The 70849-nt window shown below is 44.1% G+C and overlaps 3 protein-coding genes across 6 annotated transcripts; 2 read left to right on the top strand and 1 right to left on the bottom strand.

Moving 5' to 3' along the window:
• The first annotated feature begins 23054 nt into the window (after positions 1-23054).
• FAM136A (family with sequence similarity 136 member A) lies at positions 23055-29165 on the top strand. Of its 2 annotated transcripts, none has more exons than XM_021924924.2 (3): positions 23055-23222; positions 24166-24306; positions 26156-26717. In XM_021924924.2, the coding sequence occupies exons 1-3, from the start codon at positions 23136-23138 to the stop codon at positions 26297-26299; spliced, it is 372 nt and encodes a 123-aa protein (XP_021780616.1). In that variant the 5' UTR covers positions 23055-23135; the 3' UTR covers positions 26300-26717. The 2 variants fall into 2 exon arrangements, with proteins under 2 accessions (XP_021780616.1, XP_003908831.1); XM_003908782.3 differs by lacking the exon at positions 26156-26717 and adding an exon at positions 27678-29165 and having other exon boundaries at positions 23062-23222.
• Positions 29166-31087: 1922 nt separating this feature from the next.
• On the top strand, positions 31088-44376 carry SNRPG (small nuclear ribonucleoprotein polypeptide G). Of its 3 annotated transcripts, none has more exons than XM_017947610.3 (4): positions 31088-31235; positions 35128-35150; positions 36302-36426; positions 37128-38004. In XM_017947610.3, the coding sequence occupies exons 1-4, from the start codon at positions 31204-31206 to the stop codon at positions 37236-37238; spliced, it is 291 nt and encodes a 96-aa protein (XP_017803099.1). In that variant the 5' UTR covers positions 31088-31203; the 3' UTR covers positions 37239-38004. The 3 variants fall into 3 exon arrangements, with proteins under 3 accessions (XP_017803099.1, XP_003908832.1, XP_017803098.1); XM_003908783.4 differs by lacking the exon at positions 37128-38004 and adding an exon at positions 43086-44376 and having other exon boundaries at positions 31093-31235; XM_017947609.3 differs by lacking the exons at positions 31088-31235; positions 37128-38004 and adding exons at positions 31623-31686; positions 43086-44376.
• A 1120-nt stretch (positions 44377-45496) lies between these two features.
• PCYOX1 (prenylcysteine oxidase 1) lies at positions 45497-65846 on the bottom strand. The gene is made up of 6 exons (XM_003908779.3): positions 65660-65846; positions 64372-64578; positions 62544-62718; positions 49243-49454; positions 48753-48905; positions 45497-48033 (listed from the first exon to the last, which is right to left on the bottom strand). The coding sequence occupies exons 1-6, from the start codon at positions 65769-65771 to the stop codon at positions 47375-47377; spliced, it is 1518 nt and encodes a 505-aa protein (XP_003908828.1). The 5' UTR covers positions 65772-65846; the 3' UTR covers positions 45497-47374.
• Between the last annotated feature and the right edge of the window lie 5003 nt (positions 65847-70849).

Below are 70849 nucleotides of genomic sequence, written 5' to 3'. Positions count from 1 at the left end.
GATTAAGAAAATGTGCTTTATATATACACCATAGAATACTATGCAGCCATAAAAAGGATATGAGTTGTGTCCTTTGTGGGACATAAGATGCAACTGAAACATATTCTCAGCAAAATATCGCTTGAGAACAGAAAACCAAACACCACATGTTCTCACTCATAGGTGGGAACTGAACAATGAGATCACTTGGACTCAGGAAGGGGAACATCATACACCGGGGCCTATCATGGGGAGGGGGGAGGAGGGAGGGATTGCATTGGGAGTTATACCTGATGTAAATGACGAGTTGATGGGTGCTGACGAGTTGATGGGTGCAGCATGACAACATGGCACAAGTATACATATGTAACAAACCTGCACGTTATCCACATGTACCCCAGAACTTAAAGTATAAAAAAAAAAAAAAATACTAAGAACTTGCTGCTTTGTTACTGCCCCCTGAATCTCCACTGCCCTGGAATCCCACTGGCCTACAAGGGACTCTTGTCAAGAAGCAGGAAGGCATGGTGGTTACAGGTACGGCCTCTGGAGCCAGACAGCCTGGGTGTGAATCCTGGCTTTACTACTTGCAAACATGTGACCTTGTGTAAGGTGCTTAACTTTTCTGTTTCCTCATCTGTAAAATGCAGACAATAATAATAATGCCATAAGATTAGAATGAGGATTTGAAGACATATTTCCAAAGCACCTAGAATAATGCCTGGCACATCGTAAGCCAGGCACTTGTGAATAAATAAATGAGACTCTCTGTACCAACGGAGCTATTTCCCTTATGTCCAGCATTGATCATGGTGTCCCTAGTCTTCTCCATTCATTCTCCTTTTAATTTTTTAATTTGAAATATTTTCAAGCACACAGGAAAGTAAACACAGAGACTAATACAGCCAATGCCTAGTGTGCTTATCAGGCAGATTAATTTTTAAAACATTTGTGTAGCAGAGAGAGAAATATGTGTGTTTGTCTGTATGTGTGTAATATTCTAAGATATAGAGACAGAGTTCTGCCTGAGGAGAAACGAGTTCTTTTACTTAACTTGAATACAAAAGTGAAGCTTCTAGGACTTGGGCTGGACAGGTGAAAAGAAAACACACAAAGAAGCCTGGGAGACTGGATCCAGAAAGGAAGATACGATAAGGGTGGAGGAAAGAAAGGCCAAACCTCATAGTGAGTAGAATGTTCTTCTCCACAGAAGCAGGAATGGCTGAGGCCTTTCTGAACCACACGATCCTATGTTCAAGTTAAAGCTGTTTGCTCTGCCATGATGCTGTATGACTTCTCTTGTTGCCTCAAACTTTCAGTCAACAACCACCACTCACACTCGCTCCATTGTGTTTGCAGTACTGAGAGGGCATGTAGCAATCAGAGAAAAACCTAGTGTAGGATGACAAGGTCCAAAAATGGAATAGCACATATGGGAGATGAGATGCTGCCCTGCAACCAGCAGCAGCCCGCCGGGAAACCATCCACAATAAACAAACTAGGAGACCAGACTGCTATAAATCAGACTTGCAGCAAGCCAGCCTGCTGTCTCTAGTGACAATCCAGGAGGCAGCCTCCCTAATTTTTGTCCCCACATCCAATTTATTTCATTTTTTTTTTTTTTTAGATGGAGTCTCACTCTGTTGCCCAGGCTGAAGTGCAGTGGCACAATCCCGGCTCACTGCAACCACCACCTCCCAGGTTCAAGTGACTCTCCTGCCTCAGCCACCCTAACAGCTGGGATTACAGGTGTCCGTCACCACACCGGGAAAATTTTTGTATTTTTAGTAGAGATGGGCTTTCACCATGTTGTCCAGGCTGGTCTCAAACTCCTGGACTCAAGCGATCCACCCACCTCAGCCTCCCAAAGTGCTGGGATTACAGGCATGAGCCACCACGCCCGGCCCACACATCCAATTAAAACAAACCAGAGAAAGCCAAATATGCCCCTCTTATGAATCACAGAGGATTGAGCACATTCACTTCGCCTTAGGGGCCCCTACAGCTTCCCCATACTAATTGCCTCACACCAGAGCACACCTGATGCCTTCGCTTTCTTCCACTGTGAAGCTTTCCCACTCTGCTTGCCTTTGAGCCTTCACTAAACACAAGTGATGGTGGCTGACTCCCTTGCTATAGCAAGTTCATAATAAATAGGCTTTGCTTTTCTCATTCAGCTGGTCTTTGTGTATTTCCACTGTCCCAAGGGATGACCACTCCACATGATGTCCACCTCTCCAGGTTGCAGAGGCCCAGGGTGCCCTCAGGAGATGGCAGCTCCAGTGGAGTAGTGATGGGGACAACCAGGTATGAAGAATCTGGTGCTAAAATAGACTTGAGGTTCGTGTACATACAACCAGACTGCACTCCAGGCAACTCTCTGGATACCAGCTGTTGAATCCACACCTCCCACCCACAACTCACCCCTTTGCAGTTGTCCAGATACAATATCTTGTTTCCTTCATATCTGCCTGTTGAATACATTTAAGCATTATTATTCCTGTGCACAAATGATGCAGAAACCCAACCTTGGCCACGCCCTGTGCCTCACTCCTCTGAAGGAGGTCTGCCCTGGGTGGCTTGAGGTCTTTCCATGTAGGGGTTCCACTGCACAGGTGGACCAAGGGCATTTACTCCTCCCCTCTGCCCTTCCATTAAGAATGTGCTCAGCTGGCCCTCTGCTAAGTTACTCTCCATGCTTCTAACAGGGAAGAGAGAAAATCCCACTAATGTTCTTTCTGGTCATGGCCAGCATAACCTCAAGTCAGCAGAAGAAATGCGTCCCACCTCCTTTGGTGTCTGGTGGAGCCACCCTGCATGTCCACTAAAAGTTCAGCTGGAACCTGATGGTCTTGCCTCTCTTGGGTTCCTGACCAGAAGCCACAAGCCATGGCTAGAGGTCCCAAGCCCAGTGGTGCTGCTGATACAATGATAGCCCCCCTCTCATTCCCTGAAGCATCTCTCACCCCCTCTCAACACAGACCACCTAAATGGCAACTATCCCTTCTCAGTCCACCATCACCCTCCCTACACCCCACTAAGTTACGTTAACTTAATGACAGAAGTAAGTATACAGATCTTGTCTTTAAAGGTTGAAGGCAAACTGGAGGTGGTGGCTCACGCCTGTAATCCCAGCACTTTGGTGGGGCCAAAGTGGAAGGATTGCTTGAGCTCAGGAGTTTGACATCAGCCTAGGCAACGCAGTAAGACCCCATCTCTACAGAAAATAAAATATTAGCCGGGCATGGTGGAGCACACCTGTAGTCCCAGCTACTCAGGAGGCTGAGGTGAAAGGATCACTTGAGCTGTGATCGTGCCACTGCACTCCAGCCTAAGTAAGGCCCTGCCAAAAAAAAAAGAAGAAAAGTTGACAGCAACCTTTTCATTCCTCCAGGATTAAATGACCCACAGTGGTCCTGGTCCAGATACTTGTCCTGTGAGAACTGAGATGTCTGACTTTATGTGAAGTGCCACTGATGTTCTACCATCACCAAGAGAAGCTATGTCCAGCCATTGTTGAGCTTGGGTATATTTTTAGTATCTGTGTGGCATGATGTTTACGTGGGTAAAGTATTCAGTATTTACAGTAGATGAAATAAGTCTTTGGCAACTCTGGATTCCCTCTTAAAACTTCTCTCCTAATCCCTGGTCCTCTCAGGAGCCCAGTCTCCACATTCAGCCCTCTAACTGTCCACAACTTTGGCAATGTCTCCTCAAATCCCACCAACCCACCCAGTCTTGTCAACGCCTCAGAATGGATCTCTCCTCTCTTCTTACTCTTCACAATTTGGAGCCAGGGATGTTGTCTAATTAGGAAGGGACTCTTGGCCTCTTTGGTAAGGAACCAGAGAGATGGTTTAATCCAGTCGAGCTCATTTTACAGATAAAGAAACTGAATCCCAGAAAAAGGAATGCCTAAGACCAACCCAGATCCAAAGATTTCAACCAAAGTTCCCCGAATGGACCTTTACTGTAAGGAGAAGCAGAGCCCTTTGGGTTGAGTGTGTATGACAGGCCTGAGGTCGCCTCCTCTGGTGGAACAGAGCCCAGCCCCACAAGAGACCTTCCTTAAGGAGTTACTCAGCACTTCTGCTCCCAAGGCCTGGCCCACAACAGGTTCCACAAATTATTATTATCACCATTGTTGTTTTTGCTATAACAACCACAGTAATAAGAGGGGGAGAGAGGGAAATACAGGATTCCCAGGAACAATAATAATTATTTACCTCATACCTCAGAGACACTAACTCATGGCCTGCCACCACACCCCTGAGAGTTAATAGTATTGTCCACAATTTATAAAAGGGAGAAGGAAGGAAGAGAGAAGGGAGTGACTCTATCACTGAGTTAGCTGAAGGACAAATTGGTAGAAGTAGGCTAAGAACACAGAAGAGTTTGATGCTCAGCCCAAGATTGAATCTGTAAACCAATGTTTTCAACAGAAACTAGATCTGCAACCTACACAGTACTTCAACTCAGGACTTTCCAAACTCTTTTGATCATTATCCACAGTAGGAAATATAATTTCACATTTACACCTATGCATATAGCACTTTAAGAGGCAAAGGCAGGCAGATTGCTTGAGCCCAGGAGTTCGAGACCAACCTGGGTAACATAGCAAGACCTTGTCTCTATAAAAAATACGAAACTTAGCTGGGCATGATGGCGCATGCCCGTGGTACCAGTTACTTGGGAGGCTGAGGTGGGAGGTTGCAGTAAGCCATGATTTTGCCACTGCACTCCAGCCTGGGCAACAGAGCAAGACCTTATCTCAAAAAGAAAAAAAAAAAAAGATGTAATAGCTATGAACCAACCTACACATTCTCACACTCTCACCCTACCCTCACCACCCTGGAAAAATGGGACAGTTCAATTCAATAAGTATCTACCAGGTACATCTGACCAGCACTCCACCAGATGCTGTGAGAAATGCTCTGATTGACAATACAATTTTGACTTGCGAGGTCAGCAGGAGCAGGGGAGAGTACGTGAGTTTTGGAGTCCACAGATCTCATTTGAGTCCGTTTTCCACTGTGTGTTAGCAGTATGACCTTAAACAATGTACTTGACCTCTAAAAGCACTTCCTCCTGACAATGTTGAATTTTACCTGAACCCAGTGATTCTGAAAAACAGTGAAGGTTAAGAAATCCCCAACTCTTTGTGTTCTGGAAAACGCTTACTGCAAGGATCCACACTTCTCCGTATGACTTACAGAAAACTCACAGATGCCTCCCTTGTTTACATATGACCAGGCCAGACACAGTTTCCAAATTCCCATTCTTTGCCTTATAAATAATTACCTGAATTGCTTGCTCCCATTGATCAATAGGAGCAAGATGTTGGTTAACCAAACTTTGGATTGAGCTTTTCTCCTCTGTCTAGACCTCTGAGATTTGGCCACCCTCAGCCTGAGCCAGCACAACACTCCCGAGAGAAACCCCCAGAAAATTTGATCGCCTCACGGTAAAACATTCTCTGATCTACTATCTTGTTGATCACATCGTCCTCTTCTCCTGCTTCCCAACACCTGGTTCTTTTCTAGCTTTTTTACTCCTCTAAAAAAACCCTTGGCCAGGCACAGTGGCTCACATTTGTAATCCCAGTACTTTGGGAGGCTGAGGAGGGCAGATCACTTTAGGTCAGGAGGTCACCTGAGGTCTCAACCAGCCTGGCCAACATGGCGAAACCCCATCTCTACTAAAAATAAAAAACGTAGATGGGCGTGGTGGCACATACTTATAATCCCAACTACTCCGGAGGCTGAGATATGAGAATCACTTGAACCTGAGAGGCAGAGGTTGCAGTGAGCAGAGATCACACTGCTGCACTCCAACCTGGGTGACAAAGTAAGACTCTGTCTCACAAAAGAAAAAAAGAAAAAGAAAAAAACTCCTCTTCTTTGTCTAACTCTCAAGATCTTAGCAGACGTTATGGTCACAAGGTGTTCCCTACTGTCGTAGTCCCTTCCCCCATTGCAATAGTCCCCTCCACTATTACAATATTCTCTCTCCCCGATTGCAACAGTCCCCTACCCCAGTGCGATGCTCCCCTCCTCCTACTCAATTGTATCCTCCCGCTAATGCAACAGTCCTTCTCCCTCTATTGCAATAGTCCCCTCCCCTTTTGCAACAATCTTCTTTTTTTAAAGATGGGGTCTGGCTGTGTTGTCCAAGCTGAACTAGAATTCCTGAACTCAAGTGATCCTCCTGCTTCCCAAGTAGCCCTCCAGAGTAGCTGACCATACAGTTGTACACCACCATGTCCGGCTGCAACAATCCTTTTGAATTAAAGTGTCTCCTTACTAAGTCTGAATGCGGTTTTTATTTGACACTTGTCTGTCAAATAAGGGTAACAGTAACATCTGCAAAGCTGTGGAGAGGGTTAGAAGTCCTATCTTTAAGTTAAGTGCCTGGTATATCTGATGCACAGTGGGTGGTCGGTAAACAGAAGCTACGGTTATTATCACTGAAGGTAAAATCCCAGATGAGAAAAGTGAGGCCCCACTCAGCCCCCACTTGCACTCAGCTCCACAGCCTACCTGGCAACAAGGAGTGTTATCATGAAGTGGCTTCAGGAGAATGTGACCCAGAGGATGGGGAGGACAGAGGCTGGGGTATTCAAGCCATGTCATTTCAGAGGTGTATAGAAAACACACTGGCATGACAGTCAGAGATATCCATGTCTATTCTAATTTCTGACACTCACTGTGTGATGACATGAAACCCATGTCTTTCTAGGGCCCAGTTTCATGAGAAGGTTCATTTGGATCAAGAATTATCAAGCTCAGGCCTGGCATGATGGCTCATGCCTATAACCTTGTTAACAGTGGAGTGTGTCCAGGTTTCTGGTGTCTTGAACAAAGAATTGGACAAAGCACACAAACAAAACAAGGAAGGAATGAAGGGATTTATTGAAAATAAAAGTACACTCCACAGTGTAGGAGCAGACCCGAGCATAGGGACTCAAGGGTCCTGTTACAGAGTTTTTGTGAGTTTAAATACCCTCTACTTGGGGTATGCCCAATGTAAATGAAGAGGATGAAGTAAAGTTACAAAGTCATTTACTCAGTGTACGCCCTATGGAGAGAATATTTCTTCTCATGGCTGAATTCTGAATCAGCCTTATGTTCCCAACCTCCGGACCCTAATTTCCTGCCTCAATCTCAGCACTTTGGGAGATCAAGGCAAGAGGATCTCTTGAGGCCAGGAGCCTAAGGCCAACATGGGCAGCATGGGAAGATCTTGTCTCTACTAAAAATAAATACTTTCTTTTTTTTTTTTTTTTCTGAGATGGAGTCTCGTTCTGTCGCCCAGGCTGGAGTGCAGTGGTGCGATCTCGGCTCACTGCAACCTCCACCTCCCGGGTTCAAGCAATTCTCCTGCCTCAGCCTCCCAAGTAGCTAGGATTACAGGCATGTACCACCATGCCTGGTTAATGTTTCTTCTTTTTTCCCCCCCCCGAAACGGAGTCTTGCTCTATCGCCCAGGCTGGAGTGCAGTGGGGAGATCTCAGCTCACTGAAACTTCCACCTCAGGTTTTTTAAGCAATTCTCTTGCCTCAGAGTAGCTAGGACTACAGGTATGTGACACCACACCCAGCTAATTTTTGTATTTTTAGTAGAGATGGTGTTTTACCATGTTGGCCAGGCTGGTCTCGAACTCCTGACCTCCTGATCCGCCCACCTCAGCCTCCCAAAGTGCTGGGATTACAGGTGTAAGCCACTGCGCCTGCTAATTTGTTTGTATTTTTAGTAGAGACGGAGTTTTATCATGTTGGTCAGGCTGGTCTTGAACTCTTGACCTCGCAACCTGCCCTCCTCGGCCTCCCAAAGTGCTGTGATTACAGGCGTGAGCCACCGCACCCCGCAAATTATTTTTTTAAAGAGTTTTCAAGCTGTGCCCCATGTCACTCTGGGGCTCCATAAAGATGCATTCAGGGTTCCACAAGATATCTGAGAATTTTAATTTTTTTAATGTTTTAAAATTCTTTTTTATCTACCCTTCAAAAAACACCTGCTCAAGTATATTATATGCCATGTTTTGGCCTAGGAGACATCACTGGGGAATTTTCTTGTGCTACCAGGTTAACTTACTTTAATCCAGGCTCAGACTGAAGCTTCTTCTGCCACCTCTGCTTCGTAAAAGAGTATCTCAAGACTGAAAGAGGAAGTGGTGAGAAGAGGCCACCATATGTAACTACTTACCTGGTAAAATCAAGGTTGTCTTGATTCTGTGTAAATAAAGCGAAACTGAGATGTACAATGGAAGCTGAGACTGCCCTGGGACTGGTATGTCATTCATAACCCAGTTTCAATTTTTTTGTGTTGATTGAAATGACTTTGTTGTTCTAGAGCTATACTGGCCAACAAAACTTTCTGCAATGATGGAAATACTGTGTATCTACATACAGCAGCCACAAGCCACATATCCTAGTGAGCATTTAAAATGTGGCTAGTGTGACTAAGCTGAATTCTTTAATTTTTTTATATTAAATTTTTTTTTTTTTTTTAATTTGAGATGGATTCTCACTCTGTCGCCCAGGCTGGAGTGTAGTGGCATGATCTCAGCTCACTGCAACCTCCACCTCCTGGATTCAAGCAATTCTTCTGCCTCAGCCTCCCGAGTAGCTAGGACTACAAGCGTGTGCCACCACGCCTGGCCAATTTTTGTATTTTTAGTAGAGACCGAGTTTCACCATATTGGCCAGGCTGGTCTCAAACTCCTGACCTCATAATCTGCCCATCTCGGCCTCCCAAAGTGCTGGGATTACAGGCGTGAGAAATCGTGCCTGGACCCCTTTTTTTTTTTTTTTTTTTTTTTGAGATGGAGTCTTGCTCTGTCACCCAGGCTGGAGTGCAGTGGCACTATCTCAGCTCACTGCAACCTCCGCCTCCTGGGTTCCAGCTATTCACCTGCCTCAGCCTCCTGAATAGCTGGAATTACAGGCAAGCACGACCATGCCTGGCTAATTTTTGTATTTTCAATACAGACAGGGTTTCACCATGTTGGCCAGGCTGGTCTCGAACTCCTGACCTCAAGTGATCTACCCACCCTAGCCTCCCAAAGTGCTGGGATTACAGACATGAGCCATTGCGCCTGGCCAAAAAAATTTTATGTTTAAAATACAGATGGGGTCTCACTGTGTTGCCCAGGCTGGTCTTAAACTCCCGAGCTCAAGGGATCCTCTCACTTCAGTCTCCCAAAGCGCTACGATTACAGTCATGAGCCGCCACATCTGCCTTTATTTACTTTTCATTTAAATTTAAGTAACAACAGGTGGCTAAGTGGCTGCCATCCTGGATGGCACAGTAGATAGTCTATTTACAATAAAACTTTGAAATGTAAACTTTAAAAATTAATCAAGATTGTTAAAATAACATCATCCGTTCTTTATACTGTAGTTGTCCCCCAACCCTGCTGCACACCTAGTTGTTAAATTTGAAAAGTAACTAGCCAAAGAGAAAATTATTCTTTTTTTGTTGTTGTTTTTTGAGACAGAGTCTCACTCTGTCACCCAGGCTGGAGTGCAGTAGCACAATCTCGGCTCACTGCAGCCTCTGCCTTCTCTGATTCCTGTGCCTCAGGATCCAGAGTAGCTGGGATTACAGGTGTACACCACCACGCCCAGCTAATTATTCTGTATTTTTAGTAGAGATAGGTTTCACCATGTTGGCCAGGTTGGTCTCCAACTCCTGACCTCAAGTGATCCACCCACCTCATCCTCCGAAAATGCTAGGATTACAGGTTTGAGCCACCATACCCAGTAGGAATTCTTTTTAAAATGTTATAAGCAAAATGATCCATAAGAGCCTTTTAAATTCTATAATTCTTGTCCAAAGACACACATGATCATTAATCTGGAGAAGAAAAATCTTCCCTGGAAACCTCACTCTTTAAAATATCAAGAAGTCTCTTATTTAAAGAAAGAACTAGATTCATTCTGCATGTCCTGAATGGATCCAGCCATCACCCAGGAGTAAAAGTCACAGACCCCGCTGCCAGGTAGGCATTTTAACTACCAATTTTACAGATACAAATTATTAAATAATTGGTCTAAGTTTACATCACTGTTAACTGGCAAAGCAGAACTCAAATCTAGACCTGCCTCAAGTTCTTGACCATTACTCTGAATTTCTATTGACTTCAGCACTCGTAATTGCAAATACAATAGAGAAAAGGTATCACAGGGGATATTTCAGAAGCCATGTGCATGGAAATCCACGTTATCCCCTTGGAACTGGGCTCCAAGTCTCTCCAGGGAAAACTTGCTCTCCGCCCCACAGGGGTTGTTAGGAGGGGTGAATTAGACAAGAAGCTGCTTTGGGTGAAAATCCCTTCAGTCTTTTGGGGCTTGTCATAAGTGAATCATAAAATTCCCCACATTTCACCTTATTCTCTCTGATGAGCAGTGGCTCATATGCTCAATGATTTGATTCATAACAATAATCCTTGGTATTGAAAAGACATTTTCTTCCAAGAATATAAAAATACTCTGTTCTTCTTACTTCCCTGAAACTGCATACTTTTTTTTTTTTCTATTTTCAGATTAGGAAACTGAGGCCCAGAGAGAAGAAGGGTTTCAGCCAGAAGCATGTAGCCTTCCAGCCTGGTCCCTGTGAAAGGAAATTAAATCTTGGGACCCCAAACTCATTAAACCAAAGGGAAAAGTCAAGCTGGGAACTGGGTCATACAAATCTGCCTCCCCTTTTGGTTCCTAAATAAGATGGCTACAAGATGAAAAGCTACACACCTCCTCCACATTTTGCCCACAAGTAATTTTTCTAGTGAGCTGCAAGATATTTTAAGGTGTTTCTGTTAAAATTTCACCATGGCAATGTAAACTGAGAGCTTATGTTTACAGGTGCAGTCACCCCAGACACAAATGCATATCTGATTGTTCCCCTGCCCCATGTTGTCTATGTGATCTTACGTAAAGTGCAGATTCCCTGCATTTTTCCTCTGCCCCATTTGTCTATGTCATCTTATTTTTAAAAACACAGATATACAGCCAGGCACAGTGGCTCACGCCTGTAATCCCAACACTTTGGGAGGACGAGGTGGGTGGATCACGAAGTCAGGAGTTCGAGACCAGCCTGGCCAACATGGTGAAACCTCCTCTCTACTAAAAACACAAAAATTAGCTGGGCATGGTGGCAGGTGCCTATAATCCCAGCTACTCGGAAGGCTGAGGCAGGAGAATCGTTTGAACCCGAGAGGAGGAGGTTGCAGTGAGCCAAGATCATGCCATTGCACTCCAGCCTGGGAGACAGGGAGAGACTCCATCTAAAAAAAAAACAAATAAAAAATAAATGCAAACTCACTGAGCCAAACAAAGGCAGGAATGACTGTTTTTCCCTATCCCCTCTCACATGAAAACTGTGTACTTCTCAATATCCCTCCCTTTCCCCTTTAAATTTAGAGCCCTCAAAATCACCTTCGGAGAAAGGCATAGACCTGGCTCCCGAGCGCACGTACTTAACTTTGGCAAACAAATTTCCTAAAATGATTGAGACTTGTCTTTCCCCTCTGAGATTCTAGTTAAGGTTATTTCTCCACATGGGGCTTGATTTTGCTCCATTTTTCCAAGAACCCCTCACAAGTTACCCAGGACCATCTCAAGCACATAGAAGAAGCCAGAGGCCATGCCACCCACAGGGCAATCTTGGAAGGGGAGACAATTTACAGAAATGTGAGATATTACCTTCCTAGTCATCAATTTATTCAGCAAATATTTCCTAATGAAGTGTGTATGTTGTAGTAACTGGTGCCAAAGAAGATACAGAGAACAATCTGACATTCTCTGGACACTCATTGTCTTGGAGGGACAACGAAAAAGGAAGAGAGAATTACTTTACTGTAGAGTGTTAAGGGCTAGGTTTCCCACATTATGTCTGGGCCCATGGTGATATGGCTCCAATGAGTGGAGGAACACCAGGTTCTTCATCCCACTTCGAATTAGAAAAAACGACAAGGACATACATGGAGTGGTTTTAAGGAGCGGAGAATTTAATAGGCAAGAAAGAAGGGGAAAGAAGAAAAAGCCCCCTTGTACAGAGACAGAGGGATGGCGGGCTCCAAAGCCAAGAGAGGGACCCCCAAGTGGGGCAGAAACCAGCCAGGTATATATAGAGGCTGGAGTAGGCAGTGTCTGATTTGCATAGGGCTCAGGGGATTGGTTTGAACAGTCATGTCATTCACAGAGTCCTGGAAAAAAACTGGCCCTCCCACTCTAGTGTTTTAATATGCAAATATAGGGCGCCATGATGTTCTACACACGGGGCGGGGTGGGGGGGGGATATGTGGGGACGGCCATGTTGCCAGGAACCTGTGGGGCAAAGGCAAGAAGGCCACCGGAATTGCCATATTTGGGTGGACCCAGTTTATAATGGCCAGCACTTCCATATCAGAGGTTGCCGGCCTGCCTCTAAGAGCTGCTTTAAAAATGAAAACTTCCCCAAGAACCCCTTTTCCTCTCTATCAACCTAAAATAATTTCTTTTTTTCTTTTTTCTTTTTTTTTTTTTGAGACGGAGTCTCACCCTGTCGCCCAGCCTGGAGTGCAATGGCATGATCTAGGCTCACTGCAACCTCCACGTCCCAGGTTCAAGCAATTCTCCTGCCTTAGCCGCCCAAGTAGCTGGGATTACAGGTATGTGCCACCATGCCTGGCTAATTTTTTTGTATTTCTAGTAGGAACGGGGTTTCACCATGTTGGCCAGCCTGGTCTTGAACTCCTGACCTCGAGTGATCCACCCTCCTCGGCCTCCCAAAGTGCTGGGATTACAGGCGTGAGCCACCGCACCTGACCTGAAATAATTTCTTTTTTTTTTTCTTTTTTTTTCTTTTTGTTTTTGAGATGGAATCTCGTTCTGTTGCCCAGGCTGGAGTGCAGTGGTGCGATCTTGGCTCACTGCAACCTCTGCCTCCTGGGTTCACGTGATTCTCCTGCCTCAGCCTCCTGAGTAGCCAGGATTACAGGTGCACACCACCATGCTCGGCTAATTTTTTGTGTATTTTTAGTAGAGACACGGTTTCACTATGTTGGTCAGACTGGTCTTGAACTCCTGATGTCGTGATCTGCCTGCCTCGGCCTCCCAAAGTGCCGGGATTACAGGCATGAGCCACCACCCCGGGCTAAAATAATTTCTTAATAACTCCTACAACAATGGCATTTGAGGAAAGAACTGACAATGTATGGGCTGGGTGTGGTGGGTCACACCTGTAATCCCAGCACTTTGGGAGGCCAAGGTGGGAGGCTCACTTGAGTCCAGGAGTTCAAGACCAGCCTGGGCAATATAGTGAAACTTCATCCGTAGGAATAATTTTAAAAATTAGCTAAGCATGATGGACCACACCCATAGTCCTAGCTACTCGGGAGGCTGAGGTGGGAGGATTGCTTGAGACTGGGAAGCAGAGGCTGCAGTGAGCTGAGATCATACCACTATACTCCAACCCGCACAATACAGCAAGACCCTATCTCAAAACAAAACAAAATTAAGAATGTGTTTTTCAGTCAATCACAGTTCCCATCACTCTGCATGCCTTAGTACTTAACCAAACCAACTTCAACCATTCGTGTTCCCTCCAGGACCCCTGCTGAGGGAGTGCGTCTGAGTCCCCTGCTTTCCAATGGAATAAAAAGGATATTATGATGGAGGATGGCAGAAAACACAAAACACTATGGGGGCACACAGGAGGGAACACCAATTGTGTGGCATCTGATCCAAATCTTAAGGAGGAGCCCACAAGGCACAGAAGAGCAGTGAGGAAGCACATCCCAGACAGAGGGCACAGCATGTGCAGGGACGCAGAGGCATGGAAAGGACTGATGGCACACTCAAGAGACTGTGAGTGGTGGCACAGCCTACACATGGCAAGAAATCAAGAGATGGTGTGGAAAGGTAGGTTACAGGCAGGTTGGGTGCGGTGGCTCATGCCTGTAATCCTAGCACTCTGTAAGGCCTAGGCGGGTGGATCACTTGAGGTCAGGAATTTGAGACCAGTCTGACCAACATGGTGAAACCCTGACTCTACTAAAAATACAAAAATTAGCTGGGCATGGTGGCACACGTATGGAATTCCAACTACTGGGGAGCCTGAGGCAGGAAAATCGCTTGAACCTGGGAGGTAGAGGTTGCAGTGAGCCAAGATGACACCCAGCCTGGGCGACAGAGCGAGACTCCATCTCAAATTAAAAAAGAAAAAAAAAAAAGGCCGGGAGCAGTGGCTCATGCCTGTAATTCCAGCACTTTGGGAGGCCGAGGCTGGCAGATCACCTGAGGTCAGGAGTTCCAGACCAGCCTGGCCAACATGGCATAACCCCATCTCTACTAAAAATACAAAAATTAGCTGGGCATGGTGGCATGTGCCTGTAATCCCAGCAACTCAGAAGGCTGAGACAGGAGAATCACTTGAATCCAGAAGGTAGGTTTCAGGCAGATGCTGATGGGTCTGGCTGTCCATCCTAAGAAGTTAGAACTTTCTTCTGTAGGCTAGTGAGGGACTTTGAGCAGACAACAGATAAAGGAGAACTCTGTAAATAATACCAGATTTACAGTTTAGAAAGCTCACTAAAATTTGGAGGGCAGACTGTACAAGGGAGCACTAAACAAAGGACTAATATTACAATAGTCTTGGAATGATAAAGGTGGAAAACCAAGGCAGTTGTTACTGTCACTCATGTCCCATAGCTGATAGTGGTACTCTGGACAGAGAAATAGAACTCACAATTTCTTGGTCACTGTGGAGACCCATGCAGCTCGTTTTTATTTTTTATTTTTTAACTGATTCTTTATCTAAGGAACACAAATCTCAATCTACAAACTCAAATGTACAAGAAATATAACTTTAAATTTTCCAAGACTAAAGAATTTCTAGTCATGCATGTTGGCTCACACCTGTAATCCCAGCACTTCGGGAGGCCAAGGCGGGAGAATCTCTTGAACCCAGGAGTTTTAAACCAGCCTGGTTAACATAGCAAGACCCCGTCTCTACAAAAGAAAAATTTTAAAGTTAGTCGGGCACTGCCTGTAATCCCAACACTTTGCCAGGTCAATGCAGGTGGATCACTTGAGCTCAGGAGTTCGAGATCACCCTAGGTAACATAGAGACCCCAGCTCAGTAAAAAAAAAAAAAAAAATTAGCCAGGTGTGGTGGTGCAGGTTCCAGCTACTGGAGAGGCTGAGGCAAGAGGATTGCTTGAGCCTGGGAATTTGAGACTGCAGTGAGCCGTGATTACACCACTGTAGTCCAGCCGGGGTGACAAAGCAAGATCCTGTCTCAAAAAAAGAAAGAAAAAAGAAAGGAAAGGAAAGGGGAAAGAATTTCTAATGTGAGCTCCCGTCTGCTGGGTGGCAAGGACATAATCTCAATCAATTTGGGAGTTAATCCCCGAGTTTCATCTGGTGGGAAGGTGGGTAGAATCATCTGTTCACACTGGCATCTATGAGGGAAAAGGTCTCCATTTTGGTTCATACCAGCTGCCTCTTCCCAAGGATGAGATTTCTCCAGGTCCGGTTCTCTCAGATACTTCTGGGCTCTGGGCTCCTCTCAGCTGCCTGGAGATCATTAGGCAATTCCCATTCTGGGCCATGGGAAAGAGATATCGTCAGGCTGTCTGTGGTCCTATCTAGTTTCATGCTACTCTGGGGCCAGCTCCTACTCACACTGAGCCTTGGAGAACCCTGTGGACTGCCTAAGGCCCTGTCTGCCCAGACCCACCATGCAGCCATCACCCCTCGGGAGCCTGGCCAACTCCCTGAGACTCTACAAAGGCAGACATGACCCCTTTGCTTCTAGATTGCTTAGCCTAGCTGGGGGGTTCTAGCAACCGCCATCCCAGGACTTACTCAAATCTTTACATTTGAATTATAATTTCAGCCCTTTTCTGCTTAACATTGATCACTAGGTGTATGCGATGTTTCCTCTTACTTGTATATGACATGGAAACATTTGTAATATAATTGTAAAAGCAAGATACCAAAGTATATATATTTTATTACTACAATTTTTATTTATTTATTTATTGAGATGGAGTCTTGCCCTGTTGCCAGGCTGGAGTGCAGTGGTGCGATCTCGGCTCACTGCAACCTCTGCCTCCCGGGTTCAGACGATTCCCCTGCCTCAACCTCCCCAGTAGCTGGGACCACAGGCGCGTGCCACCACGCCTGGCGAATTTTCTGTATTTTAGTAGAGACGAGGTTTCACCATGTTGGCCAGGATGGTCTCAATCTCCTGACCTCATGATTCACCTGCCTCAGCCTCCCAAAATGCTGGGATTACAGGCGTGAGCCACCACGCCCAGGCTACTACAATGTTTTTTAAAACCCATATAGAAAAAAAAAAGACTGGAAAGAAATAAATCAAGACCATATAGATGAGATTGTGACCCGGGAGATGACAGAACACCTAGAAAAAAGAGACATGGAGCTGCCATATGAGCTCTAGAATGCTTACTTCAGATGATATATGAGAAACAAACATTTATCATGTTTCAGCAAAAGAAAGAAATCAAAAATTTAACAGTGATATTTGAAGTAGTAGTGTAGCCAGGTATGGTGGCGCATGCCGGTAATCCCAGCTGCTAGGGAAGCTGAGGCAGGAGAATCACTTGAACCCAGGAGGTGGAGGTTGCAGTGAGCCAAGATCGCGCCACTGCACTCCAGCCAGGGCAAGAGAGTAAGGCTCCGTCTAAATAAATAAATAAAAATTAATATATAAATAAATAAAGTTACTTGTAGGATAGTATTATGGATTTTTACATTTTTATCTATTTATTGTTGCTTTTCTCTGGTTTCCAAATATTTCTAGCAATCTGATTACCTGTATAATGAAATTAATGAGGGGTTAGTATGTGCCAAACACTAGGCAAAGAATTGGTGAAAAGCAATGAATAAAACAGACATGGTCTCTCTCCTCATAGAGTTTTTAATCTAGCAAAGAAAACAAACATGGGACAAGTAATGAATAACAGTGATGCGCACCATCACAGACAAGTACAGGGTGCCAAGAAAATATAATGACAGAGGGGCATACAGAGTGGGAAGGGGGCAATCAGAAAAGTCTTTTTTAAAAAAACATTATTCCAGCCAGGCATGGTGGCTCACACCTATAATCCAAGCACTTTGGGAGGCAGTGGCTCGTCATGCTAACCAGGTTGGTCTCGAACTCCTGATCTCAGGTGATCCACCCACCTCGGCCTCCCAAAGTGCTGGGATTACAGGCATGAGCCACCACACCAGCCAAATATAATTTTTTAACTTCTCAAGAATTCTTTCAAATCTTGGAGTTAAGAAACTTGTTTTTTGTTTTTTGAGACAGGGTCTCACTTTGTCACCCAGGCTGGAGTGCTGGGGCACAATCATAGCTCACTGGAGCCTCCATCTCCTGAGCTCAAGCAGTCCTCCCACCTCAGGCTCCTGAGTAGCTGAGAAAACAGCTCCACCATGCCCGGCTAATTTTTTTATTTTTTACTGAGGCAGGATCTCCCTATATTGCCCAGGTTGGTCTCAAACTCCTGGCCTCAAGTGATCCTCCCTCCTCGGCCTCCCAAAGTGCTAGGATTGCAGCTATGAGCCCTCTTGACCAGCCAGAAGGATTCTTTTAAAACAAAACACAAAAAGAATTATTAAAAGTCCACAAAGTAGGAGGAAATATTGTAACACCTATAACTGACAAAGAGCCATTACGATACTATGTAAATATATTCGACAGGCCAGGTGCAGTGGCAAAGGCCTGTAATCCCAGCACCTTAGGAGGCCGAGGCGGGTGAATCACAAGGTCAGGAGTTCAAGACCAGCCTGGCCAAGGTGGTGAAACCCAGTCTCTACTAAAAACACAAAAATTAGATGGGCGTGGTGGCACACACCTGTAATCCCAGCTACTCGGGAGGCTGGGGCAGAGAATTGCTTGAACCTGGGAGGTGAAGGTTGCAATGAGCCAAGATCACGCCACTGCACTCCAGACTGGGCAACAGAGCAAGACTCTATCTCAAAAAAATAGAATAAAATAAAAAAATAAAATAAAATAAAATAAAAGTACTCGACAAGCCAACAAGTAAATGACCACTCAATAGAAAGATTTTTTTTTTGAGATGGAATTTTGCTCTGTTGCCCAGGCTGGAGTGCAGTGGAGCAATCTCAGCTCACTGCAACCTCTGCCTCCCAGGTTTAAGCAATTCTCCTGCCTCAGCCTCCTGAGTAACTGGGATTACAGGCCTGTGCCACCGTGCCTGGCTAATTTTTGTATTTTTAGTACAGACTGGGTTACACCATGTTGGCCAGGCCAGTCTCAAAATCCTGGTTTCAAGTGATCCATCCACCTCAGCCTCCCAGACTTCTGGGATTATAGGCGTGAGCCGCCATCCAGCCACAATAGGAAGATTTAAACAGGATCAATTGTAGTAGGCCAGGCAATAATAAGAAGAAGAAGAATAGTGGCTTTAGGGTGATAACAGTAAGCTAGAGAGATGTGAATAGATTCAAGAGATATTTACATAATTGGATATTTATAATCATAAAACATTTGCTTTATTTTATATTTAATAATATACTTATATAAAATAATTATTCAACCAAAGTTTTGAATATATATGTATTTTTTTGGCAGAGAGCTCTGAAGCAATTGTGTGTGTGTGCGTGTGTTCGTGTATATATATATTTTTTTATTTTTTTTTAAATCTGAGACAGGGTCTCTGTCGCACAGGCTGGAGTGCAGTGGCGTGATCTCAGCTCACTGCAATTTCTGCCTCCCGGGTTCAAGTGATTCTTATGTCTCAGTCTCCCGAGTACCTGGTATTACAAGCATTCGCCACCACGCCCAGCTAATTTTTGTATTTTTAGTAGAGACGGGGTTTCACCCGTCTCACAGGCCAGGCTGGTCTCGAACTCCTGGCCTCAAGTGATCCACCTGCCTCGGCCTCCCAAAGTGCTGGGAATACAGGCGTGAGCCATCATGCCCAGCCAACAATTGAATATATTTTTAAAAAGTACTCATGACTTCCAAAATGTTGATTGAATTCTTCATTCTGCAGAAGACAGTTTTCTTTGCTTGTGAGCTTTTTTTCCCCCACCAAGGCATCATAATTGACCAAGGAGTATCATGACTAGAGAGTGATAACACTTCAAGCTCATTCTTATTGGCATTAATTTTTTTAAAAAGTGATAACATGAGAATTGCTTTCTAAATTATCAGTTTGATTTATAAAGGTTCATCGGGAAGTCTTCAACCAAGGTTGGCCATAGCTGGGTTTCTGGCTATCACCCATAGCTAACCTGAGGGTTAGAAAAGGTAGCAGCAATTAGCAAAATTTACTTCCTCCCCTCATCCCGGGCCTCCTGGCCCCCATTTATCTCACCCACATCCTGAACATGAGCAAATAGGAAAGAGCCCTAGTCCCTCTTATGCCACTGTTTGTCTCTGGCAGAGAGGCTGGGAGTGCTTCTGCCACTGCTGGGCCGGCGTTCACAGGATGGCAGGCAGGAGAGGTGGGAAAGGAATCAAGATGACAGAACTGACTACCCAGGATCCTGAAAGAGCTGTGACTTGTTTCCAGTGAATCAGCCCAGGCTTGAGCCAGATAATCCTGAAACCTCATTTTCCCACCCTCAAAGTACCAGGGTAATATATCACAGACAGGTATCTGAGCTTCCTAACATGACATTAAACTCCGCTTCCACCATGACTCCCATCTGATTTCCACAGCCAGCTAACTGCAAGTCAGGAATCATTTTTCTTTTTCTTTTTCTTTTTTTTCTTTCTTTCTTTCTTTTTTTTTTTTTTTTAGGCAGAGTCTCGCTCTGTCACCTAGGCTGTAGTGCAGTGGCACCATCTCAGCTCACTGCAACCTCCACCTCCTGAGTTCAAGTGATTCTCCCACCTCAGCCTCCGAGTAGCTGGGATTGCAGGTGTGTGCCTCTATGCCCAGCTAATGTTTTTAAATTTTAGTAGAGATGGGGGTTTCACCATGTTGGCCAGGCTGGTCTCAAGCTCCCAGCCTCAAGTGATCTGCCTGCCTCGGCCTCCCGATGTGCTGGAATTACAGATGTGAACCACCACCCCAGCCAAGAATCATTTTTCATAAATACTAAAAGTACCATTCAATTTGTGTATACAAACTAACAAGCCTGAATTACTCAAGGACTTTTAAACTCATTTAGCGTGATTAACTTGGTTCCTACAAGTAGGAGCTGTTGGAGAGGTTCTGTCTGGAATTTTAGGAATAAGAGGGAAAGGTGAGTAGTTTCAGACTGTGCTATAAAGAAGAAAGAAAGAACTTTCTGTGGAACATGGGACATAAGTATAAACACTAAGTCAGTCACAATGGAGATTTCCTACTTTTTCTAGTCTGGAGTTAGCCCATCAGGATTGGAATTCTAGCTCCACCAGTTTAAAAATGTGCAATCTCTGGCAAGTGGTTTCACCTCCCTAGGCCTCAATTTTCTGCCCTGAGTGAGAGAAAAGAGGAGAGTAAAGTACCCACCTCATAGGGTGCTTTGTCATGGAAATTAAATGAGATCATCCCGTAGAAGGCACTTAAAACACTGTCTGGCACATTATTTAATAGTTGGCGTCACCCTTTTTCCAGCTGCTAATGGGAGCCGCCTGTAGTCGAGTTTGAAATGAACAGGCTGTCTCGAGACCCTGAACTGTGATTTATGGGGAGACACTCATACTTGTACTCACTAGAGAGGGCCTGGTGCTGGAAGAACACAGCTTGCTTTCTTTTTTTTTTTTTTTTTTTTTCTTCTTTTTTTGAGACGGAGTCTCACTTTGTTTCCCAGGCTGGAGTGCAGTGGCATGATCTCAGCTCACTGCAACCTCTGCCTCCAGGATTCAAGCGATTCTCCTGTCTCAGCCTCCCAAAGCAGACGGGACTGCAAGTCCTTGCCACCATGCCTGGCTAATTTTTGTGTTTTTAGTAGAGACAGGGTTTCACCATGTTAGCCAAGCTGGTCTCAAACTCCTGACCTCAGGTGATCCACCTGCCTCTGCTCCCCAAAGTGCTGGGATTACAGGAACGAGCCACCGCGCCCAGTCAGAGCACAGCTTTCCTCAAAGAAGCTTGGGTTGAGTCAAACTCCCCTCTGCCCTCAAACTAGAGTTCTCCTGCCATCTAGTGCCCAATGGCAGAAAATGGTTCAATTCCAATGACGGCCCCATTCCTTTGTTCCACCCCATCCCCATCTTGCACCCCCATGCCTGACATGGCTTTCTCTTCAGCCCCATATGCCAAGCAAACACCCACTCATCTCAATTCAATTCAAAGCCTCAATTCAAGCCTTATCTCCTCTAAGAAAGCTTTCCTGAGGAACCCGGATGGCTCACTCCCTTCTTGCCAGCCTGGGCCGCCTCCTCCAGCATACCTCTTCCAACACTGCCCCTTCCCCTTCTCCATGGAGCATGCGTTTCCCTTCTCCACTGACGCTACCCTCTGGACCCGCACTCCTAGCTGACGTATTCGATAAATGAATGCACACGACAGTACTGTTATGGGTGGGACAGTGAGGCATTCCGAATAAAACTGCTTCAGGAATTCAGAAACAGTTTCATGTTGCTGGCACATAGTGCTTCATTGATGATCTGCAGCCCCTGCTTTTCTCTGAGGTTCATTTTTTATTAGAAATAAATGCATAAACATACATCTACCCTGTGATCCAACAATCCCATTTCTAAATATTTACCCAAAAGAAAAGAAAACATGTGTCTACAAAAGACTTGGTCAAGGACTGCATGGTGGTGCATGCCCATAATCCATTTGATAGGCAGAGGCAGGAGGATAGCTTGAGGTCAGGAGTTTGAGACCAGCCTGGACAACATAGCAAGATCCCATCTCCAAAAGAAAAAAAAGTGGTCAAGGATGTTCATAGTCACCACTTTATTCATAATAGCTACTAACTGAAAAGATCCAGACACCCATCAGCAGGGGAATGGATCAACAAATGTAGGCTGGGCCCAGTGGCTCATGCCTACAATCCCAGCATTTTGGGAGGCCGAGGTGGGTGGATCCCTTGAGCCCAGGAGTTGGAGACCTGCTTGGCTAATATGGTGAAACCCCGTGTCTACAAAAAAATACGAAAATTAGCCAGGCATTGTGGTGCATGCCTGTAATCCCAGTTACTCGGGAGGCTGAGACATGAGAATCACTTGAACCAGGGAGGTGGAAGCTGCAATGAGCCGAGTCCGCATTACTGCACTCCAGCCTGGGTGACAGAATGAGACCTTGTCTCAAAAAACAACAACAACAAATGTGATATGTCTATTCAATAGAACGCTACTTAGCAGCAAAAAATAACCAACAACACAGTTCAATATCAAAAGCATTATGCTAAGCAATTTTTAGCAATATGCTATAGAAAAAAAGCCAGACAGAAAAGGAGTACTTATTGAATAATAACATACATATGACATTCTAGAAAGAGAAAATATAATCTACAGTGACAGAAGCAGACCAGTGAGAGCAGGGGTGGGGAGATGGGGAAGAAAGGACGGAGATTGGGACAAGACAGAGTTTGGGTTTTTGTTGTTGTTTAGAGACAGAGTCTCACTGTCGCCCAGGCTGGAGTGCAATGGCGTGATTTCGGCTCACTGCAACCTCTCCCTCCCGGATTCAAGCAATTCTTCTGCCTCAACCTCCCAAATAGCTGGGACTACAGGCATGTGCCACCACACCCGGCTAATTTTTGTGTTTTTAGTAGAGACGGGGTTTCGCCATTTTGGCCAGGCTGGTCTCAAACTCCTGTGCTCAGGTGATCCACCTGCCTCAGCCTCCCAAAGTGCTGGGATTACAGTCCAGTCCTAAGCCACCGCGCCCGGCCAACAGGGTTTGTTAAAACTCATCAAGCAGCACGCCTAAGATCTGGGCATTTATCCGTATGTAAATTACATTAAATTATTTTAAAGAATGTAAAGGTAGGGATCAAGGGAGGGGAGGAGGAAAGGCAAGCAGCAACCGCGGGGCAGGTGTTCCGGTGACTGGTTCCCAGGCGGGAGGACGACGGTGGGCTCTCAGACACCAGCATGCAGTGGCTCCGTTCGGCCGCCAGGTGGGGGGCGTGGGCCAGGGAAGGGCGGGCGGCGAAGGGCGGTGAGGGGGCGGGCCCGTACGCCGATTCTATATGGGCGCCGGCGCGGAGCGCCGCGGGGCAGCGCAGGGTAGCCATGGCGGAGCTGCAGCAGCTGCGGGTGCAGGAGGCGGTGGACTCCATGGTGAAGAGTCTGGAAAGAGAGAACATCCGGAAGATGCAGGTAGCGAGGTTGGGGCCGAACCGGGACCCTCTTCTCAGCGGGTGGGTTCCGGGCCCTTCCCTCAGCCACCACGCGACGCCTGGCACAGCAGCCCGCGTCCCCGGAGACCGGGTGTGGGCGGCCCTGGGGTCGCCGCGGCGGCCTCGGACAGGACTTCGGAAGCTTTGGCAGATCGGATGAAATCCGTGTGCCCTCGCCATGCGCGAGGCTGTTTTCCGCCCCGTCCAGCCCGGGGCAGGAGCGTCCCCAGCGGCAGGTGGGAAGCCCCTGGTGGCAGGCGCTCGCCCCACCACCTTCCCCTCTTACGCGGCCCCTTCCACAAGTGAGCGGCCCAAGGCCCAGCAGAGGCGCTGCCAAGGTGAAAGACCAGAAAGGCGAGGGCTTCCGGCCTCCCCGATAGCCAGGTCATACTCTCTTCTCTTGCGCCCAACTCCGCTTCACACAGCGCGGGTTTCTACACTGTTCTCTGAGCCCCGCAATGCCTCTGTGTGTGTCGGTCCTGCTTCTCTCACGGAGTATGCGTTTCCCACATAGTGCCCCTTGAGTCATTGATTAGAGGGTTGGCTGCCCTCTGGTGGAATTTGTATTACTAGGTTGCTGACCTCTGAACCCCGTGGAAGAAGCACTAGTTTTCAGAATTTGGCTTCGTCAGACCACCCTACTCTCACCCACTCGGGCATACCTCTGTTCACCCAACCATCGGTGCAACAGGTGCCGATGAGCTAGCAGCAAGGAGACCATGAAACACTACACTAGACATTGAGGATAATTTTCCCCAGTGGTGGTTTTAAGGTCCTGGTGTCTATTCTCAGGGAAGGTGAAAGCAGAAGGTAGAGAGGGAGGTGCAGATATACACATGGCCTTCTAACTCCTGTAGTGCTCCATACTCATCTGTGTCCCCAGAGGCTTTCCTACCTAATCTCTCTCTGCCCTTTCTCCCCAGGGTCTCATGTTCCGATGCAGCGCCAGCTGTTGTGAGGACAGCCAGGCCTCCATGAAGCAGGTGCACCAGTGCATCGAGCGCTGCCATGTGCCTCTGGCTCAAGCCCAGGCTTTGGTCACCAGTGAGTTGGAGAAGTTCCAGGTGAGAAATATCCCAGACATAGCACTCTAGTCTTTGATACAGACTTTTACAGGAGATGACAAGCATTTGTTCAAAACTCTTGGCTTTAGTGTCTTGGTTCTGTTAAGAGTTGTGATAGTCATGGCCAACCAGTTTTCACAGGATTTGAAATTTTGCAAAAAGTCTTGGCAGTCGAGTGCCTTAAGTTGAACATCATTTCCTATAGAAATGATGTAGGCCAAGTGCGGTGGCTCATGCCTGTAATTCCAGCACTTTGGAAGGCTGAGGCCGGTGGATCATGAGAGCAAGAGATCAAGACCATCCTGGCCAACATGGTGAAACCTCATCTCTACTAAAATACAAAAAATTAGCCGGGCGTGGTGGCACGCACCTGTAGTCCCAGATACTAGGGAGGCTGAGGCAGGGGAATCTCTTGAACCCGGGAGGCAGCATTGCAGTGATCCAAGATCACACCACTGCACTCTAGCCTGGCAACAGAGCGAGACTGTCTCAAAAAAAAAAAAAAAAAATGATGTAATGGGGAGTTTCCAGGGGAGTTCATGACCCAGAGCCCTTATACAGTTTGTTGGGGAGAAAGCGTTTGTTTGTTCCTTTTGCCATAACCACCAAATATAATATGTATACTGTATAATATAAAGTTTCCTGACTGGGCGCATAGCTCACGCCTGTAATCCCAACACTTTGGGAGGCCAAGGTGGGTGGATCTCGAGGTCAGGAGTTCGAGACCATCCTGGCCAACATGGTGAAACCCCATCTCTACTAAAACTACAGAAATTATCCAGGCGTGGTGGTGGGTGCCTGTAATCCCAGCTGCTCGGGAGGCTGAGGCAGGAGAATCGCTTGAAACCAGAAGGCGCAGGTTGCAGTGAGCCAAGATCATGTTCCATTGCACTCTAGCCTGGACAACAAGAGTGAAACTCTGTCTCAAAAAATAATAATAATGGCCGGGCACGGTGGCTCACACCTGTAGTCCCAGCACTTTGGGAGGCTGAGGAGGGCGGATCACGAGGTCAGGAGATACAGACCATCCTGGCTAATACGGTGAAACCCCATCTCTACTAAAAATACAAAAAATTGGCCGGGCGTGGTGGTGGGCACCTGTAGTCCCAGCTACTCGGGAGGCTGAGGCAGGAGAATGGCGTGAACCTGGGAGGCGGAGCTTGCAGTGAGCTGAGATTGTGCCACTGCACTCCAGCCTGGGCGACAGAGACTCTGTCTCAAAAAATAAAATAAAATAAAAATAAATAAAGTTTCCTAAAACATATTAATTTATTTTTAAAAGAGCAGAATCTCTAGAAAGGTAGGATAGCCTTGAAAAGGTAAAGATTAGAATAACACCCTTCCACCATTTTGTGGACTTATACACCCACCCAGGACTGCCCCTACTTGCTATACCCAGAGGGCCGCCCCTCTGTCACTAAGGAGCAGTCATTTATGTGAATCATTATTACTGTTGACTTACTGATTTCTGGCTCACAAGCCCCTCTGAGGTTACTACAAGAGCTCCCTCTTTCCTTCTCTGGAGCAAAGAGTATCCACAACTTCATTTTACTCCCATCTTCTAAGTACATTTTTCTGGAAGCTGGGGGAAGCAAACCTACTTCCAAGCCAGCCTTTCATAGCCTGAGGTTCCATCCACATGGAAAACTTATACCTAATGTGATACATCTTTACATTCTTCCATTCAAAACTTCAAAGTTAACTGCCATTATGAAGGAATAACTTCTTCAAGATCATGGAACCCCAAAGGGTTTCTTTGTGTTCTTTTTGACAGCTAATTTTATAGATGGGGTCTTTGAAAATTTGATTCTTGGATTGCTCTATAACTCTCCTTGCATTATCTTTTTAGTCCTCTCCAAGTGGACTTCAACTCTTCACTGGACCAGAACTGCTCCTGCCACTCACTTCCATGGGGCCAAATCCGGGAGTCATTTCTCAGTCTTCATCTTACTCTGTCTGCATCATTGACACAATGGATCCCTCTCCTTCTTAAAGCACTTTATTCAGTTGGTCACCAGGATGTCTCACTTGCCTTGTTTTCTGCCTCCTTCCTTAGCCTCCCTTTCTTGCCCTCCTTTGCTATCTCTTCCCCACTCCAGCCTCTGAGCATCAGAATGCCCAGGGCTGTCCTTGTTTCTTTTCTCCTTTCTGACTACTCCTCTAGTCTCCTCTAGCCTCATAGCTGTAAATATAATCTCTATGCTGACAGCTCCTGCATTTATATCTATAGGCCAGACCTCACTCATAAACTCCACATTCACATATCCAACTAATTCCTCAACATCTCCATTTACTTTGCCTCTTTCCCCTCACTGGAATATAAGTTCTGTAAGGGTAAGAACTTTGTTTTACTCACTGCTATATTCCCTAACATTAAAAGAGTGCCTGGCACATAGTAGATGCTCAATAAATATTTGTTGAATTGAATGTTTTCCTGTAGAAAGAACAGACTTTAGACCGGGCGTGGTGTCTCGCACCTGTAATCCTAGCACTTTGGGAGGCTGAGGCAGGCGGATCACCTGAGGTCAAGAGTTTGAGACCGACCTGACCAACATAGAGAAACCCCCTCTCTACTAAAAATACAAAATTAGCCGGGCATGGTGGCGCATGCCTGTAATCCCAGCTACTCAGGAGGGCGAGGCAGGAGAATCACTTGAACCTGGGAGGCGGAGGTTGTGGTGAGGCGAGATCATGCTATTGCACTCCCACTCAGGCAACAAGAGCGAAACTCCGTCTAAAAAAAAAAAAAAAAAAAAAAAAAAAGGTGTTTGTAAGTCTTACAATAACCTCTAGGGACCTCTCATTTCCTGGAAGAATGTTCTGTACAATTTATTCTGTCATTCACTTGCTTTCTAGTAATAGTTTGAGCCCTCCTGGTGCCATCTTCTGTTTGAGTCAAGACAGTCTCGGAAAGCCAAACACAGTGGTTCACACCTATAATCCCAACATTTTGGGAGGCCGAGGAGGGAGGATCACTTGAGCCCAGGAGTTCGAAGCCAGCCTGGGCAACATAGGGAGATCCCATCTCTACAAAAATAATTTCTAAGAAAATATTAGCCAAGAGTGGCGGCTTGTGCCTGTGGTGCTAGCTACTTGAGAGCGGAGGTGGAAAGATGGTGTTAGCCTCGGACGTTGAGTCTGCAAAAGCCATAATTGTGCCACTGCAGCGCAGCACTCCAGCCTGGGCAACAAAGTGAGACTCTGTCTCAAAAAAAAAAAAAGCCTTGGCCAATCACACTACCATGTCCCTTTAATTGACCAAGATAATACATATTAAACCTGTACCACAGGGCCTAACACATAATGAGCACACAGTAAGTAGATGGAGGCCTTACTCTCAGCTTTTTCTGCCTTCTTCCTTCTTGCCACAGGACCGCCTGGCCCGGTGCACCATGCATTGCAACGACAAAGCCAAAGATTCAATAGATGCTGGGAGTAAGGAGCTTCAGGTGAAGCAGCAGCTGGACAGTTGTGTGACCAAGTGTGTGGATGACCACATGCACCTCATCCCAACTATGACCAAGAAGATGAAGGAGGCTCTCTTATCCATTGGGAAATAAAAGTCTTTGCCAGTGGCCATCGGGGCTGAGGGCAAGAATATATTTTTTATAAGAAATTGGGAATTTTAGTCTTTTAAGCAAGGTTTACAAATGAAGAAATGAAGGATGGCCACAAGTGTAAGGCATATGTCACTTGCCTCTGGACACTGGTTATTTTATGTTTCAGTCCTAAAAAAAATGAAATGGAAAAAAGTGGTGCTAAATCGGGTCAGAGAGATTACAGGAGAGTTTTAGAGCTTATTATTTCCTGTGGCCAGCGCTTGTCCTGGCAATAAGGCTCTCCCCTGTAACAAGCCAGAGCCTTCCAAGGTACCAGACTCTTCTTACTGCACAGGTAGTAACAGGCTGGCAGGTTAGAGTTGGTAGAGTCTGAGAGGAAATATTTTCTCTTTGTTGCCAACATCCTGTTTACCAGAAGTGTCACCATACCATTTTCCATAAGCTGTGAAACAAAATCAATGAGGTCACTAACTTGGAAAGAAAGTTTTCTGGGTCTTTGTTTTGTAGGTTTTGGGTAATTTATACAAGGACATACAAGTTGATCTTAAGATGTGGAATTGGGAGGGAGACTAGTTTGGATAAGAACTTTGAAAGGTTCCTTGTGGATCCCCATTTCTGGTCATCAAGATGTGGATGTATGTTTCTTAAAGTTATTACATGCTGCATCTTTCAGCCTGGAGACCATGCAGAAACATGAGAGGTGATGACACACTAATTATGGGAAGCAGAATTACTGGCTGATGGCCCCTGAGGCTGTGTATAGCAAAATGACAGGACAATCCTGCAGTAACACTTTTCCCTTGAAGAGAAGGGGGTTTTGATTGTGATATATACTAGTATCTAGGAATGAACAGTAAAAGAGGAGCAGTTGGCTACTTTATTATAACAGAGTAATGAAGTACTGGATTTGGAAAAACCTGGTTTTATTAGAACAGATGGAATGAAAGCCTAAACCTAACATTGCCTACTTAGCCCCCTGAATTAACAGAGCCCAATTGAGACAAACCCCTGACAATAGGAATTCAAGGGAGAAAAAGTAAGCAACTTGGGCTAGGATGAGCTGACTCCCTTAGAGCAAAGGAGAGGCAGCCCCCATTACCAAATACCATTTTTGTCTGGGGCTTGTGCAGCTTACTGCCCTGCCCTGGCGTGGCAACTTACTGTTTTGATAGCAACTTCGTTGTATTTTCACCAACTTATTACTTGAAATTATAGCCTGTCCATTTGCTGTTTCTAGGCTGTGACATATTTTCTTAGTGGTTTGGTTTTAAAAATAAATAAGGTTTAATTTTCTCCCCACTATTGTGTTTTCTTTCCTTATATCTGGGCAGTGAATATATAACTTTCTCAGGATGCTTCTCCTTTTAAAAGGTTAAATGAGTTTTAAATGTCCAGAAGAGCAGAAATTAGTTGTTATGGTTCAGATTCAGAACTGGTTCATTGTAAATGGGAAAAACTTTGAGAGGAGACTAGGACATTGTGACTCGAAGTTCATTAATGTAGAAAAGAAACTATCTATGAGGCTAAAAAGAGAAATTCATTATCTATGTCAGTCTCTAGCTTCAACTAAACACTAATAGCAAGTGGTAGTAAAGGTACAAAGCTATGACCCTGCTAGAAAAAAATAGAGTGTCTAAGATTTTGAGTACTAAGAGAGTGCAAAATATGTGATGAGTTTAAGTCTTTACTATCATTGGTATTTAAATAGAGTCATTCCAGAATATCAGGAATTAACTATCAGGAATTAATATCAGGAATTTTTGAGAACCATCCCCTATTTAAAATCAACACGGCATTCTATTTTGGTTTAGTCTTCTATAATCCGTGCATTCTCCTATTTTGGGGTAACATAACTGGGAACAAGTCCGAGGCCACTTTTTACACATCTTGACATGAAAAAGGAATACCTTGTATTAGAGAATGTTTGTGTGCTGCACTTCACGTTTTATATACGGGGCAATGGCACATCAGTGAGTTCTGGAGGTAATGTTTGAAAAATTGCAGAACTGCCAGGCATGCTGGCTCATGCCTATAATCTCAGCACTCTGGGAGCTGGAGGCAGGCGGATCTCTCAAGGCCAGGAATTCGAGAACAGCCTGGGCAACAAAGCAAGACGTCGTCTCTACAAAAAAAAAAAAAAATTAGCTGGGTGCAGTGGCTTGCGCCTGTAGTCTAAACAACTCAGGAGGCTGAGGTGGGAGGATTGATTGAGGCCAGGGGTTCGAGGTTGCAGTGAGCCATGATCACATCATGCATCCCAGCCTGGGTGACAGAGCAAGACCTCATCTCAAAACAAAAAAAAATTTTTTTTTGCAAGACCCATCAGTTGGAAATAGATTGAAATTCTTGGAGACAGGCCCAGTCACCTTACTCTCCAATGGTGCAGAGGCTGCTAATTTGCATGTTACCGGAACCCTACTTGGTCTGAAAGTATGCTGTAGGATACCTGCCAAAGAAATATAGAGGCCCGGCTGGGCGCGGGTGGCTCACGCCTGTAATCCTGGCACTTTGGGAGGCCGAGGCGGGCGGATCATGAGGTCAGGAGATCCAGACCATCCCAGCTAACACAGTGAAACCCCATTTTTACTAAAAATACAAAAAATTAGCCGGGCGTGGCGGCGTGTGCCTGTAGTCCCATCTACTCAGGAGGCTGAGGCAGGAGAATGGCATGAACTCAGGAGGCGGAGCTTGCAGTGAGCCGAGACCGAGCCACTGCACTCCAGCCTGGGGGACAGAGCGAGACTGTCTCAGAAAAAAAAAAGAAATATAGAGGCCCATTCCTCCAGGGATCATTATTTGGTATTTTGGTATATATGAAGAAAACAAGCGATACGATCCACAGACATGCGGGATTTGCCGGGTTTGCCCAGAAGTTAGAGAGGGGACTATTATCTCAGTATTTCAATTTTATTTTTTAAATAGAGGAGGGGTCTCCCTATGTTGCCCAAGCTGGTCTCGAACTCCTGGGCTCCAGAGATCCAAAGTTCTGGGATTTACGGCGCCAGTCTTTTTTTTTTTTGGCTGTTCCATAGACAAGAACACGGATACTCCATCGTCAGAATACCCGTTATCTCAATTTTGCACAAGGAAAACCGAATTTAGAAAGGTGCCTAGAGGGCCCACCCCTCTGTCCTGGCCAATCGCTGACGACGCAACCGGAAGCTCAGCAATGACCGAGGCGCTCAGATATCGCGAGGTGAAGTGTTAAAAACTGCCAACAATCGATTGGCTAACTAGGTCGATGACGCCAAACGCAAGACGCCAGGCCTACCGCGGGAGCCTGAGGGAAGCCGTGCATTCAGTTCCAAGGCGTCTGTGAGCCCGCGGAGTATACGCCATGAGCAAAGCTCACCCTCCCGAGTTGAAAAAGTAAGTATGTGTGAGAGCCAAACCGAAGTGGTCGCTTCTTTGCGTCCCCCGAGTCCCTTGGTGTTTCAAGCCGAATGGCTTGAGCCGCTTCACCTTATTTCTTCTTCCGGTCCGAGGTCGCCGGGATCCCGGCCAGGGTCCGGCGCATGAGACGTGAAGCCCGCGCAGAGCTCGCGCGTTGGCGTGGTTACCGCCGGCAGCCACCGCACCTCCTTCTGGCCGACTAGTCTCTCTGTCCCGCGCTCCGGCCCCTAGTCACCCGGCGCTGTCCCTCGTTCCTTGAAGATCTCCAATGCCAGCTTTTGTTGAACATCTCTAATAGCATCATATTCTAGAGGGCTAGAGGGGGAAATTCTCTAAAGGAACTAAGGAGGGGATGGAAGGGAAGTGTTTTTAAAACTACGTGAGGCATCGGAATCCAAAAGCCACTTTAGCCTTAGAGAATGTGTTTGTAGGTGTTTCTTTGAGCTTTTACTTAGAAACCTCATTCTTTTTTCTTGCCTATTTTTACGTTAAGCTTGAATGTCATGTGTTATCTTGCTCTGATATTGAAACTATGTAAGAACATTCATTTCTAAAATTAATGTTCTAAAAAATAAAATTTTTTTTAGAACATTCATTTTTTTCTAATCAGAGAAGGCTATTTTTTTGAAGTTTTTTTTACACACCCAGTAAAGACAAACAACTTTAAGGAGGAGAGCCTTAATTTATGTAGGACTCAACGTAAAACTTTAAACTCCTCAAATACTTTTTGACTGGACTTAACAGGTTATGTGTTTCCTCAGTACGTCTCTGTTTTGCTTGTACTCCCTGATGCTGGAATTCTACATGTATTAATTGGATTGCACAGAGGATGCAAAATTTTTACAGGAATCAATTTTTTCTGGTGTAGCATGTGGTTGGCTTTGTGTATAGTTCATTTATTACCAGGCCCCTGGAAGTCAGACATAAGGAAAAGTTCCTATTTAATAATTTTGCCGCCAGTGGCGGTGACTCACGCCTGTAATCCCAGCACTTTGGGAGGCCAAGGTGGGTGGATCACCTGAGGTCAGGAGTTCGAGACCAGCCTGGCCAACATGGTGAAACCCCCGTCTCTACTAAAAATACAAAAAATTAGCCAGGAATGGTGGCGCGCGCCTGTAGTCTCAGCTACTCGGGAGGCTGAGGCAGGAGAATCGCTTGAACCCGGGAAGTGGAGGCTGCAGTGAGTCAAGATCTCGCAATTGCCCTCCAGCCTGGGCAACAAGAGCGAAACTCTGTTTCAAATAATAATAATATTGCATTTAAAGGTGTATTTGTATCAAAGCCATCTTTTGTATGAAAACTACTTTCATGTATATTTTAGTTAGGTCTGTTAAGGAATTAATTATTAAAACATAGCCCAACGTTAGAAAAATAGAAGTTAGAAATTATTGTGAAAATTATTCTTTTTATCTGAAAGTTATTTTATTGGTGAGTTGGTGATGTAAGTATCCTCTGGATTCATCAGGGACTGGTGAAATGGTGATTTTTCTTTTTTTAAACAAAAGGACCATTCTCTACTTGTAATCTAAGATTTTATTTGTGATTCATAACATAGTTTTTGAAAACTTAAGAGAAGGAAGCTAGTTTTAATATCTTTCTCTTCTCATCCATAGGTTTCATGAATTGTGAAATCCCGTGAGATCTGCCGTCAAAATGACTTTCAAATTTTTTCTTCCTTTGCTTTCTCACTGATAGCATCTTCTTTTACACCATTATGCCCTCTTTCTGGCTTAGCGTAACTCAGGGGTTCTTAAATGGGGGGTAAGGAATCTGGTGACACCAGGGATGCTGCTAAACATCCTACCGTTATTCGGCTGCCCCCAACAATACAAAATTACCTGGTCCCAAATGTCATTAGTGCAGAAGTTGAGATACACTGGCTTAACCGAATGCTTCCTTCCACTTCTTAAAATTTGCTGCCACAGTGGTCTTGCCAGTGACAGCTTTAATAATTTATCACAGTATGCAAAACTGAATCTATACTTAAGCCAGCATTCAAACGCCAAACCTTACAGCTGCTAATACTCACGTGTTCCCTTCTCTAGTCAGACTGAACTATTTGTGTTTGCTCTCACTTGCTGTGTGACTTCGAAAAACTGATTTACCTTTTCCAAGCCTAGTTCTCCATCTGTAAAAACGGTAGAAATGACAGACCGTAATTGCATGCAAAGTCATTGTAAAGATTGTATAAGATCTTGTGTTATATTTGATATGTTTTATGTATCTTATTAAAATAGTTTTGTTCATCATACTTCATAAATATGTGTGTATATATTATATATAATATGTAATATATATTACATATATAATTTTACATATAATATTACATATATATTATATATTACATATTTTTATATATATATATATATTTTTTTTTTTTTTTTTTGAGATGGAGTTTCGCTCTTACTTCCCAGGCTGGAGTGCAATGGTGCAATCTCGGCTTACCGCAACCCGTGCCTCCCGGGTTCAAGCAATTCTCCTACCTCAGCCTTCCGAGTAGCTGGGACTACAGGCATGCACCACCACACCCGGCTAATTTTTTTTTTTTTTTTTTTTTAGTAGAGACGGGGTTTCTCCATGTTCATGTTCATCAGGCTGGTCTTGAACTCCCGACCTCAAGTGATCCACCTGTCTCAGCCTCCCAAAGGGCTGGGATTATAGGCGTGAGCCACTGCACATGGCCCATAAATATATTTTCACTTGTAAATGTATCTACTCCCTTCTTCAGTCATGCTCCTTGTTTTATATTTACATTGTCCCATGATAATCCTATACATTAAAATTGACTAAGTGCCCCACTTCATGGCCCATATACTAAACTTTTTTTTCCATTTTTTTATATTTTAAAATTTGAATGAAATTTCATGTTTTCTGGCCTATAAATGGAAGAGGTTAAAAACTGGTTTGACTGATGGCTTAGTATTCTCGTATTCCACTAAAATAGAATTTTCTTTTAATTCATATTGTTTGAAGTTTCAAATGTGCATTTATTATACTAAAGTATACTTAAATGTTGAAGACTACCCTGAACATTTATGCTTGATGCTTTAATATTAAATGAACACTATTTATCTCAAATATAAAATACTTGTTGAATTGGATATGATTTGATTACTGTTTGCTGTCTTTACAACTTAGTTTTGGAAATAACCAAATGTAAGCAAGTCTTTGTTTTTCTCTTATGACTATAAAATCCAATCATTGAAAATTAGGTCAGCGAGACCAGATGTGGTAGCTCATGCCTGTGTAATCAGCACTTTAGGAGACTGAGGGGGAGCATATTTTTTGAGGCCAGGAATTCAAGACCAGCTTGGCGACATAGTGAGACTCCATCTCTTTAAAAAAAAAAAAAAAAGAAAGAAACTTCGGTCAATGAAACAACATAGTGTTGAACAATAAGAATGTTTTCATAATTCACATTAGTATTCTCTACTTTATGTAGATTAATAGAGTTTAAATATATTTCATTTTTATTGTCTTTCCTCTTCCCAAGTTACTTTGCGTCGTAGAATGTCTAATTTAGGTAACCTTTATGCCCCCTCTCTTTTTTTTTTTAACCTGAGACAGGGTTTCACTCTACTGGCCAAGCTGGAGTGCAGTGGCGCATTCATGGCTCACTGCAGACTCAACTTCGCAGGCTCCAGTGATTCTCCGACCTCAGCCTCCTAAAGTGCTGGGATTACAGGCATGAGCTACCTCGCCCTACTCCCTCACTCTTTACAGCAATACAGTATTTTTACTATTTTAAATTTCATTATTCCCATTGTATAAATTTTAGCAAATTATCTTAACTGTACCTATTTATGTACTTGTTTATGCTTAAATTTTTTTAATTGGTTATATAATCTTTACCCTTTTCCTTTTTCAGATTTATGGACAAGAAGTTATCATGTAAGTTTGTTGTTGTTTTGGAGTTTTTTTAAATCATTCAGTTGCTTTTTACTTGTGTCTTAGCAATATGTCTGGAGCAACTTTATAAAAATGTAAAGCACACAGGACCTCTAATTCACATCCATTAATTAAACGGATTACTTAATCCTAACTTGACAATTTTATTTACCTAATTTCTGATATTGAATTAATTTAACAGCACTTCAGACTTTATCTTATATAAGCCTTTCCTCACTCTGGCAAAATTAACAGGATTTATCAACCTTTTTTCTTTAAACAAGCTACAAAGGACTTAGACAAGGAACAATTATTTTGTTTCTTGGGAATATGTAGGAATAACAGATTTGTTCAATTTATCTAAAAATCTGACCCACGCAGTATTTGAAATATATGTAGGGGAAAAAACTGTGAGTGTTAGAAGCAAGCAGCCTTCAGCTTGAGTCTCACTTCTACCATACAGTAGCTGTATAACCATAAACCCAGTTACTTAAAAGCTTGGGCACGGTGGCTTACACCTGTAATCCCAGCACTTTGGGAAGCCAAAGCAGAAGGATCCCAGGAGTTGGAGACCAGCCTGGGCAACATAGGGAGCCCCCATCTTTATAAAAATTTTTAAAAGCTCTAAAGTTTAGTTCTGTCCGATAAAGTAAGGATAATACTACTTTTTAGGATTCTTTTTTTTTTTTTGAGACGGAGTCTCGCTCTGTCGCCCAGGCTGGATTGCAGTGGCCCGATCTCGGCTCACTGCAAGCTCCGCCTCCCGGGTTCACGCCATTCTCCTGCCTCAGCCTCCGGAGTAGCTGGGACTACAGGCGCCCGCCACCACGCCCGGCTAGTTTTTTGTATCTTTTAGTAGAGACGGGGTTTCATCGTGTTAGCCAGGATGGTCTCGATCGCCTGACCTCGTGATCCGCCCGTCTCGGCCTCCCAAAGTGCTGGGATTACAGGCTTGAGCCACCGCGCCCGGCCTAGGATTCTTATAAATTAAAATGTGGAAGTAAATACAAAAATGTTTAACCCAGTTCTTGGCATACAGTAAGGATAGTGGGTCAAACATCTCAAATACTTGTGTTTTATCCCACCTGATTTCTAGTGAATGCTTGATAGCTAATGGACAGTTTATCTAAAACATCTTTTTCCCTTTTTAATAGTGAAATTAAATGGTGGCAGACATGTCCAAGGAATATTGCGGGGATTTGATCCCTTTATGAACCTTGTGATAGATGAATGTGTGGAGATGGCAACTAGTGGGCAACAGAACAATATTGGAATGGTGGTAAGTAAAGATACAAGATTTCTCTTGGATATTTCATTTTTCTTTTGGAATGTGTATTAACTTTCCTAGTTAGTAACCCCCAGAAATGGCAAATAATAGGCAAGATTAGACTTTCCATCTCCTTTTTAGTTGAACATATGGCAGTTACACAGATGTGGTAATATCCTGGTTACCTGTAGGTAATATCTCAACTATACAGAACCTAAGGTCCTAGGGCTTGAAACAGCTGTTGGAAATCCTTTTTGAGCTTTATTCTACAATAGAGGCTCATAGTTGGTCCTTCATTAGAGCAGGAGTTCTGAAACCTTAACATGTATATGAATCCCCAGGGAATCTTGTTAAAATGAAGATTCTACTTCAGTAGGTATGGGGCGGAACTTATTAAGGTTTTGCATTTTTGCTAATGCCTAATGCAGATCTGCCAGTTCACAGATAACACTTTCTGATTTTACTTGCATACATAGTTAACCTGGGTTTTCTGGTTTACCATACCCAAAATTTTAAGGTAGCCAAGGTAAACGTTACAAGGGATAATCACAGTGACAGTTACTCACATGAGAGAAAAAGCAGGAAAAAATTAAAAAGCACATAGTGAGCCCTCATAGGATTAAACATTCCTACATTCATTGGGCTGTAGTTTTAGTGATTACTGAAGAAGAGTTTTGATACCCCCACTTTGAGTCCTTCTTTGTCTAACACAGGACAACATACCTAATAAAGTGGTAGACCCAAAGTTATTGAAAAAGGTGAGCCAGAAAGGACAACTTACTTTTAGCAAATTATTAAGCATAAAGACCTCCAAGGAGTGTTAAGAGTTGCTAATTATTAGCCTTGATTTATTAACTTTGATTTTTAAGTTTGAGCAGTACAGTTGAAGATAGACCTATTTTGACATCTCTGCCTGTTTAATTTTTTTACATACCATTCTTTCTAAAGTTTGTGTTATTACTTATTTCAGATACTTTTTTCAGATACTTACTTCGGATACTTATTTCAGTTACTTTTTCATTACTATATTTTGAAAAGCAAATCGATAGTCATGACTGAAAAAACAGTTTAGAGTCTCCAGATACCACACTGTACCCCCAAGTTCCTTGTAAATTGACTTGTCTTTCAGGTATATTCCCTTGTGAGCTTCTGTTGAATAAGGCTGCCAGCATCATTAGTAGACAAGTCCTTATAAAAACACTTTCTAGATACCCCAAGATTTTCCTCTAAGCCCTTATTTTTACAAATAAATTTTCATTCTAATAGAAGCTGGATTCGGTTTTTAGTTCCTTGCAACAAATTTGCTGAAAAGGATTCAGGAAGGAATCCTAATTGTCAATTCTGCTTTGAGAAAATTAGAGAATTATATAACACACTGCTCATTGGAATTTTATCAGAGAAGGAATAGAGCATCCCTCTGTCAATTTTCCCCCAAAACTTTATGGACTTAATTTTCTTTGCACAGAAATTAGTTGAAAGCACTGCCATCCCAAGTCATTTAAGTAATGATTACCTACTTAGTGTGTTGGGCAGCCTCCTGTTCCATCTCTGAGGTTTAGGTGACACACACACCCCCAACCCCCAGCCGAAGAAAAAAAAAGTTTTCATCAACAGACAATGATTCTTGCTGCTGAGTCTTCACTTTGAAAAAGAAATAATAATACATCAGTCTTCTTTAATAAAAAGACATTTTAAAAGGCAAGAACAGAGATGAACTTTTTGACTTTTCTAAAGTTGGAGGAAGGGAAACAAATAGGTTAAGATTTTGTTCATTTTGTTAGAAGTTGTTTGACAAAGGACAGTTGGTTTCGATATTACCTTGTCCAAGTCAGTGATCCATTGAGGCCACTGAAATTACTTAATACTGTTTTATTGCAGTTATGTGTGTATTGGCTGGGCACAGTGGCTCACATCTATAATCCCAGCAGTTTGAGAGGCTGAAGCAGGAGGATCTCTTGAGCCCAGGAGTTCAAGATCAGCTTGGGCAACATAGTGAGACCTCATCTCTACAAAAAATTTAGAAAATTAGCTGGGCGTGGTGGTGTGCACCTGTAGTCCCAGCTACTCAGGAGGCTGAGGCAGGAAGATCACCTGAACCCAGGAAGTCGAAGCTGCAGTGAGCTGAGATCACACCACTGCACTCCAGTCTGTGTGACAGAGCGAGATCCTGTCTCAAAAAGAAAAAGGATGTGTGTGTGTTTTCAGGAGTTTGTTTTTAACCTGTCAGCTGGATCATTACCTAATGATAAATCTCAACTATTTCCTTTTTTTTTTTTTTTTTTTTTTGAGGCGGAGTCTCGCTCTGTCGCCCAGGCTGGAGTGCAGTGGCCGGATCTCAGCTCACTGCAAGCTCCGCCTCCTGGGTTTACGCCATTCTCCTGCCTCAGCCTCCGGAGTAGCTGGGACTACAGGCACCCGCCACCTCGGCTAGTTTTTTGTATTTCTTAGTAGAGACGGGGTTTTCACAGTGTTTTCACAGTGTTAGCCAGGATGGTCTCGATCTCCTGACCTCGTGATCCGCCCGTCTCAGCCTCCCAAAGTGCTGGGATTACAGGCTTGAGCCACCGCGCCCGGCCCAATCTCAACTATTTTCTGAGACATCCCCAGAGTTGTCAGTGGCATCGCTTCTATCTTACATTTTATTATGTTACATAATTCAGGCACTCTTGCTAGAGTTGTGCTTCTGTAGCATCATTGAAGCACAACAAAAGGAGCAGTATGTAATTCTGGACCTGATGGTTCAAGTTTGATTTGGAGAATTAGGCCTCAAACACAGTGGCAAAGAGGAATAGCACTACAGTAGGCCTCCTTTATCCTCAGAGTAGGTACCAGAAACCACAGATAGTAGTGAACCCTTTGCACAAATTTTGTGTGTGTGTGTGACAGAGTCTCACTCTGTTACCCAGGCTGGAGTGCAAAGGTGTGGTCTCAGCTCACTGCAATTCCACCTCTTGGGTTCAAGCAATTGTCCTGCTTCAGCTTCCCAAGTAGCTGGGACTATAGGCACACACCACCACACCCAGCTAATGTTTGTATTTTTAGTAGAGACAGGGTTTCAGTATGTTGGCCAGGCTAGTCTCAAAACTCCTGACCATGTGATCCACCTGCCTTGGCCTCCCAAAGTGCTGGGATTACAGGCATGAGCCACCACACCTGGCCAGCACGAATTTCTTTTTACTGCTTCACAATCTCACAGAAGATTCGTCCTTACCATAAATCTTAGCAGTCTCAACATATGATTCTTTTTCTTATTAAGTCAAGAACTTGTACCTTTTCACTTAAAGGAAGCACTTTACAGCTTCTCTTTGGCATATCTATGTTGCCAGCATCACTGCTCTTATACTTTCAGGCTATTATTAAGTGAAATAAGGGTTACTTGAACACAGGTAACCCTTTGATAGCACAACAGTCAGTCAGAAAACTGAGATAACTGATTAATGGGCAGCATGGAGATGCTAGACAAAGGATAATCCACGTCCAGGGACAGTATCATCACACTGTGAGGTATCATCACACTGTGAGGTATCATCACACTGCTCAGAACAGCATGCAATGTAAAACTTATGGATTGTCTGTTTCTGAGATTATACATTTAATGTTTTTGGACCACAGATAAGATGGGACAAAGTTCACCATCTAACCTTATTTTCTAAATAATATCTGACAAGACAAGTGTGTAAATTTAGCAGGGAGGTAGGCAGGAAGACTAACTTTTCTTGCTTTGGTCAGTGAGATGTGATGTTCAACATCTGTTGCCAAAAAAAAAAGTAGGGAATTTAAAAGTCTGATAACTGGCCAGGTGCAGTGGCTCACACCTGTAATCCAGCACTTTGGGAGGCCAAGGCAGGAGGATCACTTGAGACTAGGAGTTTGAGATCAGCCTGGGCAACATGGTGAGACCCTGTCTCTACAGAAAATTTAAAAATTAGCCCAGCTTGGTGGCTCATAACTCTGGTCCCAGCTACTTGAGAGGCTGAAGTGGGAGGATCACTTGAGCCCAGGAGGTCAAGGCTGCAGTTAGCTGTGATAGAACCACTGCATTCCAGCTTGGGTTGACAGAGCAAGACCCTGTCTCAAAATAATAATAATAATTAAAATAAAATTCTGATAACTGGGTAAGCATATTTCTACTCCTGGCTTATTCTGGGCACGGTGATGTGCGCCTGTAGTCCCAGCTACTCAAGAGGCTGAGGAGGGAGAACCACTTGAGCCTAGGAATTTGAGGATGCAGTATGCAGTGATTGTGCCTGTGAATAGCCAGTCTACTGCAGTCTGGTTAGCATAGCTAGTCCCAGTCTCAAAAAAATGGAGGGGAGCTGTATTCTTACTGGGTTTTGTTGTTGGCTTGAGACAAAGTCTCACTCTGTCACTGAAGCCAGAGTGCAGTACCATGGAGCTTGGTTTACTGTGGTCTCAACTTCCCTGGGCTAAGTTGATCCTCCCACCTCAGCCTCCCGAGTAGCTGGAACAGAGGTGTACACCACCACCCTCAAATAATTTTTGTATTTTTTGTAGAGACAGGGTTTTACCATGTTGTCCAGACTGGTGTCAAACTCCTGGGCTCAAGCTATCTGCCCACCTGGGCCTCCTAAAGTGCTGGGATTATAGGCGTGAGCCACCGTGCCTAGCCATTCTCTTTTAAATCTGCTCTTTACTACCTTATCATACTTATTGCTGATAATTGGCTGCCAGGTTCCAAGACACTTTTCCTACCAATTGTGTTCCCTTCTATTCTGTCAGCTGCAGTATTCACATGTGAGTTCTTTGATTCGTATTTACCAGGTACTTGAGCCCTCTGTGTGCCTGCTACTATTTTAGGCACTAGGGTTTTGCACCAAAGCCCCTGGCCTCATAAAATTTACATTTGCATGGAGAACACAATAAATCACAGTGTATGTGTAAATAAAACAAGCATGATACGGGGAGAAAAGAACAAGTTACAACTACTTTTACTCTAGCTGCCTATAAGCATAGCTCCAGTTTGAATCTTTTTAGAATGCCTCCATTTCTAATAAACACCTAAAAATTATTACATTACTTATCCTTTTCCTCCTGTACCCCTCCATTCACCTATCCAGTTCTACTTGACTGATGGGTGATCTATCGATTATTATGATCTATGGTCTATTAGGGACTTCTTGTTTTTAGTCCCCTAGCCTTCCTGTTTCACTTATTTTTCTACCCCTCTTGAATTCATTTACCAGCTGATTCATCTATACTCTGATGTTTGTTTTTGTTTTGTTTTTTTGACAAAAGACGGTTTTGCTCTTGTTGCCCACGCTGGAGTGCAGTGGCGCTATCTTGGCTCACCACAACCTCCACCTCCCGGGTTCAAGTGATCCTCCTGCCTCAGCCTCCTGAGTAGCTGGGATTACAGGCATGTGCCATCACACCCAGCTAATTTTGTATTTTTAGTAGAGATGGGGTTTCTCCATGTTGGTCAGGCTAGTCTTGAACTCCTGACCTCAGGTGATCCACCCACCTTGGCATCCCAAAGTGCTGGGATTACAGGCGTGAGACACCACACCCCCAATAAGTATTCTTATCTTCATTTATGGCTTATCTACTAGGTCAAGCACTATTCTCCTAGGGCCCTTTTTTAATAACCTTTCTGCCTCTAGGTTCTGTCCTTTTCAAACTTTGGTGTATTTATATATCTTGTTGCCAGGACACTTATGATTGTCATTCCCCCAAATGTGAAACTCTCACTGGCTCATTGTTAGTTTCTGATGTCCTCCAAACACTAAGATTGGCATTTGAAGCTTTCCAAGATTGAGTGCCAAGTATCTTTGTTTCCTGATTCTCTTCATGAACTTTTTACTGCATTCAAATTAGATTACTTCCTTATCCTCTTATACTTTGTCTTCATCTCGGTTCTGTCTAGAATTTCCTAAAATCTCCTTTTCAAAATTCTACCCAATTTCCAAGACCCAGGTAAAATGTCATTTTCATAAAGCATGCCTTTCACAATTTCCCATCCTGGTTTGTTCCCTAAATGATCTTATACCTCCAGACTGTACCTAACATACTCTACTGTACATATTTTACTCATTAATTTTTGGATCCCATAGAGTCAGGGATGGGCATTTAGAGTCCTGCATTTTAAAAGATGAAATTAGGGCCAGATGTGATAGCTCACACCTGTAATCCCAGCACTTTGTGAGACTGGGGTGAGCAGATCACTTGAGGTCAGGAGTTTGAGACCATCCTGGCCAACATGGTGAAACCCTGTCTCTACTAAAAATACAAAAATTAGCTGGGCGTGGTAGAGGGGCTTCTGTAATCCTAGCTACTTGGGAGGCTGAGGCAGGAGAATCGCTTGAACCTGGGTGGCAGAGGCTGCAGTGAACCAAGATTGCACCACTACACTCTAGCCTGGGCAACAGAGTGAGACTCTGACTCAAAAAAAAAAAAAAAAAGAAAGGTGAAATTAAGTCATTGGAGACTTGGCATTAGAATCTCACAAAGCTAATTGTTAGCCTTAAATCTAGAAGATGTCGGTCTTACAAAGGGCTTAGAGTTGTTTGGTGACCTTTTGGCTTGAACAAAGCTTTACAAAACAAACTGACATGTAGTATTGAAAAACCATTAATGATTTGGTGAAAATTCTTAAATCATCATAGTTATGTTGTTACATGAGTTCTTTTCAAATTTATTTTTCTCTTTCTTAGGTAATACGAGGAAATAGTATCATCATGTTAGAAGCCTTGGAACGAGTATAAATAATGGCTGTTCAGCAGAGAAACCCATGTCCTCTCTCCATAGGGAAATTAGGTCATATACATTTTCATATTAGACTTTTTGTTAAATAAACTTTTGTAATAGTCAAAAATGCTTTCTCAAATGTTCTGAATATAGAATATTAGCTCTCATTCCAATTTTTTCTAACATGAATTTTCCTGGTTGACACTGATATCAAAGGGTTTTATGCATTAAAGTGGAAGAATCTTATTAAATGTGAAACATGGCAAGGATTCCTTTTGTCCGTCTTTCAACACTAAACAGATAAGTTGCAAACATGAATGAGTTTCTTCTAAAACACTAATTTTCAAAACTTAAGAATAGCAACTTTGATCTAGTCTGACTTTCCCAAGTACATCTACATTCCAAATATAGTACAACAGAAGAAAAGACAGGAAGTAATGATGGAGTTTATTTTGAACATAATCATTAAGTGGGGAAAATTTTTAATACAAGAGTAGAAAGAGGATTCCAGAGAAAAACATTCCAGTGCATCGTGGTTCTTTGTGATTAGAGAAGGGTAGCGAGGATGCTGTCCACAATGTATTCATCTAGTTAATGAACTGTATGGCCCACAAGCTCAAACAAGAGATACATTATAGATGGTTGTATTATAAACCTAATCTTAAGAAATCTTACCAAGCAAATACTTAAGGCTGATTTTTTTTTGTGATCTGATAAAAAGCCTGCAAATCGTGAATCATTTTTAAACTGTACAGAATGGAATACACACAAGTATGGTAAAGTTCTTGTAAAACACCAAACACAATGGCTCACAGATATATACGTCTCTCACTCTTAAATGGCATTTCCTAATTATAGAAAATGTTTACAACAAAAGAACAAGAGGGATCAAACTAACAATCACAATAAGGAGAACTGATATGAAGTCCCATACACTGTTACTCCATTTTTCAGCAGCTCTTTGTAAATCTTCGTTGACTTACTTTATTTTATTTTATTTTAGCAACAACATAGAGCTGAATTGTAGAACTAGTTCTTCAAGTGTGGTTCCTATAGTAGAACAGCAGCATCACCGGGGAACTTAATAAAATGCAACTTCTTATGTCCCACAACAAACTTATTGAATAGACAGGGTGGAGCCTAGCAATGTTTTAACAAGCCTTTCAGGTAATTGATGCATGCTCAACTCAGAAAACCACTGGAGCAGAGCTGGCTTTCATTCAGCCCCTGCATCACTTTTACCAGTCTCTTCTATTTAAAAAAAAAAAAAAAAAGAGTGGTCTGGAGCAGCAAGCTCTGACAGTAGTTTTTCTTCCAATAAAACTCTTCTTTAATACTACAGTTGCCTAAAACTACCTAATGCGCCTGGAGTAGCAGGTTCTGCTAGAATTTTTCTCCCATTAAAAAAGTACTCAATACTGTAGTTGCATTAAAACTACTAATGTCCTTGGTGTATTGATAACCTGTTTTGGTTTTGCCAAAGCAATTTCACATGCCCTACTGGAAAATTTATCCAGAGTAGGTTTGATGTAATACCAGCAACATTTTAATTTTTTTTTTTTTTTTTTTGAGACATAGTCTCACTCTTGCCCAAGCTGGAGTGCAGTGGTGCGATCTCTGCTCACTGCAACCTCCATCTCCAGGGTTCAAGCGATTCTCATGCCTCAGCCTCCCAAGTAGCTGGGATTACTGGCACATGTGCGCCACCATGCCTGACTAATTTTTGTGTTTTTAGTAAAGACGGTTTCACCGTGTTGGCCAGGCTGGTCTCAAACTCCTGACTTCAAGAGAGCCACCCGCCTCGGCCTCCCAAAGTGCTGGGATTACAGGCGTGAGCCACCACACCCAGCCTAAAGTTTTTTTTTCTTTTTTTTTTTTTTTTTTTTTGAGACGGAGTCTTGCTCTGTCGCCAGGCTGGACTGCAGTGGTGCAACCTCGGCTCACTGCAACCTCCGCCTTGCGATTGAGGCAATTCTCCTGCCTCAGCCTCCCAAGTAGCTGGGATTACAGTAGCTGGGATTACAGGCGTGCGCCTCCACGCCCAGCTAATTTTTGTATATTTAGTAGAGATGGGGTTTCAGCATGTTGGCCAGATGGTCTTGATCTCCTGACGTCGTGATCCGTTTGCCTTGGCCTCCCAAAGTGCTGGGAATACAGGCATGAGCCACTGCACCCAGCCTAAATTGGTATTATAAGTAAAAATATATCTCATTGCAAAACAAGTCTACATATGATAGAAATTAGTATTTACCAATATTTAGCATATACATAACAGTATTACATTCTTTACAAATTGTCTTCATTAAAACCACAAAAGGAAACAAATATGAATACCTCTTAACATATCTGTTAAGAATAAAACTAGAAAAAAACACCCTTTTGACAAACCATGAGTTTAATCCCCTACCTATCAAATATATCTTGGCAGTTTTATCAGCACATTAACATTCACAACTGTGGTAGGGAAGAAGCCACTTTTACTCAGAACCAAAGTTAACACTATTTTGCTAAAGTAGCTAATGCCATGATCTTATGAAGGACTTTTTTTTTAAGTTTCTATTCAATGGAGGGTTTTTTTTTTTTTTTTTGGTTTGTTTTTTTTTTAAAAAGATGGTCTCTGTTGCCCAGGCTGGAGTACAGTGGCATGATCATGACTCACTGCAGCCTCGACCTCCAAGGCTCAAGTGATCCTCCCACCTCAGCCTCCTGAGCAGCTGGGACCACAGGCGTGCATTACCATGCCTGGCTAACTTTTTGAAAATTTTTTGTAGAGATGGGGTTTCACCATGTTGCCCAGGCTGATCTAAGCATTTTATTTTTTTTTAATAACATTACATGTTAAATTGGTTGCATTTACTTTTGAATTCTTAATCTTTTGCTTGTTCTGTTCTACCAGTGTCTTGACAGTTAATCATGATCTTTGTACAGTAGATGCAGAACTAATTCTCAAGTTTGGCTGCATGTTAGTTACCATTTGGATGCTTTAAAACCCTACAGGTGATTCCAATGTGCAGCCAAAGTTGAGAGCCACTGTCTTAAGATTTCAGCAACCAATTTCTCACCCAGAATGCTACAGTAACTGAAACACTTAACTCTTTGGACATATGTTGGACTTGGTTAACTCTGGTGTCATTCCAAGTATTCTGTTCTAGCGCCAACTGTTAGGCTGTCTGTGCTTCTTATCAAGATTACTTCTAAAGTTCTTACTAAGAGAAAGATCCTTGCAAAATGGATCTGCTTTGATACAGATTGGGTTTCTTAGGACTTCTAAGGCACTAAAACCCCTTTGTAGGCATTTTCACACCCACATTGATGATTCTCAACCCTGGGTGCACATTAGAAACTTTAAAAAGCTACAAGGCTAAGGTCCTATCCTCAATCTTTGAATCTGAATCTCTAGTTACGGGGGGTCTCTCCGTATTTTTAAAAGCTCCTGAAGTGAGGATTTAATAATAGAATGCCAGATTCTTAATTCAGTAGCCCATATTTGTTTTTCATTTTACTTGAGATTTTTGTTTAACATCTTCAAGTTACATTACTAAGACTTCTAAATTTCACCCCTAATCAAATCAAGACAGAATAATCAAAAGACAACATTCTGAAAGTCAAGGCTTTAGGCATGGGCACATGTACTTCAAACAGGTATGAAATTACTAAGAGTCAGGCATAAGATACCAGCTTCCATAAATTTTATCTGACTGAAGATTACATCTACCTGTAAAGTTCAAAAGGACTGCTCCCCAACTAAGACATCTTTAAGTTCTCCCTCAGGTACTCACCTTAAAATGTTCTACAATTTTGATCAAAATCCAGGGCCCCACCCCAGACCTACTGAATCAGAATCTTCAAGAGGAGCTTGAGAATCCATATGGTTTAACAAACTTCAGGTGATTATTTTTATTTGCTTTTTTTTTTGAGATGGAGTTTTGCTCTCGTTGCTCATGCTGGTGTGCAGTGGCGCGATCAGCTCACTGCAACCGCCACCTCCTAACTCCAGGTGATTCTTATTATCAAACAAGTTTAAGAAAAACTCCTAATGGATAGTAAAAGAATACTTTGAGATGGCATAAGTGCAATAGCTATACCTTCACACTTAATTAGAACCGTGTGTTTTCCTATGACCAGCAGGGATTACTTTTAGTAAACAATGATAATGGCAAACTATCTGGTTCAAAATCATCTCTGCTCAGATTTTGTTCTTTTTTTGCCACTGATAGTCATTTGGAACTAGGAGGGGAAAAAAGAGTGTGTCACTTCATAGCTCAGTTTTCAGTTTCTCATATAAGCCATCCTGGTCAATCATGTCTGTGTGCCCATTCCAGCGGTGATAGGCAAGAAGTGCAGCATTGTGAGCTGCAATGGCACTCATCTCCATGGCACTTGCTGCACACTCTATGCCATTGAGGTAATAAAGTCGATCATGGAGAATGATAGAGGGGCATTTCTCTGGGGGCTTATAGTGAGGATACGCAAGCCATGGCTTCTTCACAGCATAATCATAGGACAGAAAGAGCTTTAAAATTTGTGCTTTAGTTAGAGTTTCTTGGGAAAAGATCTTCCAAACATATGTTCCATCTGTTGATGGCTCAGGATCTTCCTTTTCTCTCACAGAGGACACAATCCCAATACTGTTAATGAACAAATCTGAATTATCAGTGGTTAAAACTGTACTAAGGCCAAATTTATCTATGGGTCTAGAGCTAAAGATAGATGTATTCAATTCCCCCTTAACTAAAGTTGTCACTATATGTTGATAATATTGATGGAATTCCTCAATTGGAGGGTCAAAGTTGAGAAAAGTAATATTAGACATTTTTCGATTCAATGGAGTGGCCACCAAGACGATGTCATAGAAGTCTGAATGAGTCTCAGTTCCAATTTGGTAGACCACTTCATACATCTTTGTTGGATTTCCTAGAGGAAATAAGGCATTTATTTGTTCAGTGTTTTTAACATACCTTCTAAAAATAATTCTATACCTTCTTCATAATTTCTCTATAATTCTAAAGAATTGAAGAAGTTATATCCCTTAAGATAGCTGTCCCTTGCATTTTTATTACATTGAGGCCAATTTCTTACTCAGAATGTCAATAAGTACAAAATACAGAATTTTTACTTTTTAAGATAAGATTATTTTTCAAATCCAAGGAGTCATGCCACTGCACTTAACTACATTGGGGAATATTTCTTTTTTTTTTTTTTCTTTCTTTTTAGATGGAGTCTCGCTCTGTCACCCAGGCTAGACTGCAGTGGTGTGATCTTGGTCCACTGCAACCTCTGCCTCCCGGGTTCATGTGATTCTCCTGCCTCAGCCTCCCAAGTAGCTGGGATTAAAGGCGCCCACCACCAAGCCCAGCTAATTTTTTGTATTTTTAGTAGAGACAGCGTTTAACCATGTTGGCCAGGCTAGTCTCGAACTCCTGACCTCAGGTGATCCACCCTCTTTGGCCTCCCAAAGTACAGGGATTACAGGCGTGAGCCACTGTACCCAGCCCATTGGGGAATATTTCTATATGGCACAATATATACAATTTTAAGTTTCATCATTTTAGAACTGAGTAAGAGATGACAGAAGAGAGCAATCATTTTCTGCAGGGGAAATCAGGAACAATAAGACAGAAATTCAAGCTTACCTGTGTGCTTGGTCTTTGTTTTCTCCTCTATGTACATTACTGAGCCAGATATAAGATTGCTTTTGGACGCCTGCAGGAGCCCTGAGCAAACAAGTTTATTGCCACCTTCTACTGCCCAAAGGCCAGAATCAGAACAGGACAGTGACACTGCCCCTGTCAACAGAAAAAATGTGTTTTAATTCTGACTTTTAAGAGGCTCTCTACCCACTCTCCCTTCCCAATTACATGTTCTACTCTAAATGTCTCTAGACATTGCTAAATGGCCCCTGGGAGCAAAATCTCCCCCAATGAAGAATCACTGAACTAATGAAAGCTAAAAACCCCCTCCCCCTAAAAATCAACGTCTATATACACACAATTTTGCCAACAATGTCTGAGGTTCACAGAGAAAAGTAGCCTCCGATCCATGGCCTAAAGTCTAGAACCACCATAGCATCAGGTAAGCCCCTTTGTGAACTCATGTCCACCACTGTTCCAAGCCCTGGCTTACCCACAAAGGCATTGATGTCCGTGCTTTGGCCATAATTGACCCTCATAACAGGAGCAATCATTTCATTGAGGAATTTCTCAGAGAAGCCGGCCTTTTGCAAGGTTTCAAGAAGTGTTCGATTAAGCATTCCAAGGAAGTCATCTCCTCCTAGAGCATGAAGTAATTTTTCAACACTACTGAAGGCATAGTCATGAGATTGGTAGCGGTAGATCCTTTAGAAAAGAGAAATTTCCATTAAATACCAAACAAGATGTGGGGAAGGGGATGTATAAAGAAGGGAAATGGCGTCAAAAGATCAAACTGACATCCGAGTGCAGTGGCTCATGCCTGTAATCCCCACACTTTGGGAGGGAGAGGTGGGCGGATCACCTGAGGTCAGGACTTCAAGACCAGCCTGGCCTACATGGCGAAACCCCATCTTTACTAAAAGTACAAAACTTAACCAGGCATAGTGGTGTGTGCCTGTGGTCCCAGCTACTGGGTAGGCTGAGGCAGGAGGACTGCTTGAGCCCCGGAGTTCAAGGCTGCAGTGAACTGTGATCATGCTGCTGCACACCAGCCTGAGCCAGACAGTGAGACTGTCTCTTAAAAAAAAGAAAAAGAAAGAAAAGAAAAAAAAGGGAGAAGAAACTAAGGAAGAAAGAAAGAAGAAAAAGGAAAAATAAAAAGTAGAAGTAAGGCCAGGCGCGGTGGCTCATGCTTGTAATCCCAGCATTTTGGGAGGCCGAGACAGGCAGATCACTAGGTCAGGAGTTCGAGGCCAGCCTGACCAACATGGTGAAACCCAATCTCTACTAAAACTACAAAAATCAGCTGGGCGTGGTGGCGCACGCCTGTAATCGCAGCTATTCAGGAGGCTGGGGCAGGAGAATCGCTTGAACCCGGGAGGCGGAGGTTGCAGTGAGCCAAGATCCCGCCACTGCATTCCAGCCTGTGTGACAGAGCAAGACTCCATCTCGGGGAAAAAAAAAAAGTTAGAAGTAAAAGACTTTGTCTAAAGGTCACATGGCAAGTTTAAGGCTCAATCACAACTTGCCCACTCTGCTCTCAGTCACCCACACATGCACAGTCTCCACTGGAGCACATGTGACCCATTCACTGGTCTCTAAATATCCTTACATGTTGTATCCCCACCAGTGCACAAGCTCTTCTCTCCAACCTGAATACACTTCCCATTCCTAACCATGGAACATCTGTTCTTCCTTAACAGAACATGAATCCCACATTCTCTGAAAAGTCTTGCTCAGCTTCCCAGTCCACAGTTATATTATCTCCAAAAGCCTCTTAAAACAGCACCAGTGCCACTCATTCAACAATTAGATGCTTTCTATTATTTATTTTTTAGAAAACATCACTTGACCAAAACCAAAAAGAAAAATATCACCCAACATTTCTCTGCATTTTATGGATTTAAAACAACATTCACATAAATTAGTACATTCAGTAATTCAAACACAATTTTTCACATTGCAAATGGTACAAAGACAGAAAACGGGCTTAAATTTGGGATAAGTAATAAGGCACATGCAGAGATAAGTATAAGAATATAAGAAATTAAGAGCCAAGGAAAGATCCCTATCACTGATCATGGGAGGGAAACTTTCACATCAAGGTTCTTCTCTCAAAATGAACTGTACTTTTTTTACAGAACAAGGGACAGTATTATAACCATTTCAGTATTACCTACTAAAAGCATACTAAAAGTAGTGTAAGTGTAAAAATGTTAAATACATTTTTATTGGGAAAATTGATCAGATATCTATGCCAAAACTGAGAAACTAAAATAACACCTTCTAACCACAGCATTTGGGTCCCAGTCTTTAGGAGACTGGAAAAAGTAGGATGGAAACACTGAATTCTTCAGAAAAATAATAGCCTGGATATCTCATATCCAAAGAAGAGTGATCTCTGGCTAATGGTCAACAATGAGAAAACAGCAGTCAATTCAATAAGCTACTAATGATGCTGTAAGAAACATATTCCCCACCTGCTCCTGCCAGAGCTGCAACCTCACTCAAGCAAGTCTCCTTGGAGGGGGGTGAGATGAAACTATATACACAATATAAACAGAGAGCACTCTAATTGTTTCATGATACAACTAATTGTATTAGAATAAATACACTGCTGGGTGTGGTGGCTCATGCCTGTAATCCTAGCACTTTGGGAGGCAAAGTGGGGCGGCATCACTTGAGGTCAGTAGTTGGAGACCACCTAGCCAACATGGTGAAACCCCATCTCTACTAAAAATGCAAAAATTACCCAGGCGTGGTGGTGCATGACTAATCCCAGCTACTCAGGAGGCTGAGGCATGAGAATTGCTTGACCCAGGAGACAGAGGTTGCAGTGACTCAAGATCACACCACTGCACTCTACCCTGGGTGACACAGCAAGACTCCATCTCAAAAAAATAATAACAATAAATGAAAAAATAGAATAAATACTACTAAAAAACAGCACCCAGGTGAGGTAGCATGCACCTGTAGTCACGGCTACTCAAGAGGGTGAGGTGGGAGGATCACTTAAGCCCAGGGGCACAAGGCTGTAGTACATTATGGTTGCACCTGTGAACAGCCAGCCAACACACTTCAGCCTGGGTGACAGAGTAAGACAGGAGGATACCTTGAGGCCAGGAGTTCAAGACTAGCCTGGGCAACATAGCAAGACTCTGTCTGTACACAAAATGTAAAAATTAGCCAGGCACAGTGGTTCACGCCTGTAATCCCAGCATTTTGGGAGGCTGAGGTAGGCAGATCGCTTGAGGTCAGGAGTTTGAGACCAGCCTGGCCAACATAGCAAAACCCCATCTCTACTAAAAATACAAAAATTAGCTGGGCATGGTGGCGCATGCCTGTAATACCAGCTACTTGGGAGGCTGAGGCAGGAGAATCGCTTGAACCTGGCAGGCAGAGGTTGCAGTGAGCTGAGATCACGCCACTGCACTCTAGCCTGGATGACAGAGTGAAACTCCATCTCAAAAAAAATATGTATTAAAAATTAAAAATTACCCAGGCATGGTGAGGCATGCCTGCAGTCCCAGCTACTCAGGAAGCTGAGGCACGAGGATCACTTCAGCCCTGGTGGTTGAGGCTGCAGTGAGCTGTGATCGCGCCACTGCACTCCATCCAGCCTGGGCAACAGAGTGAGACCTTGTCTTAAAAAAACAAAAACAAAAACAAAAGAATAGTAATTGTTAAAAATATAACTGGGGCCAGGCACAGTGGCTCACGCCTGTAATTCCAGCACTTTGGGAGGTGAAGGCAGGTGGATCACCTGAGGTCGGGAGTTCGAGACCAGCCTGACCAACATGGAGAAACCCTGTCTCTACTAAAAATACAAAATTAGCCGGGCATGGTGGCGCATGCCTGTAATCCCAGCTACTCAGGAGGCTGAGGCAGGAGAATTGCTTGAACCTGGGAGGCGGAGGTTGCAGTGAGTCGAGATCGCACCATTGCACTCCAGCCTGGGCGACAAGAGCAAAACTCTTGCCTCAAAAAATATATATATAAAAATATATATATTTTATATATAATATATATCATAGAATATTATGATATATAAAATATATCATAGAATATATAATATATATAAAATATATATTTTTTATATATCATATATATGATATATTTTTATATATCATATATATGATATATTTTTATATATTATATATTATATATAAAATCTTGTAGTTTCTGCTAGTCTGCTGAAACAGCTTTTTTTATTTCAGATTACATTTGTATAACCCCTGATATTTATTTATTTATTTATTCATTCATTCATTCATTTATTCATTCATTCAATAAATGTTGTGGAGCATCAACTCTCAGTCAGGCACTATTCTAGGTACTGAGAATACAGAGGCCAACACGAGAAAGAAAAATCCTGCGCTCATGCATCTTAGGTTCTAGTTGGGGAAACAGTTAACAGGTTGGAGGATGGAAGTGGTAAGGAGAAAAATAAGGCCAGACACGGTGGATGACGCCTGTAACCCCAGCACTATGGGAGGCTGAGGCAGGTGGATCACCTGGAGGTCAGGAGTTCAAGACCAGCCTGGCCAACATGGTGAAACCCCATCTCTACTAAAAATACAAAAAAATTAGCCTGGCGTGGTGGCACACACCTGTAATCCCAGCTACTCAGGAGACTGAGGCATGAGAATCGCTTGAACCCGGGAGGCGGAAGTTGCAGTGAGCCGAGATCGTGCCACTGCACTCCAGCCTGGGCAACAGAGAGAGACTCCGTCTCAAACGAAAAAAAAAAGGAGAAAATAGGTCTGAAAGGAAGACTAGAAATGCATGGGGTTAGAAGGGTTGAAATTCTAAATAAGATAGTCCAAAAACAAGAGTGGTCAGTAAAAGCCTCACTGAGAAGGTGATATAGAGCAAAGACCTGAAGGAGATGAGGATGCAAACCAGGCAAACACCTGGGGGAAAATATTTCAGGTAGTGGTAAAGGCAACGCAAAGGTCACATGACAGAGGCTTGCCTGGCACATTCAAGAAATAATGAAGCAAGAGCAGCTGAAGCAGAGTGATCTGGGAGAACAGCAGGTGGTACAGCCAGAAATGTTACTGGGGAGAGGAAACTTCCAGAATGGCAGAGGAAGGACCTCTGGAAATCTGCTCCTCCATAAAAGCTATGAGAATACTGCCAAAAATGATCAACATTGACTCTTTCAGAGCTCTGCAGATAAACCAAAGCCTTTCCAAGTCCAAGGAGTATTTATTTAAGAAAAATGTCTGGCCAGGCATGGTGGCTCACGCCTGTAATCCCAGCACTTTGGGAGGCTGAGGCAGGCGGATCACTTGAGGTTAGGAGTTCGAGACCAGCCGGCCCAACATGTTGAAACACCATCTGCACCAAAAATATAAAAAATCAGCCAGGTGTGGTGGTACACTCCTGTAATCCCAGCTATTCAGGAGGCTGAGGCAGGAGAATCACTTAAACCCAGGAGATGGAGGTTGCAGCGAGCCAAGATCGCGCCATTGCACTCCAGCCTGGGCAACAAGAGGGAGACTCCGTCTAAAGAAAGAGAAAGAGAGAAAGAGAAAAAAAAATAAAATAAAAAATAAAACCAGCACACTTCCAACTGCAATGTGAAACCAGCAAGCTAGAAGCCACTGGAAAGAACACAACAAGTTTGTAGCTCCCAAAAAGCACTATCCTCAGAGAACTGTCAATATTTGACCTATCTGGCAGCTCCCAAAAAGCTCTAGCCTGAAGGCTTGTCTTTATTCGACCTGATTCAGAGTTCACTCTATGCAACAACCCCATCCTGAGGGCATGTGTCTATGTGTCAAAAAAAAAAAATGTGGCAATTGTTTAACATCACAGACGCCGGAGGCTATGATATCAATAGAGGCTAAAAGAGGCTAACCAAAAAAACTTTTAAAAAAAGGCCAGGTGCAGTGGCTCCCCACCTGTAATCTCAGCACACTGGGAGGCACAGGCTGGATGATCACTTGAGGTCAGGAGTTCGAGACCAGCCTGGCCATCATGGCGAAAACCCATCTCTACTAAAAACACAAAAAATTAGCCAGGTGTGGTGGTGCATGCCTGTAGTCCCAGCTACACAGGAGGCTGAGGCACAAGAATTGCTTGAACCCAGGAGGCAGAGGTTGCAGTCAGCCAATATAGTGCCATTGCACTCCAGCCTGGGCAACAGAGCGAGACTCCATCTCAAAAAACAAAAAAAAAAAAAATTAGCTGGGCGTGCTAGTGCACATCTGTAGTCCCAGCCACTCAGGGGGCCTGAGGTTGGAGAATTGCTTGAGCCCGGGAGGCAGAGGTTGCTGTAAATGTACTGCACTCCAGCCTGGGCAACAGAGTAAAACCCCATCTGAAAAAAAAAAAAACCAGACATACAGATCCTCAGAACAAATAAGAAAACCCAGAAATAAACCTTCATGAATATGATCAAATGATCTTGACAGAACTGAAATACACAATTCAACAATAATGGAGACTTCAATATCCCATTTTCAATAATGGACAGTTACTGAAAATGACAACAGTGTATTAGTTCGCCAGGACTGCCATAACACAGTACCAGAGACTGGATGGCTTAAACAAAAGCAGCTTTATTTCTTACAGTTCTGTAGGCCAAAATTCCAAGATCAAGGTGTGGGTGCGTTCAGTTTCTTCTGAGGCCTGTTTCCTTGGCTTGCAGATGGCCACCTTCTTGCTGTGTCCTCACATGGTCTTTGTGTGTTTCTTCTGTGTCCTAATCTTTATTTTTTGAGACAGAGTTTCACTCTTGTTGCCCAGGCTGGAGTGCAACGGCGCAATCCTGGCTCACTGCAACCTCCACCTCCCAGGTTCAAGCGATTATCTTGCCTCAGACTTCCTGAGTAGCTGGGATTACAAGCATGCCCCACCACGCCCGGCTAATTTTTTGTATTTTTAGTAGAGAAGGGGTTTTGCCATATTGGTCAGGCTGGTCTCGAACTCACAACCTCAGGTGATTCGCCCACCTTGGCCTCCCTTCTGTGTCCTAATCTTAAGGACACCCATCAAATTGTTTTAGAGTCTACCCTAATGACCTCATTTTTAACTCAATCACATATTTAAAGGCCCTATCTACATATGCAGTCACATTCTGAGTACTGGATGGCTAGTGTTTCAACCTATGAATTTTGGGGAAAATAAATTTAAAAATAAGGGACGGGAGTACAGAATCCTTCTCAGTCACAAAACAGATTTTGGCTATAAATTTCTATCAATGAAATAGAGAGCCACTGAAGGTTTCTGAGCAGTGGAGTGATGTAATGAGCCTTAGATTTTAAAGAACTACTTTGGCTGCTAACCCGAGAACAAATGGTAGCAATATAACAGTGATGGCAGATGATTTAGGAGGTGTATTGGTTTTCCACTGCTGCTGTAACAAATTACCACAAACTTAGTGGCTTAAAACAACACAAATTTATAATCTTACGGTTCTGTAAGTTAGAAGACCAAAGTCAGTCTCTCTAGGCTGAAATCAAGGTGTGCACAAGGCTGGTTCCTTCTAGAAGCTCTGAGGGAAGACTGTTTGTCTTTTCCAGCCTCTACAGGCCACCTGCATTCCTTGGCTCGTGGATGCACACCCCTTCCTAGCATCACTCCAATCTCTTCCTTCCTGATCCTCCTCCTGCCTCTCTAAGGACCCTTGTGATTATATTGGGCCCACCTGGATAATCCAGAGTAATCTACCCATCCTTAACCATATCTGCAAAGTCTCTTTTACCTCAAAAGGTAACACATTCACAGGTTCCAGGGATTAAGACATGGACATCTTGTGGCAGGGGGCAGGGGAGAGGATTATTCAGCCTATAACAGAAAGCTACTCTAGCAATCCAGACAAAAAACAGTGGTGGTGGCTTGGAACAAAGTGGTAGCAGTAATCCTGGAGAGAAGTAGTGGAACTCTGGACATATTTTAAAGGCTGATAGAATTCAAGATAGAGTGGGTATGGGAAATGAAAGAACAAAAACTGACTCAAAATATTTGGTAGGAGTAACTGGAAGGAAGAAAGGGTGTTTATAAAGCCTTTCCCTGTAAGTCCTATCAGTCTCAGATCAAGAAGTGTTAAGGATCTTACAAGTCCCCAGAAATGCACTAACTTGAGAGAGAAAAATAAGCTTTAACCTAGTCTACAAGCCAAGATATCTCAACAGGAAGCCATCAGTGGACCAGAGATTTCAATTCCACAAACATCTGAGTAAATATCTACTACATTCTAGTTACTGTGCGTAGTATAGAACACAAGTACATGCTATACACCATATAATAAGGGATGTTTGAAAAGAAAGATGAATGTTGATTGAAGTATTAACGAAATGCTTTGTTGAAAAAGTGAGATAAAAGGTTGGACTCGGGAGTAAAGAATGGCATCCGGCTGAGTGCAGTGGCTCACGCCTGTAATCCTAACACTTTGGGAAGCCAAAGTGAGAGGATCACTTGAGCCCAGGAGTTCAAGATCAGCTTGGGCAACATGGCAACACCCTGTCTCTACAAAAATTTAAAAAATTAGCCAAGCATGATGGCACATGCCTATAGTACCAGCTGAGGCTGGAAGATGACTTAAGACCAGGAAGTCAAAGCTGCAGTGAGTTGTGATTGCACCACTGTACTCCAGCCTGGGTGACAGAGCAAGACTTGGTCTCAAAAAAAAAAAAAAAAAAAAAAAATTTAGTAAGAATGGCATCCAACTAGAACAACTACATAAATGTATGTGCAGAACTGGAAATTAAGCTAGCTAGTGCCAATGTCAGGGGCTGCAGGATTTCCACCCAAGTACCTCCAACAGCAGAGAATGAATGAATGCATTATTTTCGAGTATTGCCTACCACAAGCTTGAGCCCTCTTTTGAGTGTCATGGTTTACTACTGTTACATAGGTCTTTTTCCACCCTGTGTATACTTTGAAATGGAGGTGCAAAATGAAAATGTGACTCCACAAGGCTGGTCAACAAACCCCCTGAAGGTTTCTGCAGAAGATCACACAAGCTACTTTTGAGAGTACTAACTGTACTCTGATATATATATATATAAGGATCACTTGGGCCCAGGAGATGGGGTTTCACCAAGTTGGCCAGGCTGGTCTCAAACTCCTGACCTCAAGTGGTCCACCCACCTCAGCCTCCCAAAGTGCTGGGATTACAAGCGTGAGCCACCGCGCCCAGCTGAGAACTACTGTTTTAACTGAAATGGAGGGTAACTGGTTCCAAGTTCCTCTTTGGTAATCTCTGTGACTTCTAATCCTGGTTTTTGTGACATTCCAGAATATTTCTAACATGGGGTGATATTAAAAATATTTAAGTGGTACACACGAAACAGAAAGCACACTGGCTGTGGAAGTGGAACTAAACCAAGGCTTCCTGCTGAGGGAAGGAAAGAGGGGTTCTTTGGGTAGGGGAGATGCCTCCCCACTAAGGAAAGCAACAGTTTCACCACTCCAGCAGTATTTCACTACTGTTTTTTCTTTGATTTTTCTTTTTTAGAGACAGGGTCTTTTGCTCTGTTGCCCAGGCTAGAGTACAGTGGCACAATCGTAGTTCACTATAACCTCGAACTCCTAGGCTCAAGCAATCCTCCCACCTCAGCTTCCTGAGTAACTGGAACCACACAGCACCATGCCCAGCTAATTTTTTTATGTTTGTTTGTTTGTTTTCTGTGGGGTTTTTTTTGTTTGTTTGTTTTTTGTTTTTGAGAGAGTTTCACTCTTGCTGCCCAGGCTGGAGTGCAATGGCACATTCTCAGCTCCCTCCAACCTATACCTCTTGGGTTCTACTGATTCTCCTGACTCAGCCTCCCGAGTAGCTGGGATTACAGGCGCCCGCCACCACACTCGGCTAATTTTTTGTATTTTCAGTAGAGATGGGGTTTCACCATGTTGGCCAAGCTGGTCTCGAACTCCCGACCTCAGGTGATCCACCCACCTCGGCCTCCCAAAGTGCTGGGATTACAAGTATGAGCCACCATGCCCACAGCCTGTTTTTTGTGTTGTTTTTTTTTTCAGACGGAGTCTCACTCTGTCATCCAGGTTAGAGTGCAGTGGCATGATCATAGCTCACGGCAGCCTCAACCTCCCAGTCTCAAGTGATCCTCCCACCATAGCCTCCCAGGTAGCTGGGACCACAGGCACATGTCACCACACTTGACTAATTTTTTTTTATTTTTTGTAGAGACAAGGTTTGGCCATGTTGTCCAGGCTGGTAACCAACTCCTGGCCTCAAGTGATCCTCCCACTTCAGCCTCCAAAAGTGCTGGGATTACAGGCATGAGCCACAGCACTTGCCCATATTTCACTACTTTTAACAACTGGTACATATTGGCTGAATAGCAACAACCTCTCCAACTATCTCATAGGATTTGATAAAATTATCAAACAAGATTACATAATCTTGATTTATTGAAATAAACAGAAACGTATAATGCAATATTAGCAACATAAAAGTCAGTGCCATATAATCAAACATTTAAAATGGGGGTAATTCCATGAAATTTGTAAATTTTTTTTTTTTTTTTTTGAAACGAGTCTCGCCCTATCACCCAGGCTGGAGTACAATGATGTGATCTCAGCTCACTGCAAACTCTGCCTCCGGGGTTCAAGTGATTCTCCTGCCTCAGCCTCCCAAGTAGCTGGGATTACAGGCGCGCACCTCCACGCCCTGCTAATTTTTGTATTTTCAGTAGAGACGGGGTTTCACCATGTTGGCCAAGCTGGTCTCAAACTCCTGACCTTGTGATCTACCTGCCTTGGCCTCCCAAAGTGCTGGGATTACAGGCGTGAGCCACCGTGCCCTGCCCGTAAATTGTTTTTTAAAGTCAAAAACAGTATAACCTATGTATCCCCTCACTGGTTCTTTTTCCCAGTTCTGTAATACCTTGAATTCACTTCAAAAGTGATTTCTTAGGCCAGGTGCGGTGGCTCACGCCTATAATCCCAGCACTTTAGGAGACCAAGACAGGCGGATCAATTGAGGCCAGGAGTTCAAGACCAGCCTGGCCAACATGGTAAAACCCTGTCTCTACTAAAAATACAAAAATTATCTGGGTATGGTAGCACATGCCTGTAATTCCAGCTACTCAGGAGGCTGAGGCAGGAGAATCACTTGGACCCAGGAGGCAGAGGTTGCAGTGAACCGAGATTGCGCCACTGTACTCCAGCCTGGGCAGCAGAGTGAAACTCGTCTCAAAAAAAAAAAAAAAAAGTAATTCCTTAATTTCTCAAAGGGCAATTCTGTACATGTCAAGCAAGCCACAGATAAGAAAAACAAGGCTGGGAGCAGGAGCTCACGCCCGTAATCCCAACACTTTGGGAAGCCCAGATGAGTGGAACATTCGAGCCCAGGAATTCAAGATCAGCCTGGGTAACATGGCCAAACCTCCTCTCTACAAAAAAAATACAAAAAATTAGCCAGATTTGTTGGCACGTGCCTGTAGTCCCAGCTACACGGAGGCTAAGGTAGAAGGATCACCTGAGCCCAGGAGGTCCAGGCTGCAGTGGACCATGATCACACCACTGCACTCCAGCCTGGGTGACAGAGTGAAACCTGTGTCAAAAAGAAAAAAAAAAGAGGGCCAAGCGTGGTGGCTCACGCCTGCAATCCCAGCACTTTGGGAAGCCGAGACAGGTGGATCATGAGGTCAGGAGTTCAAGACCAGCCTGGCTAATACCGTGAAACCCTGTCTCTATTAAAAATACAAAAAATTAGCCAGGCATAGTGGTATGCGCCTGTAATCCCAGCTACTCAGGAGGCTGAGGCAGGAGAATTGCTTGAACCCGGGAGGCGGAGGTTGCAGTGAGCTGAGATCCCGCCACTGCACTCCAGCCTGTGCAACAAAGCGAGACTCCATCTCAAAAAAAAAAAAAGAAAGAAAAGAAAAACGATACACACAAGCAGGGCTGATGCCATCGGAACTTGATCTGCCTGCTGAGTATGCAGTACCATGTCACCCACCTTCTATAAAGTGACTGGCTGTCTCTACGCAAATTCTATATATTTCCTTAGTTGTATCTTGCCTGTCTCTCCACTAGAATATATATTCTTGAGGACAAGGACATGTTGTAGGTCCTATATTCTCAACATAGAACAATGCCTGGCACCTAACAGGCACTCAATATTGGGTGAATGAATGAATGGCTATTTAAAAACCATACGCACTGTAGCTGGACCTAAGGTACCCACGGGAAAGGCAATTAAGGAACTGACATAAGAATGATGTTGAGAAAGAAAACCCAAACTACCATAAGTTAGAGAAACCAGAGTATATCCTGCTTAACTCTTTTTTTTTTTTTTGAGACAGAGTCTGGCTCTGTCCCCCGAGCTAGAGCGCAATGGCACGATCTCAGCTCACTGCAACCGCAACCTCTGCCTCCCGTGTTCAAGCGATTCTCCTGCCTCAGGTTCACAAGTAGCTGGGATTACAGGCATGCACCACCACACTGGCTAATTTTTTATATTTTTTGTAGAGACAGGGTTTCACCGTGTTGGTAAGGCTGGTCTCAAACTCCTGACCTCAGGTGATCCACCAGCCTCAGCCTCCCAAAGTTCTGGGATTAGAGGCATAAGCCAGTGTGCCCAGCTCTGCTTAACTCATATTTGTCCTGTTCAATACCTGGTCATATGACACATTTTTGGGTTTTTTTTGGTTTTGTTTTTTTTTTGCCCCTCAAGATGGAGTCTTGCTCTGTCACCCAGGCTGGAGTGTAATGGCGCGATACTGGCCTCCAGTACCTAAAACTATAAACCAGCATAAAAATTAGCATGTGCCAGCCGGGCACAGTGGCTCACACCTGTAATCCCAACACTAGGAGGCTGAGGCGGGAGGCTGAGGCTGATCACGAGGTCAGGAGATCGAAACCCCATCTCTACTAAAAATACGAAAAATTAGCCAGGCGCAGTGGCAGGCACCTGTAATCCCAGCTACTGTGGAGTCTGAGGCAGGAGAATCACTTGAACCGGGGAGGCGGAGGTTGCAGTGAGCCAAGATGGCGCCACTGCACTCCATCCCAGGCAACAGAGCAAAACTCTGTCTCAAAAAAAAAAAAAAACTAGCACATGCCAACAGCTTTAAAAAAAACAGATTGTACCCTTCAAAATTAGACTGGCTATTTTATGTTACTCTTCCTGATTACCAAAGCGATGCATATTCACACACATAAAAAAATTGTTTAAATATAGAAAAGCATAAGGACGAAAAGGAAGCACCTGAATTCTTACTACCCAGAACAGTGCTAGAATGTAAATTCTTGGAATATGGAACTTTTACTCTACTTCAGGCTGTTGGTTCACTGAAAACATGTCACTATTAAAGCCCATTTAAGTTTTCTGATCCTTTCTACAAGCTCTTACACACATTATCTCATTCATATACACAATGACCAGCATAGCACAGAGATTAAGAGTGAAGACTCTAAAGCCAGACTGCCTGGGTGGCAACTCCAGCTATACCACTTACGATGTGGGTGAACTTGCCTCTTAAAACCTCTCTGCACCACCACCTTCTGCATCTGTTTAAAGAAGCTAAAAACAGTACCTACCTGAGTAAGTTATCATAAGAATTCAAGGCATCTAACAGCATCTGGCAACACTAAAAAAGCATTTGCAAAATACACTTCGGAAGCAAAAATAAACCAACCTTTCAATTTCCAAGCAAACAGTCTGCATGGTTTCTACAAAACATTTTGCCTAACAATGTTATAAACAGGCCTTGCAGTGAGGTAGAAAATGCTTACAAGAAATTATAATTCCTCAAGTTCATCAAGTTTAATTTAACCTAAATTAAAAGATCTTAGGTTAAATGGAAGGAAAAAAATTACCTCATGAACTTGTCTAACACGTCCTCTACCCACATGTGCATACGGAGGGACTGAAATCCATAGCGCCAAACTAATTTAATCACGTTAATTATGAACCAGTTGCTCTCCTCAAATACCAGAGCCTCTCCATTATATATCCCCAGTAGGCCACCAGAGGCCTGAACAGTAGAGAGACCTGCAAAAACATAAAGCGCAGCTTAGTCAGTGGTGTCTATGCTGACCAAATGAAAGAACGTAATCTGAGTGAATTTGGGGCTTCCCTCAGTTCTCCGGAGACACATAAAGGAGCTCTATCTTTGGACAGTGTGAAACACTATACTTTCACTACACTGTCCAAAAGCAGATGTGCTAGGCGATGGGTCAGATGATCATGTAAATATTAATATATCAAAAGTAGATATATTTTTACCTGGCTATTTTTTAGTCTAAAAAAACTGGATAGTCAAAGGAAAAAAGCCAGAGTAGCAATTGAATTCAATTTAAAAACAAAGATGTCAGACATGTATCTTCATGGCATAATTTGTTCTGGGTATACCTTTGCCCTCGTGGAAGAAACTGAAGCAGAGGCAGCATCTACAGAGGATGTGGAAGGCAGCTGAGGGGAAAGAGGCACTTCCATTCCTGTGAGAATCCTATTTTGCAAAACTGGATATTTCACATAACTGGAGGGAAGCCAAAGTTACGAAATACTCTCTGCCGAAAGGGCCTGCAGTGGCCTGTCAGACTTTCCCCATGACGTATCCAGCTCCTCTGCTGTCAGGGTAGCAGTTGCACGTCCCAAGTTCTACGCACATGTCTGCATCCACAGCTGTGTGAGTGAGTTTGTTTTGTTTGTGGTGGTTTGTTTTGACAGGGTCTCACTTTGTTGCCCAGGCTGGAGTACAGTGGCACAATCAAGGCTCACTGCAGCTTCTATCTCCCAGGCTCATGGGATCCTCCTGCCTCTGCCTCCCAAGTAGCTGGGACTGCAGATTTGTGCCATCACACCAGGCTAATTTTTTTATTTTTAGTAAAGACAGGGTCTCACTATGTTGCCCAGACTGGTTTCTAACTCCTGGGCACAAGTGATCCTCTGCCTCGGCCTCCCAAAGTGCTGGGATTACAGGCATGAGCCACTGACCCCGGCCATTGCCATATGTGAGTGACTTTGAGCCAGACACTTCAAGACTCTGGGTCTCATTTACCCAGCTGCAAAATGATCACAATGAGGTGACTATCTCCAAACCTTCTCTGATTCTTTAACACAAGTTTAAGAAGTTTAAGAACAGACAACAGAAGCCGGGCACGGTGGCTCACCCCTGTAATCCCAGCACTTTGGGAGGCCAAGGCAGGCAGATCACCTGAGGTCAGGAGTTCAAGACCAGCCGGGCCAACATGGTGAAACCCCATCTCTACTGAAAATACAAAAATTAGCCGGGCATGGTGGCATGCACCTGTAATCCCAGCTACTGGGGAGGCTGAGGCAGGAGAATCGCTTGAACCCGGGAGGCAGAGGTTGCAGTGAGCCGAGATCGCACCATTGCACTCCAGCCTGGGCGACAAGAGCGAAACTCTGTCTCAAAAGAAAAAAAAAGACAATGGCAGCCATTCCCACCCCCACCCTATGGCTGTAATTCCAGATAACTAGTGATACAGATAACTAGTGTCCCATTACAGCAGAACTGCTCCTAACTAAGGCAGTACCAACTAACAAGAAATTGAGGAAAACAGTTTTACCAACGTCTCTGTAAGGCAATTAACAAGGCAGAAGTTTCAGTTCTCCATCTGATAAAAATATCTGGGGATGTCACACAGTAATCTGGTGAGCTCCAAGACCAAAATTACATACCCAAGTCTTTGACAAAACGCTTCATGTGCAGATTTAAAGGATGGATGACAGAACCTCCTGCCTCATATTCTTGCCCCTGCACCATCATGGTAGCCAGACGGCCCCCGACCTCTTCTCTTTCAAACAGGTCTATCTTCACATCTTTCCCAAATTTCTGCCGCAGGTAATAGGCTGCTGAAGTGCCACCAATTCCAGCTCCAATAATCGCTATGAGGGAAAAAAACAGAAGATTATTTTTTCCCCTTTTACCAGCTCTGTGAGTTCTTTTGTTTTTGAAAGACCACTAATAGCGGAGGTTGTTACTCAAAGCTATTACCAACAATTCGGTGGGGAAGAGTGACACCTGCAGCGAAGGTCTAACTCCCTGAATCTGGACAGACACTGCCCCCAGACAAAAGCAGTAGATTAATTAACATATTGACATTAATTCGATTTTTTTTCCAGATGCTCAAAGATTCTCACAGGTCTTTATGGAGGAATCAAGGGACCTGCACACCCTTCTTGATGCCCAACTCACGGGCACATTAGAGGTCGACCTTTCCAGCACGCATCCAGCACGCATTTTTAATAAAGTGACGGCCATTTATGCCTAGCTTTGTTGTGTCTAAATTCAATGTAGAGAGGTTAATGATATCGAAGAACACGACTTTAAAGGAGGGCGGGAGGGAGACAGGAAGCAAAAAGCCAAGGCTCCTGACACTGGAAAGAGAATATAGATTCTTTCTGTGGTTGTGTTAGTCCTAGGCAGAGAAATTGTGCAAGCCAGGCGCCTCTGAGAGCAGGCCGACCTCAGCAAAGCGGAGCTGGGGGAAGGGGGTTCAGCCTCCCAAGGGGAGCAGACAGGGTCAGCTTGTTTTCACTCCTCCCTGTGCTGTGTCTGCGTGAGCCTGCAATCTGGCCGAGCGCCCCAGGTCGAGCCAGAACACTGGACTCTTCACCCTCAGTGTTCAAAGGGAAGATAGAAAGAGGAACCTAGGCCTCCAAGGAGCCCCAGGCCTAAGAGACAGGAGCTACAGGTACGCTAGGCGCCTGCCTGCCCGCCCGCCCGTCCCCGTCCTCTCCCATTCCTCAAGTGGGCACCTCTCCACGCCTGGGAATGCACAGTCCTATTCCGAGCAGAGCTGAAAGCCGCCCTGAGATGTGAATAGGGGAAAGCGCGACCTGCGCGGCTGACTCGGCCTGCACCGCTGGCCTGCGTCGCGGCTGTGGGATCTGGGCGCACTGCGCAGCGGCCGCCCGGCGCGGGGCGCGCTCCAGCTCCCTCCCGCGCCTCCACCTTCTCGCCTACCGATTTTATCTGGCGGGGCACGCAGCTCGGCGCCCTCGGGGCATCCGCAGCTGCACAGCAGCAGCCACAGCCCCAGCAGCGAGGAGACTAGCTCCGCGACGGCGCGCCCCATGGCCTCCACAAGCTCTGCAGCTAGCCTCGAGAGCCCCGCAGTCCTCCCACATCTGCGCGGCTGCGCGCTCCGCCCAGCCCCGCCCCCAGGCCGCCCAGCCCCCGCGAGCCCCGCCCCGACCCCGCCCAGGCGCCTCGCCCCGCCGGTCCCCTTAGTCCTGCAGGAGCTCCCCGCTCTGGGCTACTCAGTGCCCTAAGCACCCTTCCGCCTCGAAGCCCACCCTCCTTCAGAAGACGTCGAAGGCAGAAGCTGAGGCTCGCCTCAGCTCTCCTTCTCCCTCCCTATTCGGCTGAAGCACCTTGGTTCTTCACTAGTGCCCTCTTCTATCCCCTCCGTCGCTCCTAAGAATACACACAGCTAATCGCTGCCAGAAACAGACCAAAGGGACAACAGTACTTACTGAGTGATCACCCTGTTGCGAGAACTGTTGGGTACGCAGTGAATGGGTAAATGGTGCTAGTTGAAAAGAAAAATGAGGGAGACTGAAGATAGGGTGGCCCAAGGTGAAGGGGGTGGAATAATAGTAACAGACATGAATAAAAGTAGTGTACCTGTAAGGACACCAGAATGTGCCACCCCAAAATACGCCTCTTTAGCCTAAGGATTATTTCAAGACGAAGACAATTGAGAAGATGTAGATACGTAGAAAGTTCTCCGCCTTCCCCCATTTGCCTAAAAGCAGGACACAAATTTTAAAAGGCAAAGGTATCCCTCTTCCCGCACAGCCTGGAAGGACAAAGGTTAATCACTGAAGACAATTTTACACCTGTTAAATAAAATTTATAGGAAGCCATTGGTTTGGACTGAGCTCCTGCACCAGACTAGGCCCAACAGACTAAACCAAAATGGAGGCACTCATGTCACACATGTTCCACATCACAAGGTCAAAACTAAGTTGTCAATCTGACTTTCTAAGAAATCAGGAGAAAGAAAAATAATAGCCAGATTCCCAAACAGATCAGTTTTAAGTGGCATGATAAGGAAATACCCTCTGCTTTAAACTTTACAAGGAAAGTAACCTCGAAACAACCAATTCACTTTTCTGTTTCTGCTTTCTTCAGCCCTTTCTGAAAGTCAATCTCCTCCACTCAACTCATTCTGTTTTATAGAATGAGGTGTTGCGCAATTCTATCATCGCATAAAAGCCAGTTATGCTCTTTAAATTAGTTGTAATTTTGTCTTTTGACAAACCTTTATCAGCCAGGGATCTACATGACAAACTTCATTAATGAGCCTTTTTCTATTGCTTATTTGCCTTCCCATAATTTGCCACCCCTAGAGACTCAAAATCATTTTCCTTCTCTTAACACTTCTCTTTTTTGTTGTTTTTTTGAGACGAAGTTTCTCTCTTGTTGCCCAGGCTGGAGTGCAATGGCGCAACCTCACGGCAACCTCTGCCTCCTGGGTTCAAGCAATTCTCCTGCCTCAGCCTCCTGAGTAGCTGGGATTACAGGCACGCACCACCACACCCGGCTAATTTTGTATTTTTAGTAGAGATGGGGTTGCTCCGTGTTGGTTAGGCTGGTCTTGAACTCGCAACCTCAGGTGATCCGCCCGCCTTGGCCTCCCAAAGTGCTGGAATTACAGGTGTGAGCCACTGCGCCCAGCTCTCTTAACACTTCTCTAAACATATGCTGTTCTTTTTTGAAGATGCTGTATAATCCTGAATTCAAAGCCACCTCTTGGAGATTTGCTCATTTCCCTGGTCTCTCTTTTGAATACATGACGTACATGTTTTTAAATTTCTGTTTTTCTTTTTTTTTCTTTCTTTCATTTATTTATTTTGAGATGGCTTCGCTCTGTCACCCAGGCTGAAGTGCAATGGCACAATCACGGCTCACTGCAACCTCCTGCTCCTGGGCTCAAGCGATCCACCCACCTCAGCCACCAGAGTAGAGTAGCTGGGACCACAGGCATCCACTACTATGCCCAGCTAATTTTTACACTTTTTGTAGAGATGGTTTTTTGCCATATTGCCCAGGCTGGTCTGGAACTCTGGACTCCCAAAGCGTTGGGATTACAGGCATGAGCCACCATGCCTGGTCCTGTTTGTTTTCTTCTTGTTAATCTATCTTTTGTTACAGGGTCTATCACAACCAAAAACTCAGAAGCATAGAGGAAAACTCTTTTTTCTCCCCTACATACCATACGGTAGAACATTATGCATGCATTAAAAAGAAGCCAGGCACCGTGGCTCACTCCTGTAATCCCAGCACTCTGGGAGACAGAGGCGGGCAGAATATCTGAGGTCAGGAGTTCGAGACCAGCCTGGCCAACAAGGCAAAACCCCGCCTCTACTAAGAATACAAAAATTAGCTGGGCATGGTGGTGCATGCCTGTAATCCCACCTACTTGGGAGGTTGAGGCAGGAGAATCACTTAAACTTGGGAGGCTGAGGTTGCAGTGAGCTGAGATCGTGCCACTGCACTCCAACCTGACAGGCTGGTCTCAAAAAATAAAAAGTAAGAAAAAAGAATGCTGGGGCTTGGTGCAGTGGCTCACACCTGTAATACCAGCACTTTGGGAGGCCGGAGCAGGCAGATCATCTGAGGTCAAGAGTTCGAGACCAGGCCTGCCAACATGGTGAAACCCTGTCTCTAATAAAAATATAAAAATTAGCCAGGTGTGGTGGTGCACGCCTGTAATCTCAGCTACTCAGGAGGCTGAGGCAGGAAAATTGCTTGAACCCAGGAGGCAGGGGTTGCAGTGAGCCAAGATTATGCCACTGCACTCCAACCTGGGCGACAGAGTGAGACTCTGCCTCAAAGAAAAAAAAAAAAATTGGGTCTATAACTAGTGTCCTAGTATTATCAGTTGAGAAAAGCTTGTGATTGCATGATGGGTATAATATGATCTCATTTCTGTAATTACAATATTTCACCCAAACAAACAAAAAAGAATAACTAGTACACGAACATGAATAACAACATAGATGAGAGGAAAATAGGTTGGCTACAAAATAAAGTTAAACTTCGAGAAAGAGGCTAGGCTCAGTGGCTCACATCTGTAATCCCAGCACTTTGGGAGGCCAGGGTGGGCGGATGGTTTGAGCCCAGGGTTCAAGACCAGCATGAGCAAAATGGCAAAACCCCATCTATATGAAAAAATATTTAAAAAATTAGCCTGGCATGGTGGTGTGCACCTGTAGTCCTAGCTACTCAGGAGGCTGAGGCAGGAGGATCACCTGAGCCTGGAAGGTAGAGGCTGAGGTGAGTAGTGATCATGGCACTGCATTCCAGACTGGGCACACAGCAAGACTCTGCCCCCCAATCTCCAAAAAAAAAAAAAAAAAAAAGATATATGTACCAGGATACAGCTGCAATATTATTTGTAATACAATAGGTTTTTTAAAAGTAGTAACCTGAATATCCATCAATGTCACTATGGTAATTTATTCAATTTACCATCCAATACATTGTGGAACTTTCATTTGATGGACGATTTTGCAACTATTAAAAAACTATTAGGCCAGGACTGGGCGCAGTGGCTCACGTCTGTAGTCCCAGCACTTTGGGAGGCCGAGGCGGGCAGATGACCTGAGGTCAGGAATTCAAGACCAACCTGGCCAATATGGTGAAACCTCATCTCTACTAAAAACACAAAAATTGGCCGGGCGTGGTGGTGGGCGCCTGTAATCCCAGCTACTCAGGAGGCTGAGGCAGGAGAATTGCTTGAACCCAGGAGGTGGAGGTTGCAGTGAGCTGGGATCAAGCCATTGCACTCCAGCCTGGGCAACAAGAGTGAAACTCCATCTCAAAAAAAAAAAAAATTAGCCAGGCATGGTGGCACGCGCCTGTAGTCCCAGCTACTTAGGAAGCTAAGGTGGCAGAAACACCTGAGCCTGGGAGGCAGAGACTGCAGTGAGCCAAGATCACTGCCACTGCACTCCAGCCTAGGCAACAGAGTGAGACCCTGAAGCCCGGCACAGTGGCTCACACCCATAATCCCAGCACTTTGGGAGGCCGAGACAGGTGGATCACGAAGTCAGGAGATCGAGGCCATCCTGGCGAACACGGTGAAACCCCGTCTCTACTAAAAAAATACAAAAAACTAGCCGGGCGAGGTGGAGGGCGCCTATAGTCCCAGCTGCTCAGGCGGCTGAGGCAGGAGAATGGCGTAAACCCGGGAGGCAGAGCTTGCAGTGAGCTGAGATCGGGCCACTGCACTCCAGCCTGGGCGACAGAGCGAGACTCCGTCTCAAAAAAAAAAAAAAACAAAAAAACCCTAAAAATCCCAAGTGTATACATGTGCATCTGTATAGAGTAAAATGTGGAACATTACAGATGAATCTATTAATATTATTTACCTCAAGAAGGGGAAGAAGATACATTTTTAATATTTTCCTTATGTATCCATTTCGTTTGTAACACTAAACACGTTTTACTTTTGTAACTTAAAAACTACTCTACTTAAAAAAAAAAGTACGGCTGGGAGCAGTGGCTTACACCTGTAATCCTAGCACTTAGGGAGGCTGAGGCGGGCAAATCACCTGAGATCAGGAGTTTGAGACCAGCCTGGCCAACATGGTGAAACCCCATCTCTACTAAAAATACAAAAATTAGCTGGGCGTGGTGGTGGGCGCCTGTAATCCCAGCTACTGGGGAGGCTAAGGCAGGAGAATCGCTTGAACCCAGGAGGCAGAGGTTGCGGTGAGCCAAGATTGTGCCATTGCACTCCAGCCTAGGAGACAGAGAAAGACTCTTCTCAAATAAATAAATAAATAAGTACTTGTGCAATATCCATATAATGGAGTTTCATTTGGGAATAAAAAGGAATGAAGTAATGATACATGTTACAATATGGATGACCCTGAAAAGCATAATGTTAAGTGAAATAAGTCAGTCACAAGAAACCATATATTGCATGCTTCCAATTATATGAAATGTCTAGAATAGGCAAATCTATAGAGGCAGAAAGACTAGTGGCTGGGACATGGAATGGGATGAGGGTCAGGGAGTGACTGCTAATTGCTAAGGGTTTCCTTTTTGAGGTGAAGAAAATGTTATAAAATTGATTGTGGTGATTCTTGCACACACACCTCTGTGAATAAACTAAAAACTATTAAACTGAAAAACACT

Source organism: Papio anubis, chromosome 14 (genome assembly GCF_008728515.1).
Source record: "Papio anubis isolate 15944 chromosome 14, Panubis1.0, whole genome shotgun sequence".
Classification (NCBI taxonomy): domain Eukaryota; kingdom Metazoa; phylum Chordata; class Mammalia; order Primates; family Cercopithecidae; genus Papio; species Papio anubis.
This window is presented reverse-complemented; position numbering and strand designations above follow the sequence as displayed.

What these genes read in the sequence shown, in the direction of transcription:
- FAM136A (XM_003908782.3), top strand. Translation starts at nt 23,136, where the DNA reads ATGGCGGAGCTGCAGCAGCTGCGGGTGCAGGAGGCGGTGGACTCCATG. An exon ending in AGAACATCCGGAAGATGCAG is followed by an intron (nt 23,223 to 24,165) that starts GTAGCGAGGTTG and finishes CTTTCTCCCCAG; the next exon opens with GGTCTCATGTTCCGATGCAG. An exon ending in GTGAGTTGGAGAAGTTCCAG is followed by an intron (nt 24,307 to 27,677) that starts GTGAGAAATATC and finishes TTCTTGCCACAG; the next exon opens with GACCGCCTGGCCCGGTGCAC.
- SNRPG (XM_017947610.3), top strand. Translation starts at nt 31,204, where the DNA reads ATGAGCAAAGCTCACCCTCCCGAGTTGAAAAA. An exon ending in TATGGACAAGAAGTTATCAT is followed by an intron (nt 35,151 to 36,301) that starts GTAAGTTTGTTG and finishes CCTTTTTAATAG; the next exon opens with TGAAATTAAATGGTGGCAGA. An exon ending in AGAACAATATTGGAATGGTG is followed by an intron (nt 36,427 to 37,127) that starts GTAAGTAAAGAT and finishes TGTCTAACACAG; the next exon opens with GACAACATACCTAATAAAGT.
- PCYOX1 (XM_003908779.3), bottom strand. Translation starts at nt 65,771, where the DNA reads ATGGGGCGCGCCGTCGCGGAGCTAGTCTCCTCGCTGCTGGGGCTGTGG. An exon ending in TGCCCCGCCAGATAAAATCG is followed by an intron (nt 64,579 to 65,659) that starts GTAGGCGAGAAG and finishes TTTCCCTCATAG; the next exon opens with CGATTATTGGAGCTGGAATT. An exon ending in GCGTTTTGTCAAAGACTTGG is followed by an intron (nt 62,719 to 64,371) that starts GTATGTAATTTT and finishes ATGTTTTTGCAG; the next exon opens with GTCTCTCTACTGTTCAGGCC.